The following is a 72,089-nucleotide window of genomic DNA, read 5'->3' on the forward strand; positions in this document are numbered from 1 at the left end:
CGCGTGGGGGTCCCCGGAAGTTCCAGACCCACAGGACCACGGCCAGGGTGCCGGCCCGGTTCCGGCGAGCCGTCTCACGTTTCGTAGTACACCCACGTCGGGTCGGCATTTATAAAGTGATCGCAGACAGCTGATCCTTCCGAATTTCATTCCTAGCAGTAATAAATGTGACGGCTGAAATCAATCTGGCACGCCCTATAAAATCAAGCCTCGCCCTCGTTTTTGCGACATGAACAACTGCAATACGACCTGGAAACCATGGTTACAGGAACAAAAAGTTTCCCTCGCTTGCCTAAGTTGCCTTGCTGCCCCCTCTCATACACACACACACACACAGACGCACGCACACGCACCTTGTTGTATCTTAAATAAATAAACCTGCATGAATTAAATAAAGCTGTAGGGCTACCCTGTCTGTTTCTCCTCTCGCTTCGCTTCCCTTGCTGCCCGCCTCACCCCCCCCCCCCCGCACGCACACACGCACATATCGCAATTTGCAAGCAACTGTCACTGTGTGTTGTTAGTTGTATATTAAATTATTAAAGTATTTTTAATTTAATATACAACAAGATATATTAGTGAACGAAAACCTGAACCTGTGAACCATGAATTAAATAACAAATAGGCACACACATAGGCTGCTGTTTTGCATAGGTGCTCCTCCTGTCCTGTCTGTCTGTCTCTCTATCACTGTGGTCCGTCCGTGACACCGTGACCAACTGACCATGCACCGCACGTTCGAGAGTCTATTTAGATTGCCTCGCAGTCGCTAGTCGCTGCAGTGGGGGGGCTGTCAACTGTCAATATATGAATGTGCAGCCAAAACCGTATAGCCTCATGTGGCTGGCACTGGTGGTGGTGTTGGTGGGCTGGCTGGGTAGTCTGCCTATCTCCGATGCGGTTCCCACTTGCGCTGGCACGGTACATTTGGCATTCGAGCGACGCGTCAGGTTTATTAAACGAGGAGGAGATTGCACCACTGCACTATAGTACTCTCCAACGTCCCGTCATGGAAATATTTCAGCACAAATATTTCAGCCCAAATCCTCGCATGTATGAGCTCATGCAAAACACTGTTTAAATGGCTTAGCATACCTTGCAACATTGTTTTTAATTGTGCGATTTTAATTGCTTGCTTGTAAAGTTGGAAATCTCCTACTAACTTCATATGACACAAAGACACATCGTTGATGTATTCTTTTACTTTTTTTTACATTTAGCCCATACCTATACAGTTTTATATAAACATTTTAGGAGTGAATAGCCTACATATGTTTAGATGCCTGTGACAGCCTCTCAGCTGGTCAAACTGCTGCTCCGCTGTTCTACGACAGAAAAACAGGTGAGGACAAAGCATACGACAGCTCCCGACCAGACGTGATTTCTATCTTGGCACACGATCAATTTCAAACTTTGGCGCAAATCGTAAATGCCGAACATTGCGGTAATTTCGGCGTACACCCATATTTTGGCATACGCACGGTTGATAAATGAGGGCCTAGAAGTCATATAGGAACATCATAAATCAGGGCTATTCAACTGGCAGCCCACGTGCCAAACGCGGCTCGCGGGGCCCCCCTTGTGGCCCCTGGATTTTTTTATTTAATTTTTTTAGCGCTAATGAAAGTTACAGGTTGAGATTGAGATTATCATAATGACAGTAACCCTTAATCATATTCCATCATTCAAGGGCTGTTGGAGAGAAATTAGACAGACAGTTTGTGTGTGTGTGTGTGTGTGTGTAAACTGTCAAATAGGTATAAGTAGCAAACCTGTACCTGACATAATATCATGCTCATTAATGTGCACAAACGTATGTATAAATCTTTGTGTTTGAGCACAAAATGCATTTTGAGAACCCACACATTCTCCGTGCAAAGCGTGCACACTGTGCGGGTGGCCCCTAGTGTGCGGGTGGCCCCCAGTGTGCGGGTGGCCCCCAGTCTAATCTAGTTGAATATGCATGTCATAAATGATTATAGTTGTAGCCTACAACTTGTATTGCAAAATGACATATTTTTTAAATACAAAAATTACAAAAAATATTGTTATAGGCCTAACATTTTTAAACATGTAGACATTTTTAAATCTCAACTCAAGACTCACCTCTTCACTTTTAGTTGAGTTTTAATATCTGCGTTCCTGACTGATTTGCTGCATGTTGTGTTTTTATTTTTAAGGGATCAAGAAGTCACGAAGTGTTTATTTTTCTTCTCCTTCTTCTCCTCCTCCCGCCAAAAATAGCTGTTCTGGCTGAACCATGCAGTCGGTTTTCGCGAAACGCGGTAATCTGGTAGAGGGCCATGCCAAACGGTGACTATTCGAAGCCCATGGCGATTGGCCAAATGGTGGCGCTATAGCGCTCAATTGAAAATGCAAACGTTGAACGTGCATATCTCATGAACCGTTTGACCGTCGGCAATGACACTTTATACACATATGTGTCTCCTCATGCCGAACAACTTTCGTGTTCTGACTTTTGACCTCTGACCTTTAGATCACCCGCCATTTTTAATTATATGAAAAACAGTTAAAATGTATCTGCTCCCAGGATCTTTGATCAAAATGCACAAAAACTTCTACACGTGAACTTTGGACCTATACGGACAAATAATCGTAGCACATTTTTGTTAAGTGAAAAAATGAAGTTTTTATGAGCCAATGAAAATTGCTGTTTTGTGAGACTACTTCTTCTGCACCTAATACCTACATGAAGCGTCATTTGCTTATTACACTTTACAGTATGGTAGAGGGTCATGCCAAATAGCACTGAAAGCAGTCTTACTCCAATTGGCAGAAGGGGGGCGCTATAGCATTTTTTTTTTTAAATGAAACCTTTGAACAGGCTTAACTCATGAGGGTATCACTCATTTGTCGAGGTCCCGACGCCAGAAAATCAACGCTTGGCCAATCACAGAGACCCACGAGCATTGTCTGAACTGGGCAGAACGGGAGTTCAGTTAGAGCCACACCTTGGATGAACCTGGCTGTAACCTACTTTAGTCTGTAGCCTACCATAACGTTATTGAACATAATCTGAATGAAAGATGCTAATGTATAAAAGTATACGACGCTAAAATTGACGTGAGATAAAGGCATTAGACCTGCCGCCTAATACCTAATTTTTCACTCCACTATAGGCTACTTGTCCATGATGCGCGTTGCCTACTGTAGTCTGTAGCCTACCATAACGTTATTGAACATAATCTGAATGAAAGATGCTAATGTATAAAAGTATACAACGCTAAAATTGACGTGAGATAAAGGCAATAGGCCTGCCGCCTACTACCTAATTTTTTAATCCACTATAGGCTACTTGTCCATGATGCGCGTTGCCTATACAAACCTAAACCTACTCTATCATTTCAGAGGTATGTCAGAGCGAGAGTTATAGGGTACACAGTAATTAGGCATTTGTATCCTATTAACATGACATGAAATGAAAGAGTCATTGCTGAACGATCTGGCTGATTTACCAAATTTGGAGCGCATCTATCTCTCTCTCTCTCTCTCTCTCAGCGCACACAAGCAATTATAGACATTGGAGAAATTTCATTCACGTTTTCTCTCTCTCACTTTCTGACAAGCAGATAACTATTGTCCAATCAATACGTTTAGTTATTCAAATCTAGTTGATTGCTGTGATATCAATCAGACGGAAAATGATCATTGAGTAACATTAGCTCTGACTCGCACATTGTGAGATCACATGTATCACATATATAAAAGACCTTTAATATAGCCTAAATGGGCGCGCTCTCTCTCTCGCTCACTCCTTGTAACGACAGAACAGGAAGACGCAGCAGCCCAGCCGATTCGACCGTTATCTCTGTATTGAATAGGCAAAATCATCCGTTATCAGCACCTTCAAATAGGGCCAATATGCGACATATTTCTTTCACCCGGTATTATTGATGTGAGTTGTTAAAAACATTATTGCATATAATGCTTGACTTGTCTTGTAGCCTATATACAGTAGGCTATATAATGCCAGCTGGTAACACTATAAATCATATACCTCTGATACATAACCTTATTAAAGCACAACAAAGTCATCAATGTCATTGCAGAAGAGCCTGCTCTTGACTTTACTGTCCAGTGTCCATTCATGGGTTCTTTCAGACATGTTCATTGCGTATTTATTCCCCAGGTGTTTTCTTTTAACCGTCATCAGTCGGCAATTTTATCATTTATTAACTTTAGCTCTGTTGTTATGAAACCATCATTAAGCAATGTAATCATATTGTGTATATGTTACATCTTGATTGTGTTGTGTAAAGCAATGTGACATTCTCTTTCTTTAAGACTAAAGGCAACCCTTGACTGTAGGAAACAATGAATAAAATATAGCCACATAACACATCGATCATGACTTATGACTTATAGGCTTCCTCGTCATTCTCAAATAGACTACTATTAATATTAATAATGCAACGATACCAGAAGTCCATTAACGTAATCAAAGCGATGCAATGACAACAAAAAGACTAAAACTAATCGCCTCCACGTTGCAATGAACATTGAACAGCCAACTCAACCGATTGTCTTGGACGTGTGGGTCACGTTAAAAACACAAAGATCATGACATGCTAGAGAATGACAAAAGAACAAGCTGACAGATCAAACTTTATTTGTATTTATTTTATTTGCCTTCTCTGTTGCTGCGGGAGGCGGGTCGTTTTTCTCTAACCGGCTTTGTTGCGATTGCCTTTTGGCGAGGCTGCAGCTGGCTGCTATTGGTCCACTCCGACAGGCTGTTTGTTGATTGGCTGATTCTCAGTGCAGGTATTCTCGGTCCCACCGAAAATCCAGGACCGCGATTGGCCGCCCAAGCTCGACAAAGAAGTTACAGCAGGCGCCGCTGAAAATGTTTAGTGCAAATCTGCACTTATCTCATTAAATGTCCCCTTTGAAATCCTCAGGAATTAAATCCATCCCCAGGACTATTAAATAAACCCTGAATTAACTTGTCTCCATATTTCAACTTTTTATGTATTCACGTGAATGTATTGATCTACTTAAGGAGAATTCCATGCTAGAAGGCTTTTTTACCTTTCTTTGTAGTCGTTACGTCCCCACCAAAGAGGTCCAGGTGTTTTTTTTGCAAAAAACTCCTAATTGGTTATTTCCCCTACCATAAGCCCTCAATGAATTGCATTGAATGGAATGGGAATTGAATGGATCTATGGGGTGTTGTGCTAATTCGCTTATTTCCATCGAAATAAGTAGTAAAGTTTGCCGCTTGGGATATTATTTGCATTATGAAGAGAGGATATATACAAAACAATTATAATTTTGAGCGATGGAAATAAGCTTATTAGCACAACACCCCATAGCCCCATTCGATTCAATGCAATTCATTTAGGGCTTATGGTAGGGGAGATAGCCAATAAGGAGCTTTTGCACAAAATAACACCTGGACCTCTTTGGTGGGGACGTAACAACTACAAAGAAAGGTAAGAAAGCCTTTTAGTATGGAATTCTCCTTTAATACAAGAGTGTCACATAAAAGCAAAAATGTTATCCACTAAGTTTTTTAAATTGGTTTGGAAACTTAAAATGTTATTTTTCAAAACCTTGGCACACTCTGTATCGTGATATGTATCGATCGTGAGGTTGTTGCCAATACCCATCACTAACCGACAATATGCCACCCCCGACCTATTACATGGATTTTCCACTGCATGGGCTCTCGTGTCTTTTTAGATTACTTTTGTCACCAAAGCCTTTTCTACAAACTGAACAAGTAAATGGCCTTTCCCCTGTATGAGTCCACATGTGTTTTTTTAGATCACCATTTTGAGTAAAGCCTTTGCTACACACTTTACAAGTAAACGGCTTTTCCCCTGTATGAGTCCTCATGTGTCTTTTTAGATAAGACAAGTGAGTAAAGCATTTTCTACAAATTGAACAAGTAAATGGTTTTTCCACTGAATGAGTTAGCAACTGATCTACACTGGTTGTATGAGTCCTCATGTGATTTTTTTAGAGCACTAGTTTGACTAAAGCCTCGGCTACAAACTTTACAAGTAAATGGCTTTTCACCTGTATGAGTCATCATGTGTCTTTTTAGATCAGAAGTTTGACAAAGGCCTTTTTTACAAACTGAACAAGTACATGTTTTTTCCCCTATATGAGTCTTCATGTGTCTTTTTAGATACCACAAGTGAATAAAGCCTTTTCTACAAATTGAACAAGTAAATGGTTTTTCCCCTGAATGAGTTTGCATGTGCATCTTCAGATTTCCCTTGTGATTAAACGTTTTACAACACACTGCACAATTAAAACTTGTCCTCCCTGTGTGACTCTTGAGTTTCTTTCGATGGTTTCAGGTCCCGGGACATCTTGTTGCTCAAAGACAATCTCTGTCCTTCCACATGTGTCTTGTGTGACTTCAGTGTGTTTAAAGGTGACTGATCTACACTGGGCTGACACTCATCACTGTCTTCAGTGATGAGTGTCAATTCAGAACAGTGTGAAGAGAGGAGCTGGTCATCACTAGCTGGTTGTGATGTTCCACAGTCCTCTACATCAGCTTGTGTTTTCATGTGTTCAATTGAGGTGCTGTCTACAGGCTCTGTGCCTCTGTTCTCACCATCATCATCTTCAATTTTCACTGCTAGTAATGTCAGCATTGGCCTAGCAACCTCTTCTGGTCTTTGAAGTAGCTCCTCCTGCTCATCTTTAATGTGTGGAAGCTCTGGTTCCTCCTGGACCAAACTGGAGCTCCTCTCCTCTTCAGAGGAAACCTCCTCTTTACACACAGGGAGGTGAAGGACATCTAGGGAAAACACAGGGAGGTGCAGGGAGTCTAGGAAAAGATACAATCAGAAACGGTAAAGGTTTGAACTTTGCATGTTTTTCATGCAGTGTTTCCTCTGTTAACCCATTTAGACCGTGTGGAGACGTCATAGCTAATCCATCGGTTGGCCTCTCCTTCTGCAACATAGGCGTTCACTTCCCTGTTTACCGCTCAGAAAGAAAGGCTCGTAGCGCGTAATCTAGGGAGCTCTCCGTGGTTTTGACCAGATGGATATACTAAGCTCTTCATTTCTGACTTCAACATGCTTCTCGTTTAAAATATGAACGCGAGGGATTATCGAGCGACTTTATCGTAATCATAGCGAGGTAAGCAAGCAACATTATGCCTCCCGGTTTTTGTACGGAACGGAAGGAGGGGGGGGGGGGAGCTGCTATTTTGAAAGAAATCCTGGCGCTGATTGTGTAAAATGAAAAGCTAGAAAAGCTAACCAAAGTATTCACATTTAAAAGAGCTCGGCTGTATTTATTGCACTCTAAATTCCCTAATGAATGATGTAAACACTGATGGACCAGATTACTGAGGTTTTAACTGAACCCTAGTCAGATTCATGGTACATTCAGATTGATCCAGGAGTCAACACATCGATGCAAATCACATTGTTAATGTTAAAACCGATTACCGATTCATCTGTTCATCTTTACATCCTTAGTACTGACACACTTTCATCTGTACATCCTTAGTACTGACACTTTCACCGCTGATGATAGCTCCACAAGAGATCATAATAAAAAAATACAAATTTCTGACGTATCTTAAGGCAGACTCCGCTTGACGACGACCATGCAGTCTTATGCAGAGGTTAAAATGTAATTTAGATAGCATGTTATTTAGACAGATGCTAGGTTAATTTCATGACCTGGCATCCTTGTCTAGTTTCAATGTACAGATTATTTATTGTGTGATATTATAGTGTTTAGACTGATGCTAGGTTCATGGTTTACTACAGTATGATCCTAGATCACTGAGACACTACACTGTCTCTATACATTTGATGAATGTGCTTACCTTGCTTACTGTAAGTTGCTCTGGATAAAGAGCGTCTGCTAAATGCCTAAATAGTAAAAAGCAAAGTGCTTGAAACTTACTGAGATCTATGTGGTCTTCAGGTTCCTGTTTAAGGTGGTCTTCAGGTTCCTGTTTAAGGTGGTCTTCAGGTTCCTGTTTAATAGAAACAGTGGTGTCTGGAGGACTGATCTTCAGCAGACTGGACTCCACACACTGGTCTGGAATTAAGGAATACAATAAGGACTTTAACAATGAGGATTTTGATGTGACCTGGATAAGGAATTTATATGACGTGTCGTGGCCATTTACAGACGTGTCGATCTATTTTACTCTTTTACTTTTTCAATCAGTTGACAGGAGAGCTCACACATGTGTGAACCGAGTGGTGCATAACTGTGGTGTTCCCCGGAACTTCCAGACCCACAGGAACGCGCCCATGTTGGCGTTCCGGTTCCGGCGAGCCCCCCCGTGTCTGAAACGGTCGAGAAATGACAGAGTTACTGTGTGGTGATCCCCGGGGTCCCTCTACTGTACTGTCACACGCAAAATCATATATACAGTTAATATGCGACACTTGGTGGTGAAAATCAACCAAATGCTATTGCTTGGACGGACCCAGCCAGCCAGGGACCCAGGGACACACAAAGCTCCGCAATGGAGTGGTTGCAACACTCAAAACTAAATAAATGTGTTAATCCGTACGCTGCAGCAGTAGGATGGCACTCTTCACTAGCCTCGCGTAGCCAGACGAATCTGCCATTGCAAAAATACAAATAAAGAAATAAAATCCATGCAGTGGTATTGTCTGCAAGGCTAAATGTCTATTCATAGTCCAGTTTTCGGTGAAGAGGTGACCACACCACGGTGGTCACCGCTCACACAACACATCTCAATGTTTTTACTAAATACCGTTTCGGTGGTCACCTCTTCACCGAAAACTGGACTATGAATAGGCCTCAACTCTTCACAGCCCAAAATAGTGAGCGGTTATTTTCACATAGGATTCTGTAGTCAACGCGGTCAGCTGCTCTTGTGCAATGCATGTCACTCGTCGTGTGCGCTGTTTTGTTTACTCCCTGACTTCCTGCTTGCCATAGTGTGTGCAGAGTTGACGGACAAGGTGATCGAGGGGAAAGGCTTCCGTGAGCCTATGGCACTTCTCGAATCATCTGTGCACACTATGTGCAAGCAGGACGTAATAACCGCACACACGGCGAGAGACGTGCACTAGATTAGAGCAGCACAGAGACACACACACACGTTCCCTCTACCATTTGGAAAAACATCTGATCTTTTTGAGTGGTGCTATATAGTCCCCACAGGAATCCGCAGAGAAAAAGTCTTGATTCCGCGGAGAACATTCCTAATTCAGCGGAGATCAATCCTTGATTGCGCGTGTAAGAGCCATGAATTGGTTTGGTTATGTTGATTATACATTGGTCAATGAAATGAGTAGGCTGTCACTGGTGTTGATGTGGATGATTGACGGGCATAGGGGCGGACCCAAGGTTCCCATTAACATCACCTGTTCACCTGCTGTGGACACAGAGAGAGGGGGTGTGTGGGACGCCATACTTTTTGTTGACCACTTTACACCGCTTTATTTTATTTACGTTGATTCTGTGGTTACTTTTGCTTTATGTTTGAGCACCCTTATGAGTTTTTACACTGCTTTAACCCCTTAAATGCAGTCCTTGGACCCAGCGAATTTCTTGTGTTTGCAGAGCGGAGCGCGTCTGACAATAAGTCCCATATGATCGCCTCTCAGCGACTTATAATTTAATCTCCTGCAGTCGCTTACAGCGCGCCTTAGTTAATATTCCGCGGACATTAACTTATTTAACCTAAATCAAGTTATCAAGCTATTTTTTTTAATAAGTCAAATCTTTCATGAAATAGATACAATTAATTGTAATTATGGATGCGTCATAATATTCAAATAATCGTTTTTGGGGATTGATTATAATTCATGTTTTAATTTGTTTTGGTTGCAAAGGTTGTCATTCATCTTGTTGCTCAAAGACAATCTCTGTCCTTCCACAGTAACAGTAACTACAGTTTAGACTAGAGGATACTTAATGTGGGAGTAATATTTATTCTTTTCTGCTTTAGCATTGTCAATTTGTCATTGTCAAGATTCTGGACCTTAGAGTATATATGAATAGAGATGGCACCCGGAGGAAACCCTGAGGCGAAATGGACATAGTGGCCGAATCTGGTATTGCAGCGCTGGGCCAAACACATGAACGCGCTCGTCCGTTGACTATCTTTTTTTTTTTTTTAGCAACTTAATGCACTTAATGCAAGTGGATGGGAGGAAAAATCCGGTGCCGTCTCTATTACTATATACTCCAAGTCTAAGGTCAGGACATGGATTGAGTTTCAGTAGGAACCATTTACACAGATTCCGTTTCAGAAGGAACCTATTAGAGGGCGCGCGTTTCGGTCCGTGCCTTATTTATGCCCCCTCTGAGTCAGGACATAAATAAATAGTGTTGTCAGACACCTCACCATGTACAAATCCTTATTATAGTACTACTGGTAGTAATAAGTAACTTTGTCATGTTATACGGACGCTCCGCGACCAGTTTTTTCTCCCGGAATTTTCCCCAGTAGAAAATTCTGGGAGTAAAAACGGGGGCATCCGTCTATTCCACAGACATTCTACTATTCCGCGCGGATGGTCGAGAATTCCACAGACGGCTTTGAAATCAGTGGTAAAATCCGCGATCGCGGAATCGCAGATTCCTGTGGGTACTACCTATAGACAGCTATGTGTATCCCTGGCTGGCTGGCTGGCTGTGTCCGAGCACGAAAATGGCGTTTGGTTGGTTTTCACCACGGGTCAAGCTGGACCCCAGGTGAGCGAGTGGGAGTGAGCGAGTGGCCGAGATTTTGGGTATTGGAATTTAGCTTTACGGTTCAGCATTGGTGAACTATGACCCGGCAGTGATAGGCACTAGCCAAAGGGAGGACAGATACACCCTGTGTTCACTCCACTGGGCGGGGTTTCATTCAGTGATCCACCAGCACTCCAAATGCAAGGCAGACGATGCAGAGCAAAAACAACACATGCACTCGGATTTCAATCAATTTAAACCTCTTTATTTGTGGTGAATGGCCTGAATACGTAGCACTGTTTACCCCATCCGGATAGCTTAGGTTAAAACAAAAAAAAACACAAAAAAAATCAACAGGAAGTTATGCACAACTTTCACACAAGGGCTCAGGACACTGGAAACAGGTGGATACAGGGGGATTATACTGATGGCCATGCCCTCTGGTTTAGCTAAATATTTCCCCTTGCTGTATGAGTGCTCATTTGTCTTTTTAGAGTACTCAACTGACCAAAGGCTTTGCTACAAACATTACAAGTGAAGGGCTTTTCTCCGGTATGAGTCCTCATGTGTGTTTTTAGAGTACGCAACTCAGCAAAGGCTTTGCTACAAACTTTACAAGTGAAGAGCTTTTCTCCGGTATGAGTCCTCATGTGTTTTTTTAGATTACTCAACTGACCAAAGGCTTTGCTACAAACATTACAAGTGAAGGGCTTTTCTCCGGTATGAGTCTTCATGCGTCTTTTTAGAGTACTCAAGTCGCAATAGGCTTTGCTACAAACATTACAAGTGAAGGGCTTTCCTCCGATATGGGTCCTCATGTGTGATTTTAGGTGATGGTTTTGCCCAGGAGGAAACCCTGAGGCGAAATGGACATAGTGGCCGAATCTGGTATTGCAGCGCTGGTCCAAACACATGAACGCGCTCGTCCGTTGACTATCTTTTTTACCAGCTGATTCGAAGAATCGGGCTGGTCTATATTAGCATGGGAAACTTGCAACACTGCTAGTCGACCATAGATCATTCTGCTGAGTGTTGCCAAGTCTGCATATTTCCAGCCAAGTCTGCATATATTTCCATCCAGCCTAACGTGGAGGCTGCTTAGCTTATTTCTGTCACGACAGTTGGCAACACTGGCAACCATACTGCCGAGTACTTCTTGCTGAGTGTTGCCAAGTCTGCATATTTCCTGCCTGCATATTTCCAGCCTAACGTGGAGGCTGCTTAGCTTATTTCTGTCACGACAGTTGGCAACACTGGCAACCATACTGCCGACTACTTCTTGCTGAGTGTTGCCAAGTCTGCATATTTCAAAAGCCCACAAAAAACACCTTTCAACACACTACTTACACACACTCCAACTCGCTTATAATTCGCGGACCTGGCAACACTGCCTCCCCTCGCGCCATTGGCTCAGACGCACACGCACACGCACACGCACACACACACACACACACACTCACACACACACACACACACACACACACACACACACACACACATGCCTGGAAGCCACCGCCCACTGTGATCTCTCCTCAGGAGAAGAGAAAGAGAAAGAGAAACAGCGGAGGAGGAGGAATTGTCGCCTCACGATTTCGCTTATTCCTTCGAAATCTCTGTATATAAAATATAGCTAACTCATCGAAACTCTTAGTTACATCAATATTGTTCTTCGCCAATAGTTGGTTTGTGCCAAAGTATTACGATTATAGAATTTGCATTGGCCAATTCCATTGCCACGCACATTCACACACATCGCGGTGGTTTGACCCAGAGCCAACTCATAGAAGAGTTACGACATTGAGGGGGCAGAAACCGAGCGCTCGAGCGCTGTTCATGCAGGATGAACTGAACAGTTTCGGGAGACAAACACAGCAGTTACTTTTGCACCATGCTAATGCCTGCTAAAGCTAATGTTGACAGCCTGTGTGTGTGCGTGCTTGCAGCTATGCCTTGCAGGAGAGAGAGGCAGGCGGAGCGGAGGGGTCTCGTCTCGCGCAGCGTGTGTGTGGAGTTTATGCTTTGAAAATTTCTGCCCTCTTCCATGGCATTTGCAACAAAAAAAACATTCTCCCATGTTGATAAGAGTATTTTGAAAAGCACTAAAGCAGTGGTTCTGAACCTGTGGCCTGGGGACCACCAGGTGGTCCCCAGCTACATGATGGAGACTTGGTAACCAAATGAACCCTTAGAGATCTTTCACTCTTGCGAGTACAATTAAACCAAGTGGGTCCTTTTGGTTCAATTTCACACTCAACAGCTGAAAATTTGTTAAACATCTGCATTACTTCTACACAATTTGAGAATGTAGCCAACTTAATTTCATCAACATTGGCCTGTTATCTCTCCTAATGGTACCAACATCAATACAGTTCTTTAGTTTGGGTCTGGAAGGCTAAATGTCATCAAATGGTGGTCCGTGGCTCAAATGCAGAATAAATAATGGGCCTTGATATGACAAATCTTGACAACCACTGATTTAAGGTATATTTAGAACGGATACAAATATGCGATTAATTTGCGATTAACTATGGACAATCATGTGATTAATCGCAATTACATATTTGAATCGATTGACAGCCCTATTATTATATAAGACAGAGGCAACAATTGTGCAAATAGCCAATCCACAAGTTCACAACGACCTTGGACATCTGCTATTTCACAACATTTATCTGTGGAACCATTCTGTTGCTTGTCTGGGTGGGGGGGTCCCCAGTTCAAATATGATTACTTTGGCGGGTCACAGCCTGAAAAGGCTCCTAAAATTGCTAGCCTACCACCTTGATATTACCAAAAAAATTGTTGTAACTTGTTGCCTTATCTAACTATTCATTGATTCACTCCCAAAATCCATTTGGCAAAAACAAAAAAATCACACCTGTGAAGTGTGGGGCGCTCACTTCGCATTCTCTCATGTTGGGCTAGTTGGTGTCAAGGTGATGGATGTTTGCTCAGCAGTTGCTGACGTCTGCTCAGGAGGTTTGAGTGTTTACTCAGACCGAAAACAAATTAGAGGGAACATTGCCGCGGACCACCGCACCAACCTCTGCAGGGACCCCCCTTATATTAAACACACATCTATACGGAAGCTGCTGGTTATTATTCATATTGAATCAATTCTTGAATTGAATTGATTGAATATAAGGGGGGTCCCTGCGGAGGTTGGTGCGGTGGTCCGCGGCAATGTTCCCTCTAATTTGTTTTCGGTCTGTTAAATCAAGCTACAGACAACACATTCCAAATAACCTCCATTTCCTCTAATGACTTGATAGTCACTAATGTTTGGCTCCATTTTGTACTAGGCTACACTCACCTGGACAGATCCTGTTGTTGTTTACACACACACACACACACACACACACACACACACACACACACACACACACACACACACACACACACACACACACACACACACACACACACACACACACACATAAACAGACACAGATATATACATTTCAGATAATAGCACAATTCTGAAGATTGTAATCAGCTGGTAATTAATTGATTTGAATCAATTCTTGTTTTTTTTTTAGCAACTTAATGCACTTAATGCAAGTGGATGGGAGGAAAAATCCGGTGCCGTCTCTATTACTATATACTCCAAGTCTAAGGTCAGGACATGGATTGAGTTTCAGTAGGAACCATTTACACAGATTCCGTTTCCGAAGGAACCTATTAGAGGGCGCGCGTTTCGGTCCGTGCCTTATTTATGCCCCCTCTGAGTCAGGACATAAATAAATAGTGTTGTCAGACACCTCACCATGTACAAATCCTTATTATAGTACTACTGGTAGTAATAAGTAACTTTGTCATGTTATACGGACGCTCCACGACCAGTTTTTTCTCCCGGAATTTTTCTACTATTCCGCGCGGATGGTCGAGAATTCCACAGACGGCTTTGAAATCAGTGGTAAAATCCGCGATCGCGGAATCGCAGATTCCTGTGGGGACTACCTATAGACAGCTATGTGTATCCCTGGCTGGCTGGCTGGCTGTGTCCGAGCACGAAAATGGCGTTTGGTTGGTTTTCACCACGGGTCATGCTGGACCCCAGGTGAGCGAGTGGGAGTGAGCGAGTGGCCGAGATTTTGGGTATTGGAATTTAGCTTTACGGTTCAGCATTGGTGAACTATGACCCGGCAGTGATAGGCACTAGCCAAAGGGAGGACAGATACACCCGGGCTGCGTTCGAATTGCTAGGGTTGTTCCCTACTCCCTACTCCCCATACGGGGACCCAGACTCAGTGGACTCAAATAGTGATTAATTCGGACAATACTCCCTGTATGGGGAGCACCGACTCTGACGTCAATATCGGTAGAGGGCGCTATAGGTCCGCGGGTTCATGTACTTTTTATTTACATTGTAATCCCCCATAGGGTTCAGATCACCTCATAAAGAACTGTATGAAAAATAAACAAATCATCCCGGCCGTTTCACTCATTTGGATATGAAGAATCAACTGACTACAAAAAATCAGTCAAAACGCTGCTGCTGAAATGATGATAAAAAGGTTATTCTTTTAAAATAACATAGGCCTATGATTATTATCAATACATTAATATTATATCCATTATCCAGCAATATGAAAACAGTGCACCACCTTGACAATATGAAAATATCAGCTGCATGATTATGAACCCCCGCTAATCCTGGGGGGGGGGGGGGGTTCAGAAAAAATAGCCGATCTATAAGCAACGCGACGTCCGTATTGTGAGCTTGTAGATCGGGTACTTTTGGTAAAGAATTAAAGTTGTAATGTATTTAGCGCAATTCAATGCAATAATGTTAGGTAACATATATTTTTTAATGTCAGGAATTAATTAACATTAATAAAACATATGTTCGGAGACACAATTAATGTCTCACATGCATGTACAAAATATATATTGGACTTCAGCACATAGCTTTACAACCTCACCAACCTTAATCCAAAAACTATTCAAATATAAGGCCTTCTACACTACAGCAAGCAACTCATTCCTCTCCTTAGTCATGCGCTGGGCCTGGGTGATATGAATGAATCAGATTAGTAATACTATTGCAAATGCAAATGAATTGTTTTATTATAAATAAATAAAACAAAACAATTGCAAATAAATGCACAGATCATTTGTCTCGAGATCTGTAGCTTCGAGATCCACCAGGGAAGAAAAGAGAGGGGAAACGAAAGTTTAAAACGTACATTTGTGTTGATTTCTTTCGCTGGTTCAACTTCTGCCTCTTCTGAGTTGGAGCGCAATAAACGCATGCATGCAGAAGCAGCGCACGTGCGCGCAAAAGCGTGCATGTGCGTTCAAGAGCGAGCTTGCGCAATGCATTATGGGGCAGATTTGCTTCGCTGTGTTTTTGTAGTGACCATCGGATGGTCCCTACAATTCCCGGTGCATTGTGGGATACTTCAGTCCACTACATTAGGGTGCAAAAATGCTCACTACATATTCGGACACTATAACAAAATGGCGGAACCCCAAAGTAGTGCACTATATGGGGCATAGGGAATGAATTCGAACGCAGCCCCTGTGTTCACTCCACTGGGCGGGGTTTCATTCAGTGATCCACCAGCACTCCAAATGCAAGGCAGACGATGCAGAGCAAAAACAACACATGCACTCGGATTTCAATCAATTTAAACCTCTTTATTTGTGGTGAATGGCCTGAATACGTAGCACTGTTTACCCCATCCGGATAGCTTAGGTTAAAACAAAAAAAAAACACAAAAAAAAATCAACAGGAAGTTATGCACAACTTTCACACAAGGGCTCAGGACACTGGAAACAGGTGGATACAGGGGGATTATACTGATGGCCATGCCCTCTGGTTCAGCTAAATATTTCCCCTTGCTGTATGAGTGCTCATGTGTCTTTTTAGAGTACTCGACTGACCAAAGGCTTTGCTACAAACATTACAAGTGAAGGGCTTTTCTCCGGTATGAGTCCTCATGTGTGTTTTTAGAGTACGCAACTCAGCAAAGGCTTTGCTACAAACTTTACAAGTGAAGGGCTTTTCTCCGGTATGAGTGCTCATGTGTTTTTTTAGATTACTCAACTGACCAAAGGCTTTGCTACAAACATTACAAGTGAAGGGCTTTTCTCCGGTATGAGTCTTCATGTGTCTTTTTAGAGTACTCAAGTCGCAATAGGCTTTGCTACAAACATTACAAGTGAAGGGCTTTTCTCCGGTATGGGTGCTCATGTGTGATTTTAGGTGATGGTTTTGCCCAGGAGGAAACCCTGAGGCGAAATGGACATAGTGGCCGAATCTGGTATTGCAGCGCTGGTCCAAACACATGAACGCGCTCGTCCGTTGACTATCTTTTTTACCAGCTGATTCGAAGAATCGGGCTGGTCTATATTAGCATGGGAAACTTGCAACACTGCTAGTCGACCGTAGATCATTCTGCTGAGTGTTGCCAAGTCTGCATATTTCCAGCCAAGTCTGCATATATTTCCAGAAAATGACGTTTGGTTGGTTTTCACCACGGGTCAAGCTGGACCCCAGGTGAGCGAGTGGGAGTGAGCGAGTGGCCGAGATTTTGGGTATTGGAATTTAGCTTTACGGTTCAGCATTGGTGAACTATGACCCGGCAGTGATAGGCACAAGCCAAAGGGAGGACAGATACACCCTGTGTTCACTCCACTGGGCGGGGTTTCATTCAGTGATCCACCAGCACTCCAAATGCAAGGCAGACGATGCAGAGCAAACACAACACATGCACTCGGATTTCAATACATGTAAACCTCTTTATTTGTGTTGAATGGCCTGCATACGTAGCACTGTTTACCCCATCCGGATAGCTTAGGTTAAAACAAAACAAAACCAAAATAAATCAACAGGAAGTTATGCACAACTTTCACACAAAGGCTCAGGACACTGGAAACAGGTGGATACAGGGGGATTATACTGATGGCCATGACCTCTGGTTCAGCTAAATATTTCCCCTTGCTGTATGAGTCCTACTGTGTTTTCTTAGAGTACTGCTGTCACCAAAGGCTTTGCTACAAACATTACAAGTGAAGGGCTTTTCTCCGGTATGAGTCCTCATGTGCGTTTTTAGAGCACTCAACACACCAAAGGCTTTTCTACAAACAGTACAAGTGAAGGGCTTTTCTCCGGTATGAGTTCTCATGTGTTTTTTTAGACTACTCAACAAAGCAAAGGCTTTGCTACAAACATTACAAGTGAAGGGCTTTTCTCCGGTATGAGTTCTCATGTGTGTTTTTAGAGTACTCAACTGACCAAAGGCTTTGCTACAAACTTTACAAGTGAAGGGCTTTTCTCCGGTATGAGTTCTCATGTGTTTTTTTAGAGTACTCAACTGACCAAAGGCTTTGCTACAAACTTTACAAGTGAAGGGCTTTTCTCCAGTATGAGTTCTCATGTGTGTTTTTAGATTACTCAAGTCGCCAAAGGCTTTGCTACAAACTTTACAAGAGAAGGGCTTTTTTCCTGTATGAGTCATCATGTGTCTTTTTAGACTTCCCTCATGATTAAACATTTTGCGTGACTTCAGTGTGTTTAAAGGTGACTGATCTACACTGGGCTGCCACTCATCACTGTCTTCAGTGATGTCAGATTCTGAACAGTGTGAAGAGAGGAGCTGCTCATCACTAGCTGGTTGTGATGTTCCACCGTCCTCTACATCAGCTTGTGTTTTCATGTGTTCAGTTGAGGTGCTGGCTACAGGCTCTGTGTCTCTGTTCTCACCATCATCATGTTCACTTTTCACTGCTAGTAATGTCAGCATTGGACTATCAACCTCTTCTGGTCTTTGAAGTAGCTCCTCCTGCTCATCTGTAATGTGTGGAGGCTCTGGTTCCTCCTGGACCAGACTGGAGCTCCTCTCCTCTTCAGAGGAAACCTCTTTACACACATAGCGGTGCAGGACGTCTAGAGAAAATACAGGGAGGTGCAGGACGTCTAGGAAAAAGACACAATGAGAAACGGTAAAGGTTTGATTTTATTTGTTTCATGCAGTGTTTCCTGACTTTCCTCTGTTACATGAAAAGCTAGTGCACACAGTAGTACGCAGGTGCAGTTCTCAACAATGGAAAATAAAGTATTCAAATCGGTTAAAAAAGCTTGGTTGTTTTTATTGCGCTCTAAATTCCCTAATGAATGATGGAAACACTGAATATATCGGCCCTTAGACTTACCCCTTCAGACTCCATCTTAGTCGTAGCACATGACTAGTCTTTACGACCAGGCAGTCTTATGCAGAGGATAAAATGTAATTTAGATAGCATGTTATTTAGACAGATGCTAGGTTCATTTGTTGACCTGGCATCCTACAGTTTGTCTAGTTTCAATGTACAGATTATTTATTGTGTGATATTATAGTGTTTAGACTGATGCTAGGTTCATGGGTTACCTACAGTATGATCATACATCACCTTGCTTACTGTAAGCATCACAGTAAGCATCACTGAGACACTAGCCTGAGTTAATGTGTTAGGTTTCTGGTCTAGAGGGGCGGGTCGTGGCTTAGATTTGCGCATGCCCTGATTGGTTCAGGGCGGCCTGTCCATCAGCCCCGGCCCCTCCTCTCCCCCCCAGTGCAGCACTATGTCACATAATTTAGAGCGATGCCCACCCTGAAGGCCTGATTCCCACTCCTAAACCAGAGCGGCCAATGCGTTCCCCCAGGCTTTCATTTTTTGCGCCGACGAAAATGAAAGCCTGGGTACCGAGGCTACTGAGACACTACACTGTCTCTATACATTTGATGACTTAAATTGCTCTGGATAAAGAGTGTCTGCTAAATGCCTAAATAGTAAAAAGTAAAGTGCTTTAAACTTACTGAGATCTATGTGGTCTTCAGGTTCCTGTTTAAGGTGGTCTTCAGGTTCCTGTTTAAGGTGGTCTTCAGGTTCCGGTTTAAGGTGGTCTTCAGGTTCCTGTTTAATAGAAACAGTGGTGGCTGGAGGACTGATCTTCACCTGCAGACTGGACTCCACACACTGGTCTGGAATGAAGGAATACAAACAATGAGGACATGGATAAGGACTTTATATGATAAAGGACACGAATAATGGCTTCAATTAGGGATGTTAAACGACTCATATTGGGCGAGTCGACGTGTCGTGGCCATTTACAGACGTTTCAATCTATTTTACTTTTTCAATCAGTTGACAGGAGAGCACAACTGTGCATTGACTGCACAGGCCCCAATGTTAATACAAAATCACACCCGTGTGAACCGAGTGGTACAAAACTGTGTGGGCGTCCCCGGAACTTCCAGACCCACAGGAACGCGCTCAGGGTGGCGGGCCGGTTCCGGCGAGCCTCGGATTTCAATCAATTTAAACCTCTTTATTTGTGGTGAATGGCCTGAATACGTAGCACTGTTTACCCCATCCGGATAGCTTAGGTTAAAACAAAAAAAAACACAAAAAAAATCAACAGGAAGTTATGCACAACTTTCACACAAGGGCTCAGGACACTGGAAACAGGTGGATACAGGGGGATTATACTGATAGCCATGCCCTCTGGTTCAGCTAAATATTTCCCCTTGCTGTATGAGTGCTCATGTGTCTTTTTAGAGTACTCGACTGACCAAAGGCTTTGCTACAAACATTACAAGTGAAGGGCTTTTCTCCGGTATGAGTCCTCATGTGTGTTTTTAGAGTACGCAACTCAGCAAAGGCTTTGCTACAAACTTTACAAGTGAAGGGCTTTTCTCCGGTATGAGTGCTCATGTGTTTTTTTAGATTACTCAACTGACCAAAGGCTTTGCTACAAACATTACAAGTGAAGGGCTTTTCTCCGGTATGAGTCTTCATGTGTCTTTTTAGAGTACTCAAGTCGCAATAGGCTTTGCTACAAACATTACAAGTGAAGGGCTTTTCTCCGGTATGGGTCCTCATGTGTGATTTTAGGTGATGGTTTTGCCCAGGAGGAAACCCTGAGGCGAAATGGACATAGTGGCCGAATCTGGTATTGCAGCGCTGGTCCAAACACATGAACGCGCTCGTCCGTTGACTATCTTTTTTTTTTTTTAGCAACTTAATGCACTTAATGCAAGTGGATGGGAGGAAAAATCCGGTGCCGTCTCTATTACTATATACTCCAAGTCTAAGGTCAGGACATGGATTGAGTTTCAGTAGGAACCATTTACACAGATTCCGTTTCAGAAGGAACCTATTAGAGGGCGCGCGTTTCGGTCCGTGCCTTATTTATGCCCCCTCTGAGTCAGGACATAAATAAATAGTGTTGTCAGACACCTCACCATGTACAAATCCTTATTATAGTACTACTGGTACTTTTTAGATTACACAACTGACCAAAGGCTTTGCTACAAACATTACAAGTGAAGGGCTTTTCTCCGGTATGGGTCCTCATGTGTGATTTTAGGTGATGGTTTTGCCTAAAGCCTTTTCTACAAACTTTACATGTAAAGGACTTTTCCCCTGTATGAGTCCTCATGTGTGTTTTTAGAGTACGCAACTCAGCAAAGGCTTTGCTACAAACTTTACAAGTGAAGGGCTTTTCTCCTGTATGAGTCATCATGTGTGATTTTAGGTGACCCTTTTGCCTAAAGCCTTTTCTACAAACTTTACAAGTAAAGGACTTTTCTCCTGTATGAGTCATCATGTGTCTTTTTAGACTTCCCTCATGATTAAACATTTTGCGTGACTTCAGTGTGTTTAAAGGTGACTGATCTACACTGGGCTGCCACTCATCACTGTCTTCAGTGATGTCAGATTCAGAACAGTGTGAAGAGAGGAGCTGCTCATCACTAGCTGGTTGTGATGTTCCACCGTCCTCTACATCAGCTTGTGTTTTCATGTGTTCAGTTGAGGTGCTGGCTACAGGCTCTGTGTCTCTGTTCTCACCATCATCATGTTCACTTTTCACTGCTAGTAATGTCAGCATTGGACTATCAACCTCTTCTGGTCTTTGAAGTAGCTCCTCCTGCTCATCTGTAATGTGTGGAGGCTCTGGTTCCTCCTGGACCAGACTGGAGCTCCTCTCCTCTTCAGAGGAAACCTCTTTACACACAGGGCGGTGCAGGACGTCTAGAGAAAATACAGGGAGGAGCAGGACGTCTAGGAAAAAGACACAATGAGAAACGGTAAAGGTTTGATTTTATTTGTTTCATGCAGTGTTTCCTGACTTTCCTCAGTTACATGAAAAGCTAGTGCACACAGTAGTACGCAGGTGCAGTTCTCAACAATGGAAAATAAAGTATTCACATCGGTTAAAAAAGCTTGGCTGTTTTTATTGCGCTCTAAATTCCCTAATGAATGATGGAAACACTGATGGACCAGATTACTGATGTTTTAACTGAACCCTAGTCCGATTCATGGTACATTCAGATTGATCTAGTCCGATTCATGGTACATTCAGATTGATCTAGTCTGATTCATGGTACATTGAGATTGACCCAGGAGTCCATGCATCGATGCAAATCACATTGTTAATGTTAAAACCGATTACCGATTCATCGGTTCATCTTCACATCCTTAGTACCGACACATTTTCACCCCTGATGATAGCTATACAAGAGATCAGAATAAAATACACATTTCTGCCATAACCCTTAGGCGCGATTCATACTCCTATTTTAGAGCCGAATGGGGGTGGGGGGGGTATGAATCGGCCCTTAGACTTACCCCTTCAGACTCCATCTTAGTCGTAGCACATGACTAGTCTTTACGACCAGGCAGTCTTATGCAGAGGTTAAAATGTAATTTAGATAGCATGATATTTAGACAGATGCTAGGTTCATTTGTTGACCTGGCATCCTACAGTTTGTCTAGTTTCAATGTAGAGATTATTTATTGTGTGATATTATAGTGTTTAGACTGATGCTAGGTTCATGGTTTACCTACAGTATGATGCTAGATCACTGAGACACTACACTGTCTCTATACATTTGATGAATGTGCTTACCTTGCTTACTGTAAGTTGATACTAGATCACTGAGACACTAGCCTGAGTTAATGTGTTAGGTTTCTGGCCCACCCTGAAGGCCTGATTCCCACTCCTAAACCAGAGCGGCTTATGCGTTGCCCCAGGCTTTCATTTTTTGCACCGACGAAAATGAAAGCCTGGGTACCGAGGCTACTGAGACACTACACTGTCTCTATACATTTGATGAATGTTCTTACTTAAATTGCTCTGGATAAAGAGTGTCTGCTAAATGCCTAAATAGTAAAAAGTAAAGTGCTTTAAACTTACTGAGATCTATGTGGTCTTCGGGTTCCTGTTTAAGGTGGTCTTCAGGTTCCTGTTTAAGGTGGTCTTCAGGTTCCTGTTTAATAGAAACATTGGTGGCTGGAGGACTGATCTTCACCTGCAGACTGGACTCCACACACTGGTCTGGAATGAAGGAATACAAACAATGAGGACTTTATATGATAAAGGACACGAATAATGGCTTCAATTAGGGATGTTAAACGACTCATATTTGGCGAGTCGACGTGTCGTGGCCATTTACAGACGTGTCAATCTATTTTACTTTTTCAATCAGTTGACAGGAGAGCACAACTGTGCATTGACTGCACAGGCCCCAATGTTAATACAAAATCACACCCGTGTGAACCGAGTGGTACAAAACTGTGTGGGGGTCCCCGGAACATCCAGACCCACAGGAACGCGCTCAGGGTGGCGGGCCGGTTCCGGCGAGCCGCCCCGCGTCCGAAACGGTCGAGAAATGACAGTTACTGTGTGGTGATCCCTGGGGGTCCCTCTACTGTACTGTACTGTACTGTCACACCCAAAATCATCATATATACAGTTAATATGTGACACTTGGTGGTGAAAACCGACCTAACGCTATTTCCGTGCTCGGACGGACCCAGCCAGCCAGCCAGGGACCCAGGGACACACAAAGCTCCGCCATGGAGTGGGTGCAACACTCAAAACTAAATAAATGTGTTAATCCGTACGCTACAGCAGTAGTAGTAACATAATCTTCACTAGCCTCGCGTAGCCAGACGAACCTGCCATTGCAAAAAAGAATCCATGCAAAATCCATGCAGCGGTATTGGACGCGAGGCCAACTCTTCACAGCCCAGCCTTCAAAATAGTGAGCGGTTATTTTCACATAGGACTCTGTCGTCAACGCTGTCAGCTGCTCTTGTGCAATGCATGCCACTCGTCATGTGCAAGGTTTTGTTTACTCCCTGTGTGCAGAGTTGACGGCCAAGGTGATCGAGGGGAAAGTCTTCCAGGAGCCTATGGCACTTCTCGAATCATCTTGGTCGTCATCTGTGCACACTATGTGCAAGCAGGAAGTAAAAACCGTGCAGAACCGCGACGTGTACGTGTCTAGATGTACTAGACTAGAGCAGTACAGAGACACACACTACGTTCCCTCTACCATTTGGAAAACATCTCATCTTTTTGAGTGGTGCAACCACTCCTCCTATAGACAGCTATTTGTGTCCCTGGCTGTGTCCGAGCACGAACATGGCGTTCGGATGGTTTTCACCACCAAGTGTCACGTTGCGCGCGCACGCACACACGCACACACGAAAGCAAAACTATAGATATTCTGGCCCTCATTTATCAATTGAGTGTAAAATCTGCCCCAAATTCGAGTGTCGGATTCGTAGTACACCCACGTCGGGTCGGCATTTATAAAGTGATCGCAGACAGCTGATCCTTCCTAATTTAATTCCTAGCAGTGATAAATGTGGCGGCTGAAATCAATCTGGCACGCCCTATGAAATCAAGCCTCGCCCTGGTTTTTGCGACATGAACAACTGCAATACGACCTGGAAACCATGGTTACAGGGGGAAAAAAAGTTTCACTCGCTTGCCTAAGTTGCCTTGCTGCCCCCTCCCATACACACACACACAGACGCACGCACGCACACGCAACTTGTTGTATCTTAAATAAATAAACCTGCATGAATTAAATAAAGCTGTAGGACTACCCTGTCTGTTTCTCCTCTCGCTTCCCTTGCTGCCCGCCTCACCCCCCCGCACGCACGCACGCACATATCGCAATTTGCAAGCAACTGTCACTGTGTTGTTAGTTGTATATTCAATTATTAAAGTCTTTATTAATTTAATATACAACAAGATATATTAGTGAACGAAAACCTGAACCTGTGAACCGAGGAGGAGATTGCACATACTGTAACTCCAGAAAGACATCGGCCTGCTGTAGATTAGGCTACAGTAGGCTACCCATGTTGGGACTCTCCGCGCTGCAGCACTGCACTATACTCTCCAACGTCCCGTCATGGAAATATTTCAGCACAGACAGCCCAAATCCTTGCATGTATGCGCTCATCATGCGACACACTGTTTAAATGGCTTACGCATCTAACTTGCAACATTGTTTTTAAATGCGCGATTTTAATTGCTTGCTTGTAAAGTTGGAAATCTCCTACTAATTTCATATGACACAAAGACACATCGTATTCCTTTACTTTTTTTTTCTTTTTTACATTTAGCCCATATACATACCTATACAGTTTTATATAAACATTTTAGGAGTGAATACATATGTTTCGATGCCTGTGACAGCCTCTCAGCTGGTCAAACAATGCTGCTCCGCTGTTCTACGACAGAAAAACAGCCGAGGACAAAGCGTACGACAGCTCCCGATTTTTGTCTTGGCTCAAGTTCAAATTCAAACGTTCAAATCGTAAATTCCGAAAATTGCGGTAATTTCGGCGTACACCCATATTTTGGCGTACGCACGGTTGATAAATGAGGGCCTAGGTCTGAGATGGAAAGTGATTTTAACATTTATAAACATATTAAATTTATGGTGGTCTGGATGTTCCGTGGACCCTCACACGGAGTTGCACCACTCACTTCACACATTTTTTCTTATAATGTTTTTGAACAATACATCAAATATATATATGTAATTATTTATAATAAAAAACTTTTTGGGATTTTGATTTTTTTAAGTTGAGATGAGCACGCGTCAAAAATGGAAAATCTATATTCAATCTCTGTACCATCTTTGACTTGTTTAGCCATGGGTCGACAGGGATTAGTTCGGGTGGTCTGATCTCCGCCTCGATCCCCTCACGTCAAAAAAGCTCTCAATGTTTACAAGTTGACTTGATGAGAAGACGTGTGGACATGGAACCAGAGAGAGGAAAAAACACCACGAGAGTGAATTGACGAGTGATCAGGCACACGTGTGTTCTCTCCTCAGTGAATAAATAGTGATCAGGTAAACGTGTGTTCTCTCAGTAAATGAATAGCAGTTATGTTGCACACAGATCATGATATGCATCCGTCTAGTAGTCGGCGTGTTGTTATCTCCCTAGCCGAGCTAGCATGGGAGCAGCGCATTGACTGTCAGAGATATCAATTAAATAAACGCTGCATGGCTTTTGGGCGTCAGCTGACAAAATAACATATCCTTCAACATTCCAAAACACATGGAGGCTCTCTACCCGTGCATGGAAGCACATACAAAAAACGGTTCAGACCAAGCCTGAACCCACACACACAGCCAGTAGAGGGAGAAAAACAAATCACACGTGTGAAGTGATCATACATCATCACATTCCGGCCAATCACAATGGGCGTCCTCACTTTTCTGTACTCAATATGTACATTGCTCAGCCAATCAAATCACCGCTATGGGACCCGTACACACAGACACACAAAGCCGGGCATAAGAGGGGATAGCGCCCCTCAAAAAACGGACATACAAGCTGGCTGTCAACTAAGGATGTGACGGTTTTCGGTTCAGACTCAGCGGACCCCATATAGCTGGCCTGGTAGACACGCAGATGCGTGCAGATCACGATACAGTTTGTAAGAAAAAGTACAGTTTAATACGAATACAATGCTTAAAGAATTGAGCCCAAGAAGGCAAGAAAAACACTATGGCTTGTTTCCATTTGTGTGAGCATTGAAAAATAAAGACAAATGTGTGAAATCTCAAGCTGTCACTCTGTTGTCCAAATTATGGTTTTTACGTCTATGGAAAAAACGAAAATGACTCAAGTGCGCCCTCAAAAAAAAAATCCCGGTTTTACCGGTTGAGTCGTTTTTTTATTGAATACCGTACCGGGTTGGTTTTTTTCAAACCGTGACATCCTTACTGTCAACTGCTTGTAGATCTGTTGTTGTGGGCACATAGAGGCACCCTGGATACATCAACGCAAAATTAACCCGATAAATCTGTCATAGTGAATGCGTTCAGTTCACGCCATGAGTCTAGAACTGTAAATGTTGTTGTTGTTGTGCGCTGTTTCCTTATTTATATCTGTCGCCACAGTGAGGCTGGAAAATGGTGACCGGAAATCTTGTTCTGAGCGAGTCTCCTCTAGTCTGTACCCGTGGTGTGCACACACAGATCCGACACACCAAAGGTCCGACATGCTGAATCAACGGTCGGACCCAGCTTTGTGTGTCTGTGTGTACCCCGGGAGGCATACTATGGTCCGACGGAGCATTGGTTCGACATGCGTCCGCACCTCGGACTAGCGCCTGCTCCCGTGCTTGCGGTTATGGTTAGGTTAGGGGTTAGGGGTATCGGATCAATGAATCGGCGTACCAAACACATGTAACCGTGTACCCCATAGCGATGATTTGATTGGCTGAGCAATGTACGTATTGAGGATAAAAAATCAGACCAGTCTGAAGTGAGTGGTGCAACAGCACCCCCTATTGGTACTCTAAACATCGGAACACAGGGACATAGTCACATAGGTTAGGACAGGGGTGCCCACACTTTTTTGACTTGAGGTCTACTTTTAAAATTGCCAGCTCAAGGTGATCTACCAACCAAAAAATAATTATCCCATTGCTTAAAATACTCAAAATATGTACCTATATGGCAAAATAAATAACATTAAGGCATTAGGACTGTTTCAAAAATCAATTCTATTTATTTACCTTTTCAGTTACCCCACATTGCAATGTTTTGTTAAAGTTACTCTTTGAAATAACATATTGCTCATAGAATGTTACAAATATTAAAAGTATCACACAAAAAAAGCATACACAATCACATGAAGCAATAAGGCACCACTCAACTCAAAGAGCACACTGAATAAAACAGCTCAGTTCTCAGTTGTAAGAACAGTCTCTTACTTCACTCAAGTGACTCATTACCACCAGTCGTCCGTCCGGATGACCAGTCTCTGTCAAATTATTATTCCTGCCTTATATAAACAAGTTTTAGCACTGATTGCTTGAAGCTCTCTGTCTTTCCCACTCTCTCTCTCTCTTGTTGACTGTCCCTGTGAAAACGACAAAAAGAAAGCAAGGCTAAGAAACCAAATCATATACACAACACATGCATCTTTAAACAACATTTCATTGCTCACTATCTTAAAAAGCAGCGCTATTCAGGACACACACACACACACACACACACACACGCGCTCAGATTCCTACCTTAATCAGATGACTGCTTGCACTGAATGGAGTCCGTCAGCGCTGCGTAATCCGGACAGTCACTGCTGACAGCTAGTCTTAAACAGGCCTCCAAATGATCGTCCGTCAACGTGGAACGATATTTGGACTTGATTATCTTCATGTGGGAAAACGCTGATTCACATAAATATGTGGAGCCAAATAACGCTGTGAGCGAGGCTGCACAAGTCCTGATGTTTGGGTACTTTTCCTCCACAAGTAAGTTCCAAAACTCTCCATCGCGGGCGCGCGACTTTAACTGTATGTCAGCCTGCAGTGCCATGATCTCATTCTCCGACGCTTGAATCTTGAAGAGTTCATGTTAAAAAGTGTTGATATTTTCGAGGCAATGGAATCGACAACATCAGTGTCTTCTCTGAAGCTATGCTATGCTATATGAACAATGATGGATAGATATCCCTTTAGTTTGTTTAACAACAGAACAGACCCGACGTTCCCCAGTCCCCACACTTGAAAACAAGGCACTGTATTGTGGGGGGTTTTAAAGCCGCCGGCGCGCCGCCGCCTGCCCGAGGCGAGGATTGTTTTTTTTTCATGGCAGGGCCAAGCGGTCTACCTGCGCAGCGCTTGCGATCGACTGGTCGACCGCGATCGACGTAATGGGCACCCCTGGGTTAGGAGATAGGGACAAAGCTGTTCCTTGGAGTTGTTGCACCACTCAAAAAGTGAGGACAGAAAAGTCCCTCCCCAACCCATCCTTAAAGTATTTGGATTGGCATTGGACAATCGCTTTTTGGGGTGGGATTTAGTGAAGGAATAATTGTGAATCAGAATGTGATGATGTATGATGATAAGAGTACCCCTCACATGTGTGTTTTTTTTCTAAGTTTGCTTTTGTTGTGAAAAGGATAGAAAAATAAGTCGTTGGCTTAGTGAAGGTCGCTCTTATCATCATACAGTAACATAATTATACATTATATTCCGTGCTCAACCAATTAGTAAGAGCATTTTATATTCAAATCCAATCTGGGAACTAAATTGTTGCCAAGAAATGTCTTCACCAATGTGTTTCTAAAGGTGTCTAATACTAACAGTTTGAAACTAAACTCCCGTGGGAGATTTGAGTTATTAGCATAATGTGACCATAACATTACTATCCTATATAAGGCAAGGCAAAATTTCATCATTCTTTAAGTAGCATGTGATATATGAAACTAGGGGTTTTTCATGATTCTGAATCCATTCAAGCATTAGTTTTGCACTAAAAACACTCATTGTGCTAAATTCAGCCATATCCATTTGCCCAAATGTGCTGACCTCATCACATTTGTGATGACGGCTATGGCTGTTTTCCTCCCAAGGAGTGTTTTTTGTGCAAAACGAATGCTTGGAATGGATTCAGAATCATGAAAACCCCCTAGTTTTATATGTCACATGCTACTTAAAAGGATCCCTGGTTAATGAGACAAATATGCCTTAAAATATTAAGTACCCTCTAAAATTAAAATAAAATAATAAAAACACATTCAATATTTGATTTCTTTCATAAATAAAGAATCTTTCAGTCAATAGTGACTGCTCCTGTCGCAAGTTGATGATGTCATATGTCCATGTGTGGTCTAGCCCTATGGAATTATAGAATGCATATGCTAATAAAAAACAACTTAATACTTCCTAAAGTTAATATGAGCATCAAAGCAATATTTAAAATATTTTTTATTAGCACGTGCATTCCATATATTCCATAGGGCTGGACCACACATGAACATATGACATCAACTTGCGACAGGAGCAGTCCCTATTGAGTGAAAGATTCTCTATTTATGAAAGAAATACAATATTTAAGGTGTTTTTATTTTATTTCTTTAGTAATAGAGAATAGGGTCAAGTATAATGTTTTAAGACATATTTGTCTCATTAGCCAGGGATCCTTTTAAAGAATGATGAAATTTGGACTTTGTTGCCTTATATAGGTGTTATGGTCATGGTCACATATTATGCTAATAACTCAAATTTCCCACGGGAGTTGAATTTCAAACTTTTAGTACATATTATTAGACACTTTTAGAAACATATTAGTGAAGAAATTTCTTGGTAACGATTTAGTTCCAGATTTTCATAGGTTTCTCTTACTAAATCACATCGTCACAAAAAAAAATGTCATTCTGGTCAATCACTTTTGGGGTCGTCACTTTTCTGCCCTCACTTTTATCTTCAATATGTACTTTGCTCAGCCTATCAAATCATCGCTATGGGGTGATCACCAATCATCAGCCAATGTTTGTGCTCACACAAACCCAGAAAGCTGGGCATAGCAGGGGCTAACACCCCTAAAAATGTATGAATCCATGCAATGGGCCTCATGCGCCAACCGTTCTTAAGAGGAAATTTGTTCTTAGACCCACTTAGGAAGTTTTTAAGAAGGTTTTGGGATCCCTCAATCTTTTCTTAGCTGTGATTTGTTCGTAGGTAAGAACAGAATCTACGCACACTGTGGAGCACTCTTAGGGTGCCTTTTTCGTTCTTAAGTGCAATCTGAAAACATAAAGGGAAAACAGCGCCATCTGCATGATGCTCAAAGTTTGGTCTGAGGACCTCAAGGGGTCCTTGAGGAAGTTCCAGGCAGTCCACACCACTTTAATCCCATTTTATACTTTGAAAATAGCCAATAAACAAGCTCACAAACGCGTCCCATTACTGCCCATTTTGAGCTTGTAGATCGGCTATTTTCAAAACATTTTGATAAATCTTCAAAACATTACCCTAGCAGAAAATATTTTCATATGGGGGTCTGCAGAATGCATGTCAATTTGGGGGTCCTTGACATGAAAATGTTTGAGAACCACTGGTTTAGAGTTCACAACCCAACCCAAACAAACGCACCATACCCACCACATAACCCACACATAATGTATAAAATACATTCATGAATATTGAAAATATTAAAATATTGAAAATTTCTGTTCACTTCAGTACCTCCACAGTATTATTGATTTTTAATGTTTGGAGTCTGGTGTTCCACCATATTTAGACTTTAGTTTAGGTATTCTTGACTTCACTCAACTTTATTTCTATGTGTGAGGTCCTGTGAGCTGCAATCACACACAGGTGTGACTGCAGGCAAGGCCATGGAGTCATGCAAAACTACACCCACCTGGGTGAACACAGGTAGGAAAGTGAATTCCCAATGCCTTATATGGGATTGGTGGGGCGGTTCCCTATGGTAATTAGGATGCTAATTAGGATATGTGGGGCGTCTACCTATGATAATTTGAATGAACTGGCACACCCCTTCAAGTTACGAGGATTTGGATTCATCATCATAAGAACATGCTTACGAACAATTCTGCCTACTTAAGAACGTTTCATGAATCTGACTGGACTTATCTTAGGAATTCACTTAGGAAGAAATGTAAGAGGAAAAGTTAGGAACTTATTGGCGCATGAGGCCCAATGTTCTTTTATCACCAAAATAAACTACTACAAAACTATCTGCACACGATAATACAAATCTATAATCGATAATAAAAATCTTAAATTTTATCATGATTATTACTGAGGAACTATTATATGAAGATAGGTTGAAAAGTAGTGAAGTGGTCCTTTAAGTCAGGTTCAATCAGACAGACTAACTAGAAAAAGTGCCCTTCTGGGCACAGGTCTCCACCAGGAGGATGTTTTGTGTGTGCGTGTGTGTGTGTGTGTGTGTGTGTGTGAGACGCAGCTTGGCCTGTTGTAGCGCCACCATGAGGCTGATTTGAAAACTGTCAAGTGGCATTTCTTCCTCAGCCTAGTGGGAATATGCATGCACAGTTTCACCGCAATCGGACGCTGCGTTGAGTAATTGTGGCAAAATGTACAAAACGGGTACAAAGCGGGCTACTCATGAAAGGTTTAGAAGCCAATTGTAGGCAATGAAGGTGGATTATGAGAAATCAAACAAACGTGTCTTGATCACATGGCTATGGAGATCATGTGTACCGATTTGCGTGAAATTTGGATAAAATCTTTAGGAGTAATATTAGAAAATGTGTTTTACATATGTCGGCCTCCTGGTGGCGCTATAAAGAGCAGATGTGAAAAATTCCAGGCAAAGGTTTTTCCTTGGCCTCTAGGGAGTTGGCATACAAAGTTATCCACAGATCCGTGCAGTTAGAGGTAAAACACTTTTCGGCGAGTTATAGCGCCACCATGAGGCTGAGTTGAAAATGTTCACGTGGCATTTCTTTCTCGGCCTAGTGGGAATGTGCGTGCACAATTTCACGGAAATCACACGATGTGTCCATGATTTGCAGCATTTTGTTTGAAACTGAGCACTCCTGCAAACTTTGGAAGCCAATCTTAGGCAATCAGGATGGAGTCTGAGAAATCTGAAAGACCCGTTTCGTTGAATGGCTCTAGAGAGACTGTGTACCAATTTGCGTGATGTTTGGACAAAATCTGTAGGTGTACTGTCCAAAAACGTGTTTTGCACAAAGCGGCCTCCTGGTGGCGCTATAACAGGCCGTTCTGGAGCAGAGGTTCATCGTTGGCATCCAGGGAGTGTGTGTGCAAAATTTGACATCGACCGGGTTAACGGTGCCGGAGATTAGCTGTTCACAGACGGACACACACACACACACACACACGGACGGACGGAGTGCAAAACATATTGTCTCCACCAGGCCTCCCCATGCCTTCGGCCTGGTGGAGACAATTAGTAACTGGTAACTAACTAGTCTGTTGCATTTTCGTCAACAAAAACACTGTCTGGCGTCATAATGTAGCTGACCTTACTCTTAATAGATTAGAACTAATGAGGTGATTTAAAACAGTTGCAAAACGTGTCTACTAAACACACACACACACACACACACACACACACACTAACCTGCTCGGCGTAGTCTGATGTGTGGCTGTAGCATCACGTCCAGCAGTTTGTTCTGTTTCTCCATTGTTTCTAGTGTCTCCATCTCTCTCTGGAAAAGGTTGCACATGAACTCTCCCACCGCGCTGAGGCGCTCCAACACAAACACTCTGACATTAAGCGTCACACTACAAACATCAACACCACGCTGTTTGTCGAAAACACACAATATGTCCTCTCCCACCGACGTCATGTGTTCATTTATCTTCAGCCGTACAGACTCCATTTGACTCCTTTTAACTTTAGGAGACATCACCAACTGTAATATACTAATAAAATGTGTAAATCTCTCGGTTACTACTGAAATATACTAATAATTTGTCAAATGTATCGAGGATCAGTCACAAACAAAGAGGTTCCACAACTTCTCCCCTCGTCGATTCCACCATACCGGCCTAGAGTGTCAACAAATAGAATTACGCATTTACTTCCGGGTCAACGTGTTTACGAGCATGCGCAGCAAAGGATGCAGGCGCTGCTGCCTGTCGCCACATGGTGGAGGAGGTGTGTAACTGTTACTGAATACAACGATGGTGATTGATGATTGAAATTCTTTATAGGAATAATAACCCCTTGATGTCCTTTTCGAGGAGGTCCTAAACACAATACAATGTATTCACTTTAACAACAAAAAAGAAAGGAAAGGAAAACATTTAGACAACAAGACAAACTCCAAAAAAACAAATCAAAATCAACCAAAAAATACGTCCGAAACGGTTGAGAAAAGTTACCGTGTGGGGGTCCCTCTACTGTACTGTACTGTACTGTACTGTACTGTACTGTACTGTACTGTACTGTACTGTACTGTACTGTACTGTACTGTACTGTACTGTACTGGCACACCCAAAATCATCATATATACAGTTAATATATGTGCGTGTGTGTTTGTGTGTGTGTTAGGTTGCGCACACGTGGTGAAAAACAACCATGCTATTTTCGTGCTCATACACAGCTCCGTAAGGGAGTGGTTGCACCACTCAAAAATGCTGTGCAGGCACCCTGGGCAAGACCTACCCTGAAAAGACTATCAGCGGAAGTGGCGGAAGTGTTGCGTGTAAGATAACTACGTCACGCGGTGCGGCTGTGTTTACTAGTCCCCACCCAATGATCATTTCAGCGGGAATACATTTTCGGGAACACAACGCGGCGATTGGTCAAAAAACGTTAACTTCCGGGGGGGGTTACACGGCGGAAGTCCTGCCTTAGATAGCTTATTTGTCCTAGGTTGTGACCAGGCTCTTCTTTTTCGCAGTTAAGTGAGCCTGGGACCGAGGCTACTGTGCAGGTGATTCTTTTTCTAAGTGCTGGAGTTTGGAAGCACTCGTCGTATGTCACTGAACGGCCCTGCGTACCACCTGTTTCGAATTTGCACATAATGCAGGAGGCAGCAGCGCGACCCGTAAAAAAAAAACGAGTGCTTCCAAACTCCAATACACAGAAAAAGAATCACATGCACAGAATGTCTTGACAGAAAGTAGCTCATAACATGTCTACGGTGGATTTTTTTGAAACAAAAGCTCGGCAGATTGAAAGAGGATAATTCAAGCTTGGCCTAGAGCTGCAATGATGGTGAGTTGGTGTCGTTTAATACAAGCATATCGCAAATGCAAATTGGATGAGTAGGGAGTCAATGGAGGGTATTGCAACTCTATTTTCATCCCATTATTAAAAAATATAAGGCTAAGTATGCAGTATTTAGAGTGATTACAGTGATTTAAAAAAAATCACTGGCACATATTTAGTGGATGAATGGACTGACTTCCACTCTCTAGGAATAAATAACATGAATGTTAAACAAAAAATATATATAAAAAAATATATAGGGGAGAACGGGGTAAGATGAGCCAGCGGATAAGTTGAACCACCCCCTTTATCTAAAAAACTAAAAAACTGTGTTGCCATGTGACCTTAAATCTAGTAAGCATCCATCATTTACACCTGGCTGTGAAGTTGGGAAGCACATTGGGAAAGTAGAAAACAATATTTTACACAAAAAACAGTTTTTTGTCAGTAAAGTAAAATGTTGACAATTCATGTAAAATGACTGCTATACAAAGGTCTAAAATGTAATATCATACACGTTGATGATTTGCCAATGGATAGAACCATATGAATCATTTAGCAAATATACATTGTCTGAAGTAGCTTATTCTAGTCATTGTTTTCTAAAATGGTTGCTGGGGTAAAATGAACCAATGTCCGGGGGTAAATTGAGTCAATGGAAATCACTATTCATATTTTTTGTATTAAGTATTTGCTACTCAAATTATACTGAATGACCTTTTAATTGCATGTACATACTCATTTAAGAGAAGTTTGCAATATTGTATTAACAATATTGCAAATATAAGGTTCTGAATAACAAACTTGATTTAATTGTCTTAATATTGTTTAAATAATAAATAAACAAATAAATAAGACTGTTATTATATTATTATCGATAAGTGAATACATTATCTGTTCAAATTTAAGCTTTTAACATTAAAATATCATGTGGTTCAACTTACCCCTCGACTTGGATCAACTTTCCCCTTACCTGGGGCAAATTGAGCCACATGACCACTTTTTTTAAAAAGGTCATATTTTCATGGCCCTTTGTCATAGATGCTTACTCATCATTTCAATTGATAGAAGACATCCTGAAATATGGGTAGATCATTCGATTTTACTGCCATCTCATTTTGCCTTGCTTCCAGGACAACTTAAGCAAAAAGTGGTTCATCTTACCCCGTTCGCCCCTAATAATAATTCCAGTTCCAGCCATAGGAGCAATGTTTGGAACTATAGCCCATAGGCACCCGCATTGATGCCGCGATGGCTGAGGGGACAAAGCTCCTACTGAAACAAACCTTTTTCCATGGTAAGGTTCTGTATCTTTGTCCTGATGGCATGATGTTGAAAAAGCGATACAGGGGATGATCAGTGCCACGTGATATTGAGAGTGCTAGCAGTGTGATGGCCTTATTGTTCATATCAGAAAGTGCTGATGGCAATGGCAAATGGCAAGTGTTGTTGCACGGGTAGACAACCTAGTGCACGTGTGCCAACACTGGCACAGGGGGAGGGTTATCACTGGCACACTGGCATTGTTTCCTTTTTGAAAATTGTCTCACAAGCTACATTGGATCTCAGATAACCAGTTTGACACCCCTGCACTAGAGACATTTCCTTAGCTTAACGTCATGCCCAGGACACTCTATAGTCCTGTGTTATTTCTCTTTCGATACTTACATTATATTAACCCAAACCCATTAATCAATTACTGTCTGGTATTATGACATTTGCTGTCCACAAGGGGGAAGCAACGACACATCATTAAAATGGATCACGGTGCTGTAGGACAGTAGAAGTCATATAGGAACATCATAAATCAGGGCTATTCAACTGGCAGCCCACGTGCCAAATGCGGCAAGTGGGGCGCCCCCCTTGTGGCCCCTGGATCTTTTTTATTTATTTGTTTAGCGCTAATGAAAGTTACAGGTATGGTGTGTGCGATTGAGATTATCATAATGACAGTAACCCTTAATCATATTCCATCATTCAAGGGCTTTTGGAGAGAAATTAGACAGACAGACAGACAGACAGACAGACAGACAGTGTGTGTGTGTGTGTGTGTGTGTGTGTGTGTGTGTGTGTGTGTAAACTGTCAAATAAGTCTACATCAATTCTAAGTATGTATAAATCTTTGTGTTTGAGCACAAAATGCATTTTGAGAACCCACACATTCTCCGTGCAAAGCGTGCACACTGTGCGGCCCCCCAGTGGCCCCCAGTCTAATCTAATTGAATAGGCATGTCATAAATGATTATAGTTGTAGCCTACAACTTGTATTGCAAAATGACATATTTTTTAAATACAAAAATTACAAAAAATATTGTTATAGGCCTAACATTTTTAAACATGTAGACATTTTTAAATCTCAACTCAAGACTCACCTCTTCACTTTTAGTTGAGTTTTAATATCTGCGTTCCTACTCTGTCCTGACTGATTTGCTGCATGTTGTGTTTTTATTTTTAAGGGACCAAGAAGTCACGAAGTGACTTTGGTCACTTATTGCTTTTGTGTATATTTTTCTTCTCCTTCTTCTTCTTCTCCTCCTCCTCCTTCTTCCACCAAAAATAGCTGTTCTGGCTGAACCATGCAGTCGGTTTTCGCGAAACGCGGTAATCTGGTAGAGGGCCATGCCAAACGGTGACTATGCGAAGCCCATGGCGATTGGCCAAATGGTGGCGCTATAGCGCTCAATTGAAAATGCAAACTTTGAACGTGCATATCTCATGAACCGTTTGACCGTCGGCAATGACACTTTGATACACATATGTGTCTCCTCATGCCGAACAACTTTCGTGTTCTGACTTTTGACCTCTGACCTTTAGATCACCCGCCATTTTGAATTATATGAAAAACGGTTAAAATGTATCTGCTCCCAGGTTCTTTGATCAAAATGCACGAAAACTTCTAGACGTGAACTTTGGACCTATACAGACAAATAATCTTAGCACATTTTTGTTAAGTGAAAAAATGAAGTTTTTATGAGCCAATGAAAATTGCTGTTTTGTGAGACTACTTCTTCTGCACCTAATACCTACATGAAGCGTCATTTGCTTATTACACTTTACAGTATGGTAGAGGGTCATGCCAAATAGCACTGAAAGCAGTCTTACTCTAATTGGCCAAAGGGGGGCGCTATAGCAATTTTTTGAAAATGAAACCTTTGAACAGGCTTAACGCCAGAAAATCAACGCTTGGCCAATCACAGAGACCCACGAGCATTGTCTGAACTGGGCAGAACGGGATCGACTGCAGTTAGAGCCACACCTTGGATGAACCTGGCTGTAACCTACTGTAGTCTGTAGCCTACCATAACGTTATTGAACATAATCTGAATGAAAGATGCTAATGTATAAAAGTATACAACGCTAAAATTGACATGAGATAAAGGCATTAGGCCTGCCGCCTACTACCTAATTTTTCAATCCACTATAGGCTACTTGTCCATGATGCGTGTTGCCTACTGTAGTCTGTAGCCTACCATAACGTTATTGAACATAATCTGAATGAAAGATGCTAATGTATAAAAGTATACAACGCTAAAATTGACGTGAGATAAAGGCATTAGGCCTGCCGCCTACTACCTAATTTTTCAATCCACTATAGGCTACTTGTCCATGATGCGCTCTCTCTCTCGCTCACTCCTTGTAACGACAGAACAGGAAGACGCAGCAGCCCAGCCGATTCGACTGTTATCTCTGTATTGAATAGGCGAAATCATCCGTTATCAGCACCTTCAAATAGGGCCAATATGGCCATACTGGCATACTCACCCTTGGCTGAACATAGCCTGGTCAAGGTTTCCCCCTGGTGGACGTGTCATTTCCAACTATTATCGGCGAATGGAAACTAGGGGCTACTATACTATTCTCTGCCTATCGGGACGTAACTCGGACGGCGCTGAGTCGGGTCTGGTGGCCGTCGCAACGCTCGGCATGGCGCCTCGCTCGGCGGTGCATCACGTGGCTCAAGGCCTTGGCTGACAACACCAATTGAAAGTAGAGTTCCCACGGATTATGGCGATTTTTTAATTTTAAGAATCGCTTAAGAAATGAGCGACATATGCCTTATAGTAAAATGTCAGTGCAGGTCTTGGCTACCTAGTGTGCGCTCCGCGACGGCACACCTATAGATTTTCATTCATTTTTCAGATCATTGTCATCAGTCATTGCAGTGCAAACTATTAATATAGCCTATATTAACTTCATAGGCTATTATTGATGTGAGTTGTTGAAAACATTATTGCATATAATGCTTGACTTGTCTTGTAGCCTATATACAGTAGGCTATATAATGCCAGCTGGTAACACTATAAATCATATACTTCTGATACATAACCTTATCAAAGCACAGTCATCAATGTCATTGCAGAAGAGCCTGCTCTTGACTTTACTGTCCAGTGTCCATTCATGGGTTCTTTCAGACATGTTCATTGCGTATTTATTCCCCAGGTGTTTTCTTTTAACCGCCATCAGTCGGCAATTTTATCATTTATTACCTTTAGCTGTTATTATGAAACCATCATTAAGCATTGTAATCATATTGTGTATATGTTACATCTTGATTGTGTTGTGTAAAGCAATATGACATTCTCTTTATTTAAGACTAAAGGCAACCCTTGACTGTAGGAAACAATGAATAAAATATAGCCACATAACACATCAATCATGACTTATAGGTTTCCTCGTCATTCTCAAATAGACTACTATTAATATTAATAATGCAACGATACCAGAAGTCCATTAACGTAATCAAAGCGATGCAATGACAACAAAAAGACTAAAACTAATCGCCTCCACGTTGCAATGAACATTGAACAGCCAACTCAACCGATTGTCTTGGACGTGTGGGTCACGTTAAAAACACAAAGATCATGACATGCTAGAGAATGACAAAAGAACAAGCTGACAGATCAAACTTTATTTGTATTTCTTTTATTTGCCTTCTCTGTTGCTGCGGGAGGCGGGTCGTTTTTCTCTAACCGGCTTTGTTGTGATTGCCTTTTGGCGAGGCTGCAGCTGGCTGCTATTGGTCCACTCCGACAGGCTGTTTGTTGATTGGCTGATTCTCAGTGCAGGTATTCTCGGTCCCACCGAAAATCCAGGACCGCGATTGGCCGCCCAAGCTCGACAAAGAAGTTACAGCAGGCGCCGCTGAAAATGTTTAGTGCAAATCTGCACTTATCTCATTAAATGTCCCCTTTGAAATCCTCAGGAATTAAATCCATCCCCAGGACTATTAAATAAACCCTGAATTAACTTGTCTCCATATTTCAACTTTTTATGTATTCACGTGAATGTATTGATCTACTTAAGGAGAATTCCATGCTAGAAGGCTTTTTTACCTTTCTTTGTAGTCGTTACGTCCCCACCAAAGAGGTCCAGGTGTTTTTTTTGCAAAAACTCCTAATTGGTTATTTCCCCTACCATAAGCCCTCAATGAATTGCATTGAATGGAATGGGAATTGAATGGATCTATGGGGTGTTGTGCTAATTCGCTTATTTCCATCGAAATAAGTAGTAAAGTGTGCCGCTTGGGATATTATTTGCATTATGAAGAGAGGATATATACAAAACAATTATAATTTTGAGCGATGGAAATAAGCTTATTAGCACAACACCCCATAGCCCCATTCGATTCAATGCAATTCATTTAGGGCTTATGGTAGGGGAGATAGCCAATAAGGAGCTTTTGCACAAAATAACACCTGGACCTCTTTGGTGGGGACGTAACAACTACAAAGAAAGGTAAGAAAGCCTTTTAGTATGGAATTCTCCTTTAATACAAGAGTGTCACATAAAAGCAAAAATGTTATCCACTAAGTTTTTTAAATTGGTTTGGAAACTTAAAATGTTATTTTTCAAAACCTTGGCACACTCTGTATCGTGATATGTATCGATCGTGAGGTTGTTGCCAATACCCATCACTAACCGACAATATGCCACCCCCGACCTATTACATGGATTTTCCACTGCATGGGCTCTCGTGTCTTTTTAGATTACTTTTGTCACCAAAGCCTTTTCTACAAACTGAACAAGTAAATGGCCTTTCCCCTGTATGAGTCCACATGTGTTTTTTTAGATCACCATTTTGAGTAAAGCCTTTGCTACACACTTTACAAGTAAACGGCTTTTCCCCTGTATGAGTCCTCATGTGTCTTTTTAGATAAGACAAGTGAGTAAAGCATTTTCTACAAATTGAACAAGTAAATGGTTTTTCCACTGAATGAGTTAGCAACTGATCTACACTGGTTGTATGAGTCCTCATGTGATTTTTTAGAGCACTAGTTTGACTAAAGCCTCGGCTACAAACTTTACAAGTAAATGGCTTTTCACCTGTATGAGTCATCATGTGTCTTTTTAGATCAGAAGTTTGACAAAGGCCTTTTTTACAAACTGAACAAGTACATGTTTTTTCCCCTATATGAGTCTTCATGTGTCTTTTTAGATACCACAAGTGAATAAAGCCTTTTCTACAAATTGAACAAGTAAATGGTTTTTCCCCTGAATGAGTTTGCATGTGCATCTTCAGATTTCCCTTGTGATTAAACGTTTTACAACACACTGCACAACTAAAACTTGTCCTCCCTGTGTGACTCTTGAGTTTCTTTCGATGGTTTCAGGTCCCGGGACATCTTGTTGCTCAAAGACAATCTCTGTCCTTCCACATGTGTCTTGTGTGACTTCAGTGTGTTTAAAGGTGACTGATCTACACTGGGCTGACACTCATCACTGTCTTCAGTGATGAGTGTCAATTCAGAACAGTGTAAAGAGAGGAGCTGGTCATCACTAGCTGGTTGTGATGTTCCACAGTCCTCTACATCAGCTTGTGTTTTCATGTGTTCAATTGAGGTGCTGTCTACAGGCTCTGTGCCTCTGTTCTCACCATCATCATCTTCAATTTTCACTGCTAGTAATGTCAGCATTGGCCTATCAACCTCTTCTGGTCTTTGAAGTAGCTCCTCCTGCTCATCATTAATGTGTGGAAGCTCTGGTTCCTCCTGGACCAAAGTGGAGCTCCTCTCCTCTTCAGAGGAAACCTCCTCTTTACACACAGGGAGGTGAAGGACATCTAGGGAAAACACAGGGAGGTGCAGGGAGTCTAGGAAAAGATACAATCAGAAACGGTAAAGGTTTGAACTTTGCATGTTTTTCATGCAGTGTTTCCTCTGTTAACCCATTTAGACCGTGTGGAGACGTCATAGCTAATCCATCGGTTGGCCTCTCCTTCTGCAACATAGGCGTTCACTTCCCTGTTTACCGCTCAGAAAGAAAGGCTCGTAGCGCGTAATCTAGGGAGCTCTCCGTGGTTTTGACCAGATGGATATACTAAGCTCTTCATTTCTGACTTCAACATGCCTCTCGTTTAAAATATGAACGCGAGGGATTATCGAGCGACTTTATCGTAATCATAGCGAGGTAAGCAAGCAACATTATGCCTCCCGGTTTTTGTACGGAACGGAAGGAGGGGGGGGGGAGCTGCTATTTTGAAAGAAATCCTGGCGCTGATTGTGTAAAATGAAAAGCTAGAAAAGCTAACCAAAGTATTCACATTTAAAAGAGCTCGGCTGTATTTATTGCACTCTAAATTCCCTAATGAATGATGTAAACACTGATGGACCAGATTACTGAGGTTTTAACTGAACCCTAGTCAGATTCATGGTACATTCAGATTGATCCAGGAGTCAACACATCGATGCAAATCACATTGTTAATGTTAAAACCGATTACCGATTCATCTGTTCATCTTTACATCCTTAGTACTGACACACTTTCATCTGTACATCCTTAGTACTGACACTTTCACCGCTGATGATAGCTCCACAAGAGATCATAATACAAAAATACAAATTTCTGACGTATCTTAAGGCACACCCCTTCAGACTCCGCTTGACGACGACCATGCAGTCTTATGCAGAGGTTAAAATGTAATTTAGATAGCATGTTATTTAGACAGATGCTAGGTTAATTTCATGACCTGGCATCCTTGTCTAGTTTCAATGTACAGATTATTTATTGTGTGATATTATAGTGTTTAGACTGATGCTAGGTTCATGGTTTACTACAGTATGATCCTAGATCACTGAGACACTACACTGTCTCTATACATTTGATGAATGTGCTTACCTTGCTTACTGTAAGTTGCTAAATGCCTAAATAGTAAAAAGCAAAGTGCTTGAAACTTACTGAGATCTATGTGTTCTTCAGGTTCCTGTTTAAGGTGGTCTTCAGGTTCCTGTTTAATAGAAACAGTGGTGTCTGGAGGACTGATCTTCACCTGCAGACTGGACTCCACACACTGGTCTGGAATGAAGGAATACAATAAGGACTTTAACAATGAGGATTTTGATGTGACCTGGATAAGGACTTTATATGACGTGTCGTGGCCATTTACAGACGTGTCGATCTATTTTACTCTTTTACTTTTTCAATCAGTTGACAGGAGAGCTCACACATGTGTGAAACGAGTGGTGCATAACTGTGGTGTTCCCCGGAACTTCCAGACCCACAGGAACGCGCCCATGTTGGCGTTCCGGTTCCGGCGAGCCCCCCTGTGTCCGAAACGGTCTAGAAATGACAGAGTTAATGTGTGGTGATCCCCGGGGTCCCTCTACTGTACTGTCACACGCAAAATCATATATACAGTTAATATGCGACACTTGGTGGTGAAAACCAACCAAATGCTATTGCTTGGACGGACCCAGCCAGCCAGGGACCCAGGGACACACAAAGCTCCGCAATGGAGTGGTTGCAACACTCAAAACTAAATAAATGTGTTAATCCGTACGCTACAGCAGTAGGATGGCACTCTTCACTAGCCTCGCGTAGCCAGACGAATCTGCCATTGCAAAAATACAAATAAAGAAATAAAATCCATGCAGTGGTATTGTCTGCAAGGCGAAATGTCTATTCATAGTCCAGTTTTCGGTGAAGAGGTGACCACCAAAAACTACATGAAGTCACACCACGGTTTTCACCGCTCACACAACACATCTCTCTGTTTTTACTAAATACCGTTTCGGTGGTCACCTCTTCACCGAAAACTGGACTATGAATAGGCCTCAACTCTTCACAGCCCAAAATAGTGAGCGGTTATTTTCACATAGGATTCTGTAGTCAACGCGGTCAGCTGCTCTTGTGCAATGCATGTCACTCGTCGTGTGCGCTGTTTGGTTTACTCCCTGACTTCCTGCTTGCCATAGTGTGTGCAGAGTTGACGGACAAGGTGATCGAGGGGAAAGGCTTCCGTGAGCCTATGGCACTTCTCGAATCATCTGTGCACACTATGTGCAAGCAGGACGTAATAACCGCACACACGGCGAGAGACGTGCACTAGATTAGAGCAGCACAGAGACACACACACACACGTTCCCTCTACCATTTGGAAAAACATCTGATCTTTTTGAGTGGTGCAACCATAGATATATATAAACTCTAGATAGCTCACCCGCGCTGTTGGCCAATGGAGAGTGACGTCGTTACGTGGCGGCCATCTTACCTCGGGACACATAACATTGTGTCTATGGGGCATGTACTCTTAAATGACCATAACTTGCTCAATTTGCAACCAATTTTCAAACGGTTTGGTTTGTTATAAACGTCAGAGACGTCCGCATACTTATATGCTTTTATACGACGTTCATATAAAAAAATTAATTAAGCAGATAAGTGTCCTGAATCATAGCCACGTTGACAACGTTTGTAATAAACCAACCCGTTTGTAAATCCGTCAAGATTTGAGCGAGTTATGACTGTTTCTGTTTGAGCTGCCATTGAACATACTGTACTGTAGCCCCGAAGTAAGATGGCTGCCGGGTGAACGACGTCAGAAACTCCGCCTTGAGCCATCTAGTGTTTATATATATATATCTATGGGTGCAACCACTCCTATATAGTCCCCACAGGAATCCGCGGAGAAAAAGTCTTGATTCCGCGGAGAACATTCCTAATTCAGCGGAGATCAATCCTTGATTGCGCGTGTAAGAGCCATGAATTGGTTTGGTTATGTTGATTATACATTGGTCAATGAAATGAGTAGGCTGTCACTGGTGTTGATGTGGATGATTGACGGGCATAGGGGCGGACCCAAGGTTCCCATTAACATCACCTGTTCACCTGCTGTGGACACAGAGAGAGAGGGGGTGTGTGGGACGCCATACTTTTTGTTGACCACTTTACACCGCTTTATTTTATTTACGTTGATTCTGTGGTTACTTTTGCTTTATGTTTGAGCACCCTTATGAGTTTTTACACTGCTTTAACCCCTTAAACGCAGTCCTTGGACCCAGCGAATTTATTTTGTTTGCAGAGCGGAGCGCGTCTGACAATAAGTCCCATATGATCGCCTCTCAGCGACTTATAGTTTAATCCCCTGCAGTCGCTTACAGCGCGCCTTAGTTAATATTCCGCGGACATTAACTTATTTAACCTAAATCAAGTTATCAAGCTATTTTTTTTAATAAGTCAAATCTTTCATGAAATAGATACAATTAATTGTAATTATGGATGCGTCATAATATTCACATAATCGTTTTTGGGGATTGATTATAATTCATGTTTTAATTTGTTTTGGTTGCAAAGGTTGTCATTCATCTTGTCGCTCAAAGACAATCTCTATCCTTCCACAGTAACAGTAACTACAGTTTAGACTAGAGGATACTTAATGTGGGAGTAATATTTATTCTTTTCTGCTTTAGCATTGTCAATTTGTCATTGTCAAGATTCAGGACCTTAGAGTATATATGAATAGAGACGGCACCCGGAGGAAACCCTGAGGCGAAATGGACATAGTGGCCGAATCTGGTATTGCAGCGCTGGGCCAAACACATGAACGTGCTCGTCCGTTGACTATCTTTTTTGTTTTTTTAGCAACTTAATGCACTTAATGCAAGTGGATGGGAGGAAAAATCCGGTGCCGTCTCTATTACTATATACTCCAAGTCTAAGGTCAGGACATGGATTGAGTTTCAGTAGGAACCATTTACACAGATTCCGTTTCAGAAGGAACCTATTAGAGGGCGCGCGTTTCGGTCCGTGAATTATTTATGCCGCCTTTGAGTCAGGACATAAATAAATAGTGTTGTCAGACACCTCACCATGTACAAATCCTTATTATAGTACTACTGGTAGTAATAAGTAACTTTGTCATGTTATACGGACGCTCCGCGACCAGTTTTTTCTCCCGGAATTTTCCCCAGTAGAAAATTCCGGGAGTAAAAACGGGGGCATCCGTCTATTCCACAGACATTCTACTATTCCGCGGATGGTCGAGAATTCCACAGACGGCTTTGAAATCAGTGGTAAAATCCGCGATCGCGGAATCGCAGATTCCTGTGGGTACTACCTATAGACAGCTATTTGTATCCCTGGCTGGCTGGCTGGCTGTGTCCGAGCACGAAAATGGCGTTTGGTTGGTTTTCACCACGGGTCAAGCTGGACCCCAGGTGAGCGAGTGGCCGAGATTTTGGGTATTGGAATTTAGCTTTACGGTTCAGCATTGGTGAACTATGACCCGGCAGTGATAGGCACTAGCCAAAGGGAGGACAGATACACCCTGTGTTCACTCAACTGGGCGGGGTTTCATTCAGTGATCCACCAGCACTCCAAATGCAAGGCAGACGATGCAGAGCAAAAACAACACATGCACTCGGATTTCAATCAATTTAAACCTCTTTATTTGTGGTGAATGGCCTGAATACGTAGCACTGTTTACCCCATCCGGATAGCTTAGGTTAAAACAAAAAAAAACACAAAAAAAATCAACAGGAAGTTATGCACAACTTTCACACAAGGGCTCAGGACACTGGAAACAGGTGGATACAGGGGGATTATACTGATGGCCATGCCCTCTGGTTCAGCTAAATATTTCCCCTTGCTGTATGAGTGCTCATGTGTCTTTTTAGAGTACACGACTGACCAAAGGCTTTGCTACAAACATTACAAGTGAAGGGCTTTTCTCCGGTATGAGTCCTCATGTGTGTTTTTAGAGTACACAACAGAGCAAAGGCTTTGCTACAAACTTTACAAGTGAAGGGCTTTTCTCCGGTATGAGTGCTCATGTGTATTTTTAGATAACCCAACTGACCAAAGGCTTTGCTACAAACTTTACAAGTGAAGGGCTTTTCTCCGGTATGAGTCTTCATGTGTCTTTTTAGAGTACTCAAGTCGAAATAGGCTTTGCTACAAACATTACAAGTGAAGGGCTTTTCTCCGGTATGGGTCCTCATGTGTGATTTTAGGTGACGGTTTTGCCTAAAGCCTTTTCTACAAACTTTACATGTAAAGGACTTTTCCCCTGTATGAGTCATCATGTGTGTTTTTAGAGTACTGAAGTCACCAAAGCCTTTCCTACAAACTTTACAAGTGAAGGGCTTTTCTCCTGTATGAGTCATCATGTGTGATTTTAGGTGACCCTTTCGCCTAAAGCCTTTTCTACAAACTTTACAAGTAAAGGACTTTTCTCCTGTATGAGTCATCATGTGTCTTTTTAGAACGCCATTGAAACGAAAGCCTTTGCTACAAACTGTACAAGATAAGGACTTTTTTCCTGTATGAGTCATCATGTGTCTTTTTAGACTTCCCTCATGATTAAACATTTTGCGTGACTTCAGTGTGTTTAAAGGTGACTGATCTACACTGGGCTGCCACTCATCACTGTCTTCAGTGATGTCAGATTCAGAACAGTGTGAAGAGAGGAGCTGCTCATCACTAGCTGGTTGTGATGTTCCACCGTCCTCTACATCAGCTTGTGTTTTCATGTGTTGAGTTGAGGTGCTGGCTACAGGCTCTGTGTCTCTGTTCTCACCATCATCATGTTCACTTTTCACTGCTAGTAATGTCAGCATTGGACTATCAACCTCTTCTGGTCTTTGAAGTAGCTCCTCCTGCTCATCTTTAATGTGTGGAGGCTCTGGTTCCTCCTGGACCAGACTGGAGCTCCTCTCCTCTTCAGAGGAAACCTCTTTACACACAGGGCGGTGCAGGACGTCTAGAGAAAATACAGGGAGGTGCAGGACGTCTAGGAAAAAGACACAATGAGAAACGGTAAAGATTTGATTTTATTTGTTACATGCAGTGTTTCCTGACTTTCCTCTGTTACATGAAAAGCTAGTGCACACAGTAGTGCTCAGGTGCAGCTCTCAACAATGGAAAATAAAGTATTCACATCGGTTAAAAAAGCTTGGCTGTTTTTATTGCGCTCTAAATTCCCTAATGAATGATGGAAACACTGATGGACCAGATTACTGATGTTTTAACTGAACCCTAGTCCGATTCATGGTACATTCAGATTGATCTAGTCCGATTCATGGTACATTCAGATTGATCTAGTCTGATTCATGGTACATTCAGATTGACCCAGGAGTCCACGCATCGATGCAAATCACATTGTTAATGTTAAAACCGATTACCGGTTCATCTTCACATCCTTAGTACCGACACACTTTCACCCCTGATGATAGCTCCACAAGAGATCAGAATAAAATACACATTTCTGCCATAACCCTTAGGCGCGATTCATACTCCTATTTTAGACCCGAATGGGGGGGAGGGGGGGGGGGGGGGGGGGGGGGTGATGCTAGGTTCATGGGTTACCTACAGTATGATCCTAGATCACTGAGACACTACACTGTCTCTATACATTTGATGAATGTGCTTACCTTGCTTACTGTAAGTTGATACTAGATCACTGAGACACTAGCCTGAGTTAATGTGTTAGGTTTCTGGTCTAGAGGGGCGGGTCGTGGCTGAGATTTGCGCACGCCCTGATTGGTTCAGGGCGGCCTGTCCATCAGCCCCGGCACCTCCTCTCCTCTCCCCCCCAGTGCAGCACTATGTCACATAATTTAGAGCGACGCCCACCCTGAAGGCCTGATTCCCACTCCTAAACCAGAGCGACCAATGCGTTCCCCCAGGCTTTAATTTTTTGCGCCGACGAAAATGAAAGCCTGGGTACCGAGGCTACTGAGACACTACACTGTCTCTATACATTTGATGAATGTTCTTACTTAAATTGCTCTGGATAAAGAGTGTCTGCTAAATGCCTAAATAGTAAAAAGTAAAGTGCTTTAAACTTACTGAGATCTATGTGGTCTTCAGGTTCCTGTTTAAGGTGGTCTTCAGGTTCCTGTTTAAGGTGGTCTTCAGGTTCCTGTTTAATGGAAACAGTGGTGGCTGGAGGACTGATCTTCACCTGCAGACTGGACTCCACACACTGGTCTGGAATGAAGGAATACAAACAATGAGGACTTTATATGATAAAGGACACGAATAATGGCTTCAATTAGGGATGTTAAACGACTCATATTGGGCGAGTCGACGTGTCGTGGCCATTTACAGACGTGTCAATCTATTTTACTTTTTCAATCAGTTGACAGGAGAGCACAACTGTGCATTGACTGCACTGGCCCCAATGTTAATACAAAATCACACCCGTGTGAACCGAGTGGTACAAAACTGTGTGGGGGTCCCCGGAACTTCCAGACCCACAGGAACGCGCTCAGGGTGGCAGGCCGGTTTCGGCGAGCCGCCCCACGTCCGAAACGGTCGAGAAATGACAGAGTTACTGTGTGGTGATCCCCGGGGGTCCCTCTACTGTACTGTACTGTCACACCCAAAATCATCATATATACAGTTAATATGTGACACTTGGTGGTGAAAACCAACCTAACGCTATTTCCGTGCTCGGACGGACCCAGCCAGCCAGCCACGGACCCAGGGACACACAAAGCTCCGCAATGGAGTGGGTGCAACACTCAAAACTAAATAAATGTGTTAATCCGTACGCTACAGCAGTAGTAGTAACATAATCTTCACTAGCCTCGCGTAGCCAGACGAACCTGCCATTGCAAAAAAAAATCCATGCAAAATCCATGCAGTGGTATTGTATGCGAGGCCAACTCTTCACAGCCCAGCCTTCAAAATAGTGAGCGGTTATTTTCACATAGGACTCTGTCGTCAACGCTGTCAGCTGCTCTTGTGCAATGCATGCCACTCGTCGTGTGCAAGGTTTTGTTTACTCCCTGTGTGCAGAGTTGACGGCCAAGGTGATCGAGGGGAAAGTCTTCCAGGAGCCTATGGCACTTCTCGAATCATCTTGGTCGTCATCTGTGTACACTATGTGCAAGCAGGAAGTAAAAACCATGCAGAACCGCGACGAGAGACATGTACGTGTCTAGATGTACTAGACTAGAGCAGTACAGAGACACACACTACGTTCCCTCTACCATTTGGAAAACATCTCATCTTTTTGTGCAACCACTCCTCCTATAGACAGCTGTGTGTCGCGCACACACACACACACACACACACACACACACACACACACACACACACACACACACACACACACACACACACACACACACACACACACACACACACACACACACACACACACACGGTCTGAGATGGAAAGTGATTTTAACATTTATAAACATATTAAATTTATGGCGGTCTGGATGTTCCGTGGACCCTCACACGGAGTTGCACCACTCACTTCACACGTTGTTTCTTATAATGTTTTTGAACAATACATCAAATATATATGTAATTATTTATAATAAAAAACCTTTTTGGGATTTTGATTTTTTTAAGTTGAGATGAGCATGAGTCAAAAATGGAAAATCTATATTCAATCTCTGTACTATCTTTGACTTGTTTAGCCATGGGTCGACAGGGATTAGTTTGGGTGGTCTGATCTCTGCCTCGATCCCCTCACGTCAAAACAGTTCTCAATGTTTACAAGTTGACTTGATGAGAAGACGTGTGGACATGGAACCAGAGAGAGGAAAAAACACCACGAGAGTGAATTGACGAGTGATCAGGCACACGTGTGTTCTCTCCTCAGTGAATAAATAGTGATCAGGTAAACGTGTGTTCTCTCAGTAAATGAATAGCAGTTATGTTGCACACAGATCATGATATGCATCCGTCTAGTAGTCGGCGTGTTGTTATCTCCCTAGCCGAGCTAGCATGGGAGCAGCGCATTGACTGTCAGAGATATCAATTAAATAAACGCTGCATGGCTTTTGGGCGTCAGCTGACAAAATAACATATCCTTCAACATTCCAAAACACATGGAGGCTCTCTACCTGTGCATGGAAGCACATCAAAAAACGGTTCAGACCAAGTCTGAAAGGGCAAAGTTGACGGCGGCTCAGCCTGCAGCGCACGCACCCACACACACAGCCAGTAGAGGGAGAAAAACAAATCACACGTGTGAAGTGATCACACATCATCACATTCCGGCCAATCACAATGGGCGTCCTCACTTTTCTGTACTCAATATGTACATTGCTCAGCCAATTAAATCACCGCTATTGGACCCGTACACACAGACACACAAAGCCGGGCATAAGAGGGGAGTGCCCCTCAAAAAACAGACATACAAGCTGGCTGTCAACTGCTTGTAGATCTGTTGTTGTGGGCACATAGAGGCACCCTGGAGACATCAACGCAAAATGAACCCGATAAATCCGTCATAGTGAATGCGTTCAGTTCACGCCATGAGTCTAGAACTGTCAATGTTGTTGTTGTGCGCTGTTTCCTTATTTATATCTGTCGCCACAGTGAGGCTGGAAAATGGTGACCGGAAATCTTGTTCTGAGCGAGTCTCCTCTCTGTACCCGTGGTGTGCACACACAGATCCGACACACCAAAGGTCCGACATGCTGAATCAACGGTCGGACCCAGCTTTGTGTGTCTGTGTGTACCCCATAGTGATGATTTGATTGGCTGAGCAATGTACGTATTGAGGATTAAAAAAGTCAGACCAGTCTGAAGTGAGTGGTGCAACAGCACCCCCTATTGGTACTCTAAACATCGGGACACAGGGACATAGTCACATAGGTTAGGACATAGGGACAAAGCTGTTCCTTGGAGTTGTTGCACCACTCCAAAAAGTGAGGACAGAAAAGTCCCTCCCCAACCCATCCTTAAACTATTTGGATTGGCATTGGACAATCGCTTTTTGGGGTGGGATTTAGTGAAGGGATAATTGTGAATCAGAATGTGATGATGTATGATGATAAGAGCACCCCTCACAAGTGTGATTTATTTTCTAAGTTTGCTTTGGTTGTGAAACGGATAGGAAAATAAGTCGTTGGCTTAGTGAGGGTCGCTCTTATCATCATACAGTAAGATCATTATACATTATATTCCGTGCTCAACCAATTAGTAAGAGCATTTTATATTTGACCAATCTGGGAACTAAATCGTTGCCAAGAAATGTCTTCACCAATGTGTTTCTAAAGGTGTCTAATATATACTAAAAGTTTGAAATTAAACTCCCGTGGGAAATTTGAGTTATTAGCATAATGTGACCATACCATTAACATCCTATATAAGGCAAAAAAGTCAAAATGTCATCATTCTTTAAGTAGCATGATATATGAAACTAGGGTTTTTTCATGATTCTGAATCCATTCCAAGCATTAGTTTTGCACTAAAAAACACTCATTGTGCTAAATTCGGCCATATCCATTTGCCCAAATGTGCTGACCTCATTACATTTGTGATGACGGCTATGGCTGTTTTCCTCCCAAGGAGTGTTTTTTGTGCAAAACGAATGCTTGGAATGGATTCAGAATCATGAAAACCCCCTAGTTTTATATGTCACATGCTACTTAAAAGGATCCCTGGCTAATAAGACAAATATGCCTTAAAATATTATACTTACCCTCTAAAATTAAAATAAAATAATAAAAACACCTTCAATATTTTATTTCTTTCATAAATAAAGAATTTTTCAGTCAATAGTGACTGCACCCGTCGCAAGTTGATGTCATATGTCCATGTGTGGTCTAGCCCTATGGAATTATAGAATGCAAATGCTAATAAAAAACAACTTAATACTTCCTAAAGTTAATATGAGCATCAAAGCAATATTTAAAATATGTTTTATTAGCACGTGCATTCCATATATTCCATAGGGCTGGAACACACATGAACATATGACATCATCAACTTGCGACAGGAGCAGTCCCTATTGAGTGAAAGATTTTGTTTTATGAAAGAAATAAAATATTTAAGGTGTTTTCATTTTATTTTTTCAGTAATAGAGGTCAAGTATAATGTTTTAAGACATGTCTCATTAGCCAGGGATCCTTTTAAAGAATGATGAAATTTGGACTTTGTTGCCTTATATAGGTGGTATGGTCATGGTCACATATTATGCTAATAACTCAAATTTCCCACGGGAGTTGAATTTCAAACTTTTAGTACATATTATTAGACACTTTTAGAAACATATTAGTGAAGACATTTCTTGGTAACGATTTAGTTCCCAGATTTTCATAGGTTTCTCTTACTAAATCACATCGTCACAAAAAAAAACTGAAAAATTACTCTGGTCGAGATGAGGGCCCATTTGCCAGACCCGGTCACAAATGTAATTCCGGTCAATCACTTTTGGGGTCGTCACTTTTATCTTCAATATGTACTTTGCTCAGCCAATCAAATCATCGCTATGGGGTGATCACCAATCATCAGCCAATGTTTGTGCTCACACAAACCCAGAAAGCTGGGCATAGCAGGGGCTAACACCCCTACAAATGTATGAATCCATGCAATGTTCTTTTATCACCAAAATAAACTACTACAAAACTATCTGCACACGATAATAAAAATCTATAATCGATAATAAAAATCTTAAATTGTATCATGATTATTACTGAGGAACTATTATATGAAGATAGGTTGAAAAGTGGTGAAGTGGTCCTTTAAGTCAGGTTCAATCAGACTAACTAGTAACTGGTAACTAACTAGTTACCAGTTACTAACTAGTCTGTTGCATTGTCGTCAACAAAAACACTGTCTGGCGTCATAATGTAGCTGACCTTACTCTTAATAGATTAGAACTAATGTGTTGGTGATTTAAAACAGTTGCAAACGTGTCTACTGCACCACACACACACACACACACACACACACACACACACACACACACACACACACACACACACACACACACGGCAGCGGTGGCCGAACGGATTGCGGAGCGGTCTTGATACCGGTGTTACATTTTGTCTTCAGACCCTGTCAACTCCAGACCGCGCCAACCGTCGCCGTAGAGACGGACCCACAACGGCAGATGTTGTTCACAGCGAAATAATGCGTAGCAGTCCGCGTCAATGCCTGTCTCTTCCCTTTATGTTAATCACAATTCCAAACACATAGCCTACCGATGTGATTCTTGTCTTAAGCGTCGGGCAGGCGTTGTGTGGACCTTAGCCAGGTTTTGTTGTTGTTGTTGACAGTCACGGGAAGAAGGGGTTGTCTGACTCTTCCTGTTTCTCAAATAATACATTAGCTTTTATAAATGATATTCTATTCGCCATTGGAGTACGAGTATGTGTCACGTACATTAACCATGTAGCCCAGCATGTACTGCGTGAAAATAAACGCATTGATGAATGAAGGAATAAATAAATGTTTCTGACGGGATTCAAACTTGTCCTGCTCTCAGCATAAGTTCTCCAGTCTGGAGCATAGTCCAATGTGCCATTCTATTCACAACGTTTAGTAACCGTAATCACATCATGGAGTATAGAACCAGCCATCAACGCACCAAACCTAGGTTAAGTTGAGACCTCAGTCACCACACTGGTTTACAACATAGCTGTTTATTACCGATGTGTTTCTAAAAGCATCTCTCACCATCATCACCTAAATTCACCTTATAGTCATTATGTTATACAGGCTACTTAGAAATTGTAAATATATGAAGCATAAAAGCATTATAGGTAGACAACAGTTTGTTATATGACCTCATTATCTCATAGATAACATAAAATGGAAACCCACATACATAGGCCTACATATAATTATCAACCAATTAATTAATTGATTGACATTTTTATTTCACAGTATGCAGACAGAGAACATTTCAAACGAAAGCCCAACTCAATACAAAAGCTGTTAAATGTGAGCTTTAACTAAATACATGAATAACAATGTACTCATGTTCTTTCAGATTGAATGCTCATCTTGTGAATTATGGTTTCACTGGGTGTGTGTAGGCAACTCCCAGCCTGCACATAAACCAGTGCATCTCCCTCAATCCACTCTCCACTGTTCTAGTTGGCCAGCCATCATTTTTATTTGATTTTAAAAACACTGCTCACTCCTCATGCATTGAGGTATGAGCTCAGTTCGGGGCTCTCCCCAGGTTGGCAGAGGGTAGCACCCAGGATTACATTTTAAGAAATTGGCACTGAGTGTAAAATAGAAAGAATAGAACGATGACCTGTCTTGTTGCTCTTGATGACCTGGGTGACCATGGATACTTCTGCAAAGGTTACAATTAAATTTAGATGGAATGCTATTTAGATACTATAGATTATTTGCTATCCTGGTTTACTGAGGCAACATTTGTTGTTGTTAAAGCTGCTAAATGCCTAAATCATTTAGTTCAACCCTACCTAAATCTATTATGGTGCCTTTATACACTGCCAACCAATGTCACATGCTCCATCAACATGGACAGCTCCATCAACATGGCTGTCCATGTTGATGGAGATAAAGGTAAGGTTACAAACCGATACAGTGGAGCAGACTGCAATGTATGACTGCGACCACTGTGACAACACTGTCCTTTAGTGTCCTGAGGTGGTCAGGAGCAATCTGACATCAGACAGTGTGTGCCCTTTTGTGGTCATTTTTGTTACACACTGTAGAACAGTGGGCAAGGCAAGAATGTTACTCTTGTGTATGTATGTGATGTGTCAAATAAAATAACTTAAATCATGTGGTTGGCTGATTTACTTGGCCTCTTGATGCTCTTTGTGTGTTGTCTGAGGTCATGTTATAAACAAACTGTCTAACTAACCTATAATGCTTCATATATTTACAATGTCTAAGTAGCCTGTATAACATAATGACTATGAGGTGAATTTAGGTGATGATGGTGAGAGATGCTTTTAGAAACAAATTGGTAATAAACAGCTATGTTGTAAACCAGTGTGGTGACTGAGGTCTCAACTTAACCTAGGTTTGGTGCGTTGATGGCTGGTTCTATACTCCATGATGTGATTACGGTTACTAAACGTTGTGAATAAAATGGCACATTGGACTATGCTCCAGACTGGAGAACTTATGCTGAGAGCAGGACAAGTTCGAATCCCGTCAGAAACATTTATTTATTCCTTCATTCATCAATGCGTTTATTTTCACGCACTACATGCTGGGCTACATGGTTAATGTACGTGACACATACTCATACTCCAATGGCGAATAGAATATAATTTATAAAAGCTAATGTATTATTTGAGAAACAGGAAGAGTCAGACAACCCCTTCTTCCCGTGACTGTCAACAACAACAAAACCTGGCTAAGGTCCACACAACGCCTGCCCGACGCTTAAGACAAGAATCACATTGGTAGGCTATGTGTTTGGAATTGTGATTAACATAAAGGGAAGAGACAGGCATTGACGCGGACTGCTACGCATTATTTCGCTGTGAACAACATCTGCCGTTGTGGGTCCGTCTCTACGGCGACGGTTGACGCGGTCTGGAGTTGACAGGGTCTGAAGACAAAATGTAACACCGGAAGGTCGCCAGTTCGAATCAGCGGTCCGACACGTTAAAATTACCACCGCTGAAGTGCCCTTGAACAAGGCATTGAACCACTACGATGAAATGTTCTATGAGCAGGGCCTGGCTGGAAACAAGTTCTTGAGCTTAGCCCAGATACCCTGGGTAAATATAGTAATCATTTCATTTCATTTCATTTCACACACACACACACACATGAATTCCTGTTCTGTCTATAGAAGTGTCTATTTGTACGTCTCTAAATGTTTTCTGTTGGAAACAAGTGTAATGCTTAATTGGGTCGTCCACTCACAGTTAACAGCCTTTGTATTGAGTTTGTGCTTGAAATGTACTGTAATTCTGCAAACTGTTAATAAATTCTTCAATCAATCAATCAAACACACACACACACACAACCCTAACCTGCTCGGCGTAGTCTGATGTGTGGCTGTAGCATCACGTCCAGCAGTTTGTTCTGTTTCTCCAGCAGAGTTTCTAGTGTCTCCATCTCTCTCTGGAAAAGGTTGCACATGAACTCTCCCACCGCGCTGAGGCGCTCCAACACAAACACTCTGGCATTAAGCGTCACACTACAAACATCAACACCACGCTGTTTGTCCAAAACACACAATATCTCCTCTCCCACCGACGTCATGTGTTCATTTATCTTCAGCCGTAGGCCTACAGACTCAATTTGACTCCTTTTACCTTTAGGAGACATTTTCACCAACTGTAATATAATAATGTGTAAATCTCTCGGTTACTACTGTAATATACTAATAATTTGTCAAATGTATCGAGGATCAGTCACAAACAAAGAGGTTCAACAACTTGTTCTCCCCTCGTCGATTCCGCCATCACGCCCGGCTGCAAATAAAAAAATACGCATTTACTTCCGGGTCAACGTGTTTACGAGCACGCGCAGCAAAGGATGCAGGCGCTGAGGCCTGTCGCCACCTGGTGGAGGAGGGGTGTAACTGTTACTGACTACAAGGATGGTGATTGATGATTGAAATTCTTTATAGGAATAATAACCCATTGATGTCCTTTTCGAGGAGGTCCTAAACACAATACAATGTATTCACTTTAACAACAAAAAAGAAAGGAAAGGAAAACATTTAGACAACAAGACAAACTACAAAAAAACAAATCAAAATCAACCAAACAATAATAAATAGCCTATACAAAGTAAACAGACAAAATACAAAGAACAAACAAAATGACAAAACATAAGTCAAGAAAGGATAGGGGATGGATAATTTGGAAACATCAGTCATGAATGTCATAGTATGCAGTATAGCTGCAATTTGCAACTCTAGATTTTTTTTAATAATGGGATGAAGCTAGAGTTGCAATACCCTCCATTGACTCCCTGCCTATCCAAATTGCGTTTGCGATTTGCTTGTATTAAACAACGTTAAACTCACCAACATTGCAGCTTTTGTTTCATAAAAATCCACCGTAGATGTTATGAGCTACTTTCTGTCAAAAATCACACCCGTGTGAAGTGAGTGGTGCAACTCCGCGTGGGGGTCCCCGGAAGTTCCAGACCCACAGGACCACGGCCAGGGTGCCGGCCCGGTTCCGGCGAGCCGTCTCACGTCCGAAACGGTAGAGAAATGAGAGTTGCCATGTGGGGGTCCCCGGGGAGTCCCGGGGGGGTCCCCGGAACATTCAGACCCCCAGGAATGCGCTCAGGGGGCCGGGCCGATTTCGGCGAGCCACACCACGTCCGAAACGGTTGAGAAAAGTTACCGTGTGTTACTGTGTTACCTATTGTACCCTCTACTGTACTGTACTGTACTGTCACTGTACTGTACTGGCACACCCAAAATCATCATATATACAGTTAATATGTGCGTGTGTGTTTGTGTGTGTGTTAGGTTGCGCACAGGTGGTGAAAAACAACCATGCTATTTTCGTGCTCATACCCAGGCACCCACCCAGCCAGGCAGGAACCCACACACATAGCTCCGTAAGGGAGTGGTTGCACCACTCAAATTCTGTGCAGGTGATTGTTTTTCTAAGTGCTGGAGTTTGGAAGCACTCGTCGTAAGTCACTGAACGGCCCTGCGTACCACCTGTTTCGAATATGCACATAATGCAGTGCGACCCGTAAAAAAAAAACGAGTGCTTCCAAACTCCAACACTTAGAAAAAGAATCACATGCACAGAATGTCTGTCTTGACAGAAAGCTTGGCCGAGCTGCAATGATGGTGAGATGGTGTCGTTTAATACAAGCAGATCGCAAATGCAAATTGGATGAGTAGGGAGTCAATTGAGGGTATTGCAACTCTATTTTCATCACATTATGAACAAATCTAGAGTTGCAAATTGTGGCTAAGTATGCAGTATTTAGAGTGATTACAAAAAAGTCACTGGCATATATTTAGTGGATGAATGGACTGACTTCCACTATCTAGGAATAAATAACATGAATGTTAAACAAAAAATATATATAAAAAATATATATAATAATAATTCCAGTTCCAGCCATAGGAACAATGTTTGGAACTATAGCCCATAGGCACCCGCTTTGATGCCGCGATGGCTGAGGGGACAAAGCTCCTACTGAAACAAACCTTTTTCCATGGTAAGGTTCTGTATCTTTGTCCTGATGGCATGAGGTTGAAAAAGCGATACAGGGGATGATCAGTGCCACGTGATATTGAGAGTCCTAGCAGTGTGATGGCCTTATTGTTCATATCAGAAAGCGCTGATGGCAATGGCAAATGGCAATTGTTGTTGCACGGGTAGACAACCTAGGGCACGTGTGCCAACACTGGCACAGGGGGAGGGTTATCACTGGTACACTGGCATTGTTTCCTTTTTGAAAATTGTCTCACAAGCCACATTGTACCTCTCCCTGGGCCGCATGCGGCCCACAGATAACCAGTTTGACACCCCTGCACTAGGGACATTTCCTTAGCTTAACGTCATGCCCAGGACACTCTATAGTCCTGTGTTATTTATCTTTCGATAGATACATTATATTAACCCAAACTCATTAATCAATTACTGTCTGGTATTATAATGACATTTGCTGTCCACAAGGAAGCAACGACACATAATTAAAATGGATTACGGTGCTGTAAGACAGTAGGGCCCTCATTTATCAATTGAGTGTAAAATCCGCCCCAAATTCGAGTGTAGGTTTCGTAGTACACCCACGTCGGGTCGGCATTTATAAAGTGATCGCAGACAGCTGATCCTTCCGAATTTCATTCCTAGCAGTAATAAATGTGACGGCTGAAATCAATCTGGCACGCCCTATAAAATCAAGCCTCGCCCTCGTTTTTGCGACATGAACAACTGCAATACGACCTGGAAACCATGGTTACAGGAACAAAAAGTTTCCCTCGCTTGCCTAAGTTGCCTTGCTGCCCCCTCTCATACACACACACACACACAGACGCACGCACGCACACGCACCTTGTTGTATCTTAAATAAATAAACCTGCATGAATTAAATAAAGCTGTAGGGCTACCCTGTCTTTTTCTCCTCTCGCTTCGCTTCCCTTGCTGCCCGCCTCACCCCCCCCGCACGCACACACGCACATATCGCAATTTGCAAGCAACTGTCACTGTGTGTTGTTAGTTGTATATTAAATTATTAAAGTCTTTTTAATTTAATATACAAGATATATTAGTGAACGAAAACCTGAACCTGTGAACCATGAATTAAATAACAAATAGGCACACACATAGGCTGCTGTTTTGCATAGGTGCTCCTCCTGTCCTGTCTGTCTGTCTCTCTATCACTGTGGTCCGTCCGTGACACCGTGACCAACTGACCATGCACCGCACGTTCGAGAGTCTATTTAGATTGCCTCGCAGTCGCTGCAGTGGGGGGGCTGTCAACTGTCAATATATGAATGTGCAGCCAAAACCGTATAGCCTCATGTGGCTGGCACTGGTGGTGGTGTTGGTGGGCTGGCTGGGTAGTCTGCCTATCTCCGATGCGGTTCCCACTTGCGCTGGCACGGTACATTTGGCATTCGAGCGACGCGTCAGGTTTATTAAACGAGGAGGAGATTGCACCACTGCACTATAGTACTCTCCAACGTCCCGTCATGGAAATATTTCAGCACAAATATTTCAGCCCAAATCCTCGCATGTATGAGCTCATGCAAAACACTGTTTAAATGGCTTAGCATACCTTGCAACATTGTTTTTAATTGTGCGATTGTAATTGCTTGCTTGTAAAGTTGGAAATCTCCTACTAACTTCATATGACACAAAGACACATCGTTGATGTATTCTTTTACTTTTTTTTTTACATTTAGCCCATACCTATACAGTTTTATATAAACATTTTAGGAGTGAATAGCCTACATATGTTTAGATGCCTGTGACAGCCTCTCAGCTGGTCAAACTGCTGCTCCGCTGTTCTACGACAGAAAAAAAGGTGAGGACAAAGCATACGACAGCTCCCGACCAGACGTGATTTCTATCTTGGCACACGATCAATTTCAAACTTTGGCGCAAATCGTAAATGCCGAACATTGCGGTAATTTCGGCGTACACCCATATTTTGGCGTACGCACGGTTGATAAATGAGGGCCTAGAAGTCATATAGGAACATCATAAATCAGGGCTATTCAACTGGCAGCCCACGTGCCAAACGCGGCTCGCGGGGCCCCCCTTGTGGCCCCTGGATTTTTGTATTTAATTTTTTTAGCGCTAATGAAAGTTACAGGTTGAGATTGAGATTATCATAATGACAGTAACCCTTAATCATATTCCATCATTCAAGGGCTGTTGGAGAGAAATTAGACAGACAGTTTGTGTGTGTGTGTGTGTGTGTGTGTAAACTGTCAAATAGGTATAAGTAGCAAACCTGTACCTGACATAATATCATGCTCATTAATGTGCACAAACGTATGTATAAATCTTTGTGTTTGAGCACAAAATGCATTTTGAGAACCCACACATTCTCCGTGCAAAGCGTGCACACTGTGCGGGTGGCCCCTAGTGTGCGGGTGGCCCCCAGTGTGCGGGTGGCCCCCAGTCTAATCTAGTTGAATATGCATGTCATAAATGATTATAGTTGTAGCCTACAACTTGTATTGCAAAATTACATATTTTTTAAATACAAAAATTACAAAAAATATTGTTATAGGCCTAACATTTTTAAACATGTAGACATTTTTAAATCTCAACTCAAGACTCACCTCTTCACTTTTAGTTGAGTTTTAATATCTGCGTTCCTGACTGATTTGCTGCATGTTGTGTTTTTATTTTTAAGGGATCAAGAAGTCACGAAGTGTTTATTTTTCTTCTCCTTCTTCTCCTCCTCCTCCTCCCGCCAAAAATAGCTGTTCTGGCTGAACCATGCAGTCGGTTTTCGCGAAACGCGGTAATCTGGTAGAGGGCCATGCCAAACGGTGACTATGCGAAGCCCATGGCGATTGGCCAAATGGTGGCGCTATAGCGCTCAATTGAAAATGCAAACTTTGAACGTGCATATCTCATGAACCGTTTGACCGTCGATGACACTTTATACACATATGTGTCTCCTCATGCCTTTTGACCTCTGACCTTTAGATCAACCGCCATTTTTAATTATATGAAAAACAGTTAAAATGTATCTGCTCCCAGGATCTTTGATCAAAATGCACAAAAACTTCTACACGTGAACTTTGGACCTATACGGACAAATAATCGTAGCACATTTTTGTTAAGTGAAAAAATTAAGTTTTTATGAGCCAATGAAAATTGCTGTTTTGTGAGACTACTTCTTCTGCACCTAATACCTACATGAAGCGTCATTTGCTTATTACACTTTACAGTATGGTAGAGGGTCATGCCAAATAGCACTGAAAGCAGTCTTACTCCAATTGGCCAAACGGGGGCGCTATAGCAATTTTTTGAAAATGAAACCTTTGAACAGGCTTAACTCATGAGGGTATCACTCATTTGTCGAGGTCCCCGACGCCAGAAAATCAACGCTTGGCCAATCACAGAGACCCACGAGCATTGTCTGAACTGGGCAGAACGGGAGTTCAGTTAGAGCCACACCTTGGATGAACCTGGCTGTAACCTACTTTAGTCTGTAGCCTACCATAACGTTATTGAACATAATCTGAATGAAAGATGCTAATGTATAAAAGTATACGACGCTAAAATTGACGTGAGATAAAGGCATTAGACCTGCCGCCTAATACCTAATTTTTCAATCCACTATAGGCTACTTGTCCATGATGCGCGTTGCCTACTGTAGTCTGTAGCCTACCATAACGTTATTGAACATAATCTGAATGAAAGATGCTAATGTATAAAAGTATACAACGCTAAAATTGACGTGAGATAAAGGCAATAGGCCTGCCGCCTACTACCTAATTTTTTAATCCACTATAGGCTACTTGTCCATGATGCGCGTTGCCTATACAAACCTAAACCTACTCTATCATTTCAGAGGTATGTCAGAGCGAGAGTTATAGGGTACACAGTAATTAGGCATTTGTATCCTATTAACATGACATGAAATGAAAGAGTCATTGCTGAACGATCTGGCTGATTTACCAAATTTGGAGCGCATCTATCTCTCTCTCTCTCTCTCTCTCTCTCTCAGCGCACACAAGCAATTATAGACATTGGAGAAATTTCATTCACGTTTTCTCTCTCTCACTTTCTGACAAGCAGATAACTATTGTCCAATCAATACGTTTAGTTATTCAAATCTAGTTGATTGCTGTGATATCAATCAGACGGAAAATGATCATTGAGTAACATTAGCTCTGACTCGCACATTGTGAGATCACATGTATCACATATATAAAAGACCTTTAATATAGCCTAAATGGGCGCGCTCTCTCTCTCGCTCACTCCTTGTAACGACAGAACAGGAAGACGCAGCAGCCCAGCCGATTCGACCGTTATCTCTGTATTGAATAGGCAAAATCATCCGTTATCAGCACCTTCAAATAGGGCCAATATGCGACATATTTCTTTCACCCGGTATTATTGATGTGAGTTGTTAAAAACATTATTGCATATAATGCTTGACTTGTCTTGTAGCCTATATACAGTAGGCTATATAATGCCAGCTGGTAACACTATAAATCATATACTTCTGATACATAACCTTATTAAAGCACAGTCATCAATGTCATTGCAGAAGAGCCTGCTCTTGACTTTACTGTCCAGTGTCCATTCATGGGTTCTTTCAGACATGTTCATTGCGTATTTATTCGCCAGGTGATTTCTTTTAACCGTCATCAGTCGGCAATTTTATCATTTATTAACTTTAGCTCTGTTGTTATGAAACCATCATTAAGCAATGTAATCATATTGTGTATATGTTACATCTTGATTGTGTTGTGTAAAGCAATGTGACATTCTCTTTCTTTAAGACTAAAGGCAACCCTTGACTGTAGGAAACAATGAATAAAATATAGCCACATAACACATCGATCATGACTTATGACTTATAGGCTTCCTCGTCATTCTCAAATAGACTACTATTAATATTAATAATGAAACGATACCAGAAGTCCATTAACGTAATCAAAGCGATGCAATGACAACAAAAAGCCTAAAACTAATCGCCTCCACGTTGCAATGAACATTGAACAGCCAACTCAACCGATTGTCTTGGACGTGTGGGTCACGTTAAAAACACAAAGATCATGACATGCTAGAGAATGACAAAAGAACAAGCTGACAGATCAAACTTTATTTGTATTTATTTTATTTGCCTTCTCTGTTGCTGCGGGAGGCGGGTCGTTTTTCTCTAACCGGCTTTGTTGCGATTGCCTTTTGGCGAGGCTGCAGCTGGCTGCTATTGGTCCACTCCGACAGGCTGTTTGTTGATTGGCTGATTCTCAGTGCAGGTATTCTCGGTCCCACCGAAAATCCAGGACCGCGATTGGCCGCCCAAGCTCGACAAAGAAGTTACAGCAGGCGCCGCTGAAAATGTTTAGTGCAAATCTGCACTTATCTCAATGTCCCCTTTGAAATCCTCAGGAATTAAATCCATCCCCAGGACTATTAAATAAACCCTGAATTAACTTGTCTCCATATTTCAACTTTTTATGTATTCACGTGAATGTATTGATCTACTTAAGGAGAATTCCATGCTAGAAGGCTTTTTTACCTTTCTTTGTAGTCGTTACGTCCCCACCAAAGAGGTCCAGGTGTTTTTTTTGCAAAAACTCTTAATTGGTTATTTCCCCTACCATAAGCCCTCAATGAATTGCATTGAATGGAATGGGAATTGAATGGATCTATGGGGTGTTGTGCTAATTCGCTTATTTCCATCGAAATAAGTAGTAAAGTGTGCCGCTTGGGATATTATTTGCATTATGAAGAGAGGATATATACAAAACAATTATAATTTTGAGCGATGGAAATAAGCTTATTAGCACAACACCCCATAGCCCCATTCGATTCAATGCAATTCATTTAGGGCTTATGGTAGGGGAGATAGCCAATAAGGAGCTTTTGCACAAAATAACACCTGGACCTCTTTGGTGGGGACGTAACAACTACAAAGAAAGGTAAGAAAGCCTTTTAGTATGGAATTCTCCTTTAATACAAGAGTGTCACATAAAAGCAAAAATGTTATCCACTAAGTTTTTTAAATTGGTTTGGAAACTTAAAATGTTATTTTTCAAAACCTTGGCACACTCTGTATCGTGATATGTATCGATCGTGAGGTTGTTGCCAATACCCATCACTAACCGACAATATGCCACCCCCGACCTATTACATGGATTTTCCACTGCATGGGCTCTCGTGTCTTTTTAGATTACTTTTGTCACCAAAGCCTTTTCTACAAACTGAACAAGTAAATGGCCTTTCCCCTGTATGAGTCCACATGTGTTTTTTTAGATCACCATTTTGAGTAAAGCCTTTGCTACACACTTTACAAGTAAACGGCTTTTCCCCTGTATGAGTCCTCATGTGTCTTTTTAGATAAGACAAGTGAGTAAAGCATTTTCTACAAATTGAACAAGTAAATGTTTTTTCCACTGAATGAGTTAGCAACTGATCTACACTGGTTGTATGAGTCCTCATGTGATTTTTTAGAGCACTAGTTTGACTAAAGCCTCGGCTACAAACTTTACAAGTAAATGGCTTTTCACCTGTATGAGTCATCATGTGTCTTTTTAGATCAGAAGTTTGACAAAGGCCTTTTTTACAAACTGAACAAGTACATGTTTTTTCCCCTATATGAGTCTTCATGTGTCTTTTTAGATACCACAAGTGAATAAAGCCTTTTCTACAAATTGAACAAGTAAATGGTTTTTCCCCTGAATGAGTTTGCATGTGCATCTTCAGATTTCCCTTGTGATTAAACGTTTTACAACACACTGCACAACTAAAACTTGTCCTCCCTGTGTGACTCTTGAGTTTCTTTCGATGGTTTCAGGTCCCGGGACATCTTGTTGCTCAAAGACAATCTCTGTCCTTCCACATGTGTCTTGTGTGACTTCAGTGTGTTTAAAGGTGACTGATCTACACTGGGCTGACACTCATCACTGTCTTCAGTGATGAGTGTCAATTCAGAACAGTGTGAAGAGAGGAGCTGGTCATCACTAGCTGGTTGTGATGTTCCACAGTCCTCTACATCAGCTTGTGTTTTCATGTGTTCAATTGAGGTGCTGTCTACAGGCTCTGTGCCTCTGTTCTCACCATCATCATCTTCAATTTTCACTGCTAGTAATGTCAGCATTGGCCTAGCAACCTCTTCTGGTCTTTGAAGTAGCTCCTCCTGCTCATCTTTAATGTGTGGAAGCTCTGGTTCCTCCTGGACCAAACTGGAGCTCCTCTCCTCTTCAGAGGAAACCTCCTCTTTACACACAGGGAGGTGAAGGACATCTAGGGAAAACACAGGGAGGTGCAGGGAGTCTAGGAAAAGATACAATCAGAAACGGTAAAGGTTTGAACTTTGCATGTTTTTCATGCAGTGTTTCCTCTGTTAACCCATTTAGACCGTGTGGAGACGTCATAGCTAATCCATCGGTTGGCCTCTCCTTCTGCAACATAGGCGTTCACTTCCCTGTTTACCGCTCAGAAAGAAAGGCTCGTAGCGCGTAATCTAGGGAGCTCTCCGTGGTTTTGACCAGATGGATATACTAAGCTCTTCATTTCTGACTTCAACATGCCTCTCGTTTAAAATATGAACGCGAGGGATTATCGAGCGACTTTATCGTAATCATAGCGAGGTAAGCAAGCAACATTATGCCTCCCGGTTTTTGTACGGAACGGAAGGAGGGGGGGGGGGAGCTGCTATTTTGAAAGAAATCCTGGCGCTGATTGTGTAAAATGAAAAGCTAGAAAAGCTAACCAAAGTATTCACATTTAAAAGAGCTCGGCTGTATTTATTGCACTCTAAATTCCCTAATGAATGATGTAAACACTGATGGACCAGATTACTGAGGTTTTAACTGAACCCTAGTCAGATTCATGGTACATTCAGATTGATCCAGGAGTCAACACATCGATGCAAATCACATTGTTAATGTTAAAACCGATTACCGATTCATCTGTTCATCTTTACATCCTTAGTACTGACACACTTTCATCTGTACATCCTTAGTACTGACACTTTCACCGCTGATGATAGCTCCACAAGAGATCATAATACAAAAATACAAATTTCTGACGTATCTTAAGGCACACCCCTTCAGACTCCGCTTGACGACGACCATGCAGTCTTATGCAGAGGTTAAAATGTAATTTAGATAGCATGTTATTTAGACAGATGCTAGGTTAATTTCATGACCTGGCATCCTTGTCTAGTTTCAATGTACAGATTATTTATTGTGTGATATTATAGTGTTTAGACTGATGCTAGGTTCATGGTTTACTACAGTATGATCCTAGATCACTGAGACACTACACTGTCTCTATACATTTGATGAATGTGCTTACCTTGCTTACTGTAAGTTGCTCTGGATAAAGAGCGTCTGCTAAATGCCTAAATAGTAAAAAGCAAAGTGCTTGAAACTTACTGAGATCTATGTGTTCTTCAGGTTCCTGTTTAAGGTGGTCTTCAGGTTCCTGTTTAATAGAAACAGTGGTGTCTGGAGGACTGATCTTCACCTGCAGACTGGACTCCACACACTGGTCTGGAATGAAGGAATACAATAAGGACTTTAACAATGAGGATTTTGATGTGACCTGGATAAGGACTTTATATGACGTGTCGTGGCCATTTACAGACGTGTCGATCTATTTTACTCTTTTACTTTTTCAATCAGTTGACAGGAGAGCTCACACATGTGTGAAACGAGTGGTGCATAACTGTGGTGTTCCCCGGAACTTCCAGACCCACAGGAACGCGCCCATGTTGGCGTTCCGGTTCCGGCGAGCCCCCCTGTGTCCGAAACGGTGTAGAAATGACAGAGTTACTGTGTGGTGATCCCCGGGGTCCCTCTACTGTACTGTCACACGCAAAATCATATATACAGTTAATATTCGACACTTGGTGGTGAAAACCAACCAAATGCTATTGCTTGGACGGACCCAGCCAGCCAGGGACCCAGGGACACACAAAGCTCCGCAATGGAGTGGTTTCAACACTCAAAACTAAATAAATGTGTTAATCCGTACGCTACAGCAGTAGGATGGCACTCTTCACTAGCCTCGCGTAGCCAGACGAATCTGCCATTGCAAAAATACAAATAAAGAAATAAAATCCATGCAGTGGTATTGTCTGCAAGGCTAAATGTCTATTCATAGTCCAGTTTTCGGTGAAGAGGTGACCACCGAAAACTACATGAAGTCACACCACGGTTTTCACCGCTCACACAACACATCTCTCTGTTTTTACTAAATACCGTTTCGGTGGTCACCTCTTCACCGAAAACTGGACTATGAATAGGCCTCAACTCTTCACAGCCCAAAATAGTGAGCGGTTATTTTCACATAGGATTCTGTAGTCAACGCGGTCAGCTGCTCTTGTGCAATGCATGTCACTCGTCGTGTGCGCTGTTTTGTTTACTCCCTGACTTCCTGCTTGCCATAGTGTGTGCAGAGTTGACGGACAAGGTGATCGAGGGGAAAGGCTTCCGTGAGCCTATGGCACTTCTCGAATCATCTGTGCACACTATGTGCAAGCAGGACGTAATAACCGCACACGGCGAGAGACGTGCACTAGATTAGAGCAGCACAGAGACACACACACACACACGTTCCCTCTACCATTTGGAAAAACATCTGATCTTTTTGAGTGGTGCAACCACTCCTATATAGTCCCCACAGGAATCCGCGGAGAAAAAGTCTTGATTCCGCGGAGAACATTCCTAATTCAGCGGAGATCAATCCTTGATTGCGCGTGTAAGAGCCATGAATTGGTTTGGTTATGTTGATTATACATTGGTCAATGAAATGAGTAGGCTGTCACTGGTGTTGATGTGGATGATTGACGGGCATAGGGGCGGACCCAAGGTTCCCATTAACATCACCTGTTCACCTGCTGTGGACACAGAGAGAGAGGGGGTGTGTGGGACGCCATACTTTTTGTTGACCACTTTACACCGCTTTATTTTATTTACGTTGATTCTGTGGTTACTTTTGCTTTATGTTTGAGCACCCTTATGAGTTTTTACACTGCTTTAACCCCTTAAACGCAGTCCTTGGACCCAGCGAATTTATTTTGTTTGCAGAGCGGAGCGCGTCTGACAATAAGTCCCATATGATCGCCTCTCAGCGACTTATAGTTTAATCTCCTGCAGTCGCTTACAGCGCGCCTTAGTTAATATTCCGCGGACATTAACTTATTTAACCTAAATCAAGTTATCAAGCTATTTTTTTTAATAAGTCAAATCTTTCATGAAATAGATACAATTAATTGTAATTATGGATGCGTCATAATATTCAAATAATCGTTTTTGGGGATTGATTATAATTCATGTTTTAATTTGTTTTGGTTGCAAAGGTTGTCATTCATCTTGTCGCTCAAAGACAATCTCTGTCCTTCCACAGTAACAGTAACTACAGTTTAGACTAGAGGATACTTAATGTGGGAGTAATATTTATTCTTTTCTGCTTTAGCATTGTCAATTTGTCATTGTCAAGATTCAGGACCTTAGAGTATATATGAATAGAGACGGCACCCGGAGGAAACCCTGAGGCGAAATGGACATAGTGGCCGAATCTGGTATTGCAGCGCTGGGCCAAACACATGAACGTGCTCGTCCGTTGACTATCTTTTTTGTTTTTTTAGCAACTTAATGCACTTAATGCAAGTGGATGGGAGGAAAAATCCGGTGCCGTCTCTATTACTATATACTCCAAGTCTAAGGTCAGGACATGGATTGAGTTTCAGTAGGAACCATTTACACAGATTCCGTTTCAGAAGGAACCTATTAGAGGGCGCGCATTTCGGTCCGTGAATTATTTATGCCGCCTCTGAGTCAGGACATAAATAAATAGTGTTGTCAGACACCTCACCATGTACAAATCCTTATTATAGTACTACTGGTAGTAATAAGTAACTTTGTCATGTTATACGGACGGTCCGCGACCAGTTTTTTCTAGAAAATTCCGGGAGTAAAAACGGGGGCATCCGTCTATTCCACAGACATTCTACTATTCCGCGGATGGTCGAGAATTCCACAGACGGCTTTGAAATCAGTGGTAAAATCCGCGATCGCGGAATCGCAGATTCCTGTGGGTACTACCTATAGACAGCTATTTGTATCCCTGGCTGGCTGGCTGGCTGTGTCCGAGCACGAAAATGGCGTTTGGTTGGTTTTCACCACGGGTCAAGCTGGACCCCAGGTGAGCGAGTGGCTGAGATTTTGGGTATTGGAATTTAGCTTTACGGTTCACCATTGGTGAACTATGACCCGGCAGTGATAGGCACTAGCCAAAGGGAGGACAGATACACCCTGTGTTCACTCCACTGGGCGGGGTTTCATTCAGTGATCCACCAGCACTCCAAATGCAAGGCAGACGATGCAGAGCAAAAACAACACATGCACTCGGATTTCAATCAATTTAAACCTCTTTATTTGTGGTGAATGGCCTGAATACGTAGCACTGTTTACCCCATCCGGATAGCTTAGGTTAAAATAAAATAAAACACAAAAAAAATCAACAGGAAGTTATGCACAACTTTCACACAAGGGCTCAGGACACTGGAAACAGGTGGATACAGGGGGATTATACTGATGGCCATGCCCTCTGGTTCAGCTAAATATTTCCCCTTGCTGTATGAGTGCTCATGTGTCTTTTTAGAGTACTCGACTGACCAAAGGCTTTGCTACAAACATTACAAGTGAAGGGCTTTTCTCCGGTATGAGTCCTCATGTGTCTTTTTAGATCATAAGTTTGACTAAAGCCTTTTTTACAAACTGAACAAGTACATGTTTTTTCCCCTATATGAGTCTTCATGTGTCTTTTTAGATAATACAAGTGAATAAAGCCTTTTCTACAAATTGAACAAGTAAATGGTTTTTCCACTGAATGAGTTAGCTTCTGATCTACACTGGTAAATCGCTTTCCCCCTGTATGAGTCCTCATGTGATTTTTTAGAGTACTAGTTTGACTAAAGCCTCGGCTACAAACTTTACAAGTAAATGGCTTTTCCCCTGTATGAGTCCTCATGTGTGTTTTTAGAGTACGCAACAGAGCAAAGGCTTTGCTACAAACTTTACAAGTGAAGGGCTTTTCTCCGGTATGAGTGCTCATGTGTAATTTTAGATTACTCAACTGAGCAAAGGCTTTGCTACAAACATTACAAGTGAAGGGCTTTTCCCCTGTATGAGTCCTCATGTGTGATTTTAGGTGACCCTTTCGCCTAAAGCCTTTTCTACAAACTTTACAAGTAAAGGACTTTTCTGCTGTATGAGTCATCATGTGTCTTTTTAGACTTCCCTCATGATTAAACATTTTGCGTGACTTCAGTGTGTTTAAAGGTGACTGATCTACACTGGGCTGCCACTCATCACTGTCTTCAGTGATGTCAGATTCTGAACAGTGTGAAGAGAGGAGCTGCTCATCACTAGCTGGTTGTGATGTTCCACCGTCCTCTACATCAGCTTGTGTTTTCATGTGTTCAGTTGAGGTGCTGGCTACAGGCTCTGTGTCTCTGTTCTCACCATCATCATGTTCACTTTTCACTGCTAGTAATGTCAGCATTGGACTATCAACCTCTTCTGGTCTTTGAAGTAGCTCCTCCTGCTCATCTGTAATGTGTGGAGGCTCTGGTTCCTCCTGGACCAGACTGGAGCTCCTCTCCTCTTCAGAGGAAACCTCTTTACACACAGGGCGGTGCAGGACATCTAGAGAAAATACAGGGAGGTGCAGGACGTCTAGGAAAAAGACACAATGAGAAACGGTAAAGGTTTGATTTTATTTGTTTCATGCAGTGTTTCCTGACTTTCCTCTGTTACATGAAAAGCTAGTGCACACAGTAGTGCTCAGGTGCAGTTCTCAACAATGGAAAATAAAGTATTCACATCGGTTAAAAAAGCTTGGCTGTTTTTATTGCGCTCTAAATTCCCTAATGAATGATGGAAACACTGAATATATCGGCCCTTAGACTTACCCCTTCAGACTCCATCTTAGTCGTAGCACATGACTAGTCTTTACGACCAGGCAGTCATATTTATGCAGAGGATAAAATGTAATTTAGATAGCATGTTATTTAGACAGATGCTAGGTTAATTTGTTGACCTGGCATCCTACAGTTTGTCTAGTTTAAATGTACAGATTATTTATTGTGTGATATTATAGTGTTTAGACTGATGCTAGGTTCATGGGTTACCTACAGTATGATCATAGATCACCTTGCTTACTGTAAGTTGATACTAGATCACTGAGACACTAGCCTGAGTTAATGTGTTAGGTTTCTGGTCTAGAGGGGCGGGTCGTGGCTGAGATTTGCGCACGCCCTGATTGGTTCAGGGCGGCCTGTCCATCAGCCCCGGCCCCTCCTCTCCCCCCCAGTGCAGCACTATGTCACATAATTTAGAGCGACGCCCACCCTGAAGGCCTGATTCCCACTCCTAAACCAGAGCGGCTTATGCGTTCCCCCAGGCTTTCATTTTTTGCGCCGACGAAAATGAAAGCCTGGGTACCGAGGCTACTGAGACACTACACTGTCTCTATACATTTGATGAATGTTCTTACTTAAATTGCTCTGGATAAAGAGTGTCTG

The 72,089-nt window shown here is 42.3% G+C and overlaps 3 protein-coding genes across 4 annotated transcripts in view; all 3 read right to left on the minus strand.

Annotated features, from left to right (window-relative positions):
* Nucleotides 1-8,019: 8,019 nt before the first annotated feature.
* On the minus strand, nt 8,020-33,252 carry LOC306918090 (uncharacterized protein; the record flags this gene model as incomplete). The annotated part of the gene is made up of 7 exons (XM_079530978.1): nt 32,853-33,252; nt 22,856-22,996; nt 21,508-21,720; nt 19,473-19,637; nt 18,380-18,592; nt 8,167-8,300; nt 8,020-8,046 (listed from the first exon to the last, which is right to left on the minus strand). The coding sequence occupies exons 1-7, from the start codon at nt 33,139-33,141 to the stop codon at nt 8,020-8,022; spliced, it is 1,182 nt and encodes a 393-aa protein (XP_079387104.1). The 5' UTR covers nt 33,142-33,252.
* Nucleotides 33,253-42,196: 8,944 nt separating this feature from the next.
* Nucleotides 42,197-56,821, minus strand: LOC306918079 (uncharacterized protein; the record flags this gene model as incomplete). Its single annotated transcript, XM_079530967.1, has 5 exons — nt 56,396-56,821; nt 48,516-48,656; nt 47,245-47,457; nt 42,627-42,743; nt 42,197-42,258 (listed from the first exon to the last, which is right to left on the minus strand). The coding sequence occupies exons 1-5, from the start codon at nt 56,691-56,693 to the stop codon at nt 42,197-42,199; spliced, it is 831 nt and encodes a 276-aa protein (XP_079387093.1). The 5' UTR covers nt 56,694-56,821.
* Nucleotides 56,822-63,714: 6,893 nt separating this feature from the next.
* LOC306918088 (uncharacterized protein) overlaps nt 63,715-72,089 on the minus strand; it is a 19,902-nt gene continuing 11,527 nt past the window's right edge. Inside the window, exons 3-5 of one of the 2 annotated variants that reach the window (XM_079530977.1) lie at nt 71,029-71,241; nt 66,934-67,050; nt 63,715-65,797 (exon numbers count right to left, since the gene is read on the minus strand). In XM_079530977.1, the coding sequence (XP_079387103.1) occupies nt 65,298-65,797; nt 66,934-67,050; nt 71,029-71,241 (830 nt within the window). In that variant the 3' untranslated portion in view covers nt 63,715-65,297. Of the gene's footprint in view, nt 65,828-66,933; nt 67,051-71,028; nt 71,242-72,089 lie in introns of both variants that reach the window. The other variant, XM_079530976.1, reaches the window with a different exon arrangement.

The sequence above is a fragment of the Electrona antarctica genome (genome assembly GCF_951216825.1).
Source record: "Electrona antarctica genome assembly, contig: scaffold_41, whole genome shotgun sequence".
NCBI classification, from domain to species: domain Eukaryota; kingdom Metazoa; phylum Chordata; class Actinopteri; order Myctophiformes; family Myctophidae; genus Electrona; species Electrona antarctica.